This window comes from Gavia stellata, unplaced genomic scaffold (assembly GCF_030936135.1).
Source record: "Gavia stellata isolate bGavSte3 unplaced genomic scaffold, bGavSte3.hap2 HAP2_SCAFFOLD_34, whole genome shotgun sequence".
NCBI classification, from domain to species: Eukaryota; Metazoa; Chordata; class Aves; order Gaviiformes; family Gaviidae; genus Gavia; species Gavia stellata.
This window is the reverse complement of record NW_026776320.1, coordinates 289,115-360,745: the sequence shown is the minus strand read 5'-3', so window position 1 is coordinate 360,745 and position 71,631 is coordinate 289,115. Positions and strand designations below refer to the sequence as shown.

The following is a 71,631-nucleotide window of genomic DNA, read 5'->3' as shown; positions in this document are numbered from 1 at the left end:
CCTGCGGCTCTCCAGAGCTAAACAGAGGGTAGGAGCATGGGGCACACAGGGCAGGAATGCCTGGGTGTCCCAGCTTCATCCCCTTGGGGCTGGGGTGCACCGAGGTGGACGGTCTCTTTCTAAAGACCTCCCAAGGAAGGGTTTGTCCTCAACGTCCAGATTCAGCCCCCCATGGGTTTCCCCTGCCCATGCTCCTCTTCCACCTCTCAGCCCTTCAAAGAGTTGAAGGGGTGCTTTTCTCTCTTTGGCCTCAGGACATGCAGCTCAAGCTCGCCCTGGTGCAGAGCATCACCGAGGTCAGCTGTGCCATCCAGGCTGTGGGCGACTGTGGCAGCTTTGAGCTCTCCTTAAAGCGGAAGGCGATGTGGACCTTGCTGGTGAGTACCCGTAGGTGGGGCAGTCGCACGGGGGAGTTTTGGGCTGCGCCATCAGACTGGTTTCCCCAGAGGCACGATGGTCTGTGGGCTTCGTGCGAGCTCTGGAGCTGTGTCCGGAGCTGGTGGGGCCCTTGAGTGCTGGTGCTGGGTGGCTGTGGCTGGGGAGCAGGGTCCCTCCTGCGGTGCCTTTGGGGATGCGTGGGGGTGATGGGGCAGTGTCTGCCCAGGCCTGGCAGCAGAGCCTGTCCCCAGGGGAGGCGGGAGGGCTGTCCCATGCCCCGGCCAACTCTGTGCTTCTCTCTCTGGGACTTGCAGGACTGGATCAAGGGGGAGCCCTGGGACTCCCTGGTGTATGGAGTGTTCCAGGCCCTGGAGGAGTTGAGGTGAGGTCTGTTCCCCAGGCTCTGGGGACTTCTAGTGTGCCCCATCCCAGCTGTCTGGGGCAGCCCCAGTGGCCTTGAGCATGGAGCCGGGAGCTGCTGGGGCTGTGGAGTGGGAGGGTGTCCCCCATGTCGGGTGTCTCCCCCAGGAAGGGAGCCCCCAGGGTTCCTTAACCTGGGGGCGGGGGTTTGCCTGCTGCCTGGGAGGAGGCAGGAATTGCTGGTGCTGAAGGCAGTGCTCGCTGGCATGGGCTGGGGGTGTTGGATTTGGGGCCCTCGATTAGGAGGAACCCAGCTGTGGTCTAAGCCACTCTGGAGAGGGCTAGTAAATCCTCTTTCTGTTTTCTTTTTTCCTCTGGCCAGCAAGCTGAGGCCACTTCTGAGCAGGGAGGAGAATCGCAAGCTGCTGTCAGTGTGCTGCCAGACTGTCTTGTCCTGTCCTTCCGAGGACTGGATGAACAAGGTCAGGAAGACAGTGAGGGCAGCTGTGAACACGCAGGTACCCACCAGCCAGTGCCTGCCCACCCCTGGGTCAGGGTCCCACCTCAGTGCGCCCCGGCAGCCCCCCAGCTCTGCTTTCCTGCTTTCAGCTTCTGCACATGAGATGCATGGAAGATCTGGGCCATCTCCTAGAAACTCTTCTGGAGGCAGAGGAGACCTCTGCCTGCTTTGATGACGTGGTCCATGTGAGTGGCCATGGTGCAACAGGGAAAGTGTCGTGGGGACAGAGAGTGGAGGCATTAGAGGGTGTTAGGAGGTGGATACCTTTCCTACGGGAAAGTGGGGCTTTGGCTCCTCGCTCTGAGGCTGTGCGTCTGGCTGGAGCAAGGGGCTGAGCTGGGGGACGGGAGCGCAGGCCAGGCAGGGAAGTGGGCCCTGATTTAGGCAAAGCCAAGAGCCAGCCCTGAGCTGGGTGAGAGCAGCCTGGGGGAAGGCTGGAGTGGGGAGGTGCCGGCAGGGAAGCAACAGTGGGCTCAGGGCAGAGGCGGCTGGAGAGAGCGAGGTGGTGGAGGCTGCAGTGCCAGTGCTTAGTGGGGCTGGGGGCCGTGCTGGGAAGGGGCCAGAGAAGGAGGGAGTTGGAGAGGGACCTCAGGGAGAGAAAGATGCCTGTTGCGAGAGAGATGCACCCTGCCTCAGGTCCTGAAGGGCTGGCTCACCTCAGCCAAAGAATGGGAGCGGGAGAGAGCCCTGCAGGTTTGCGTCCATGTGCTGGGAGCTTGCAAGGAGCAACGTGAGCTTATGGTGAGTAAAGCCCCCCTGCATGCCCTGGTGCCCCCTTCCTACCATCTGTGTCCCCCAGAAGGGAGCCCTGCCCAACTGGGTGCTGGGTTTGGGGGCTCCTGGGGGATGGAGCTGCTAGGAGCAGAGGCTGCTGAAACCCTGAAGCCCCAGCAAATGGTTCCAGGAGGAGGAGGGCTCTTTCCAGCCCAGGATTTGTCAGCAGGGAATTCCTGCTGCACCGAGTTCAGGAGGGCCCTGGGTTTCCCTGTGGCTTTCACTGCCATCCCTTGGGTTCTCCTTCGCAGTATCTGGGCTCAGCGGTTGGGTTTCTGTAGACGTGACTCGTCTTTTTTCCTGGTGTTTGCTCCAGCCAAGACCATGGAGGTGGTGCCTCAGGCAGATGAGATCAGGTGCTTTGGTGAGGAGCTGAACAGCCCAGACACGGAGACTGTGGTGGAGACCTGTACCAAAATAGCAAAGGTAACTGGCCCCAAAAGACCGGGGTGGGGGCCCAGCTCCTGGGCTCCTGCACGTCTCCCTGCTCCCCTCCAGAGTCTCTCGCTGTCTCCAGAGCAAGCTGTCCAGGATGGCTGTTGTTAGCAAGTAGCAGGAGGCTTTGAGGCAAGACTGTGCTTTAGACACACTGGAGCAGATACCGTGATGTGTGTATGTGCGTTCGCACATGTGTGAGTGCTCTTGTCAGAATACAAATTTGGTATATGAGCCAACGACGTGGGGGGAGACACTTCCAAATCGGTTAGCTGTGTCAGATGTAAACAGCACTGTATGCACAGCAGGAGGAAAAAGTGATTGCCCCCTCTACGATTGCCTGACTAACAGTCCCGTCAAGTTTCCTTTCCTTGCCGAATTGCTGGAGCAGAGCTGTGACGCGGTCTCTCCTGTTCCTGACTTCTCTCCAGGCTGTTTGCAAATGCATCCTTCCAGCACAGGCTACAGACTTTCTGAGTGCTGTCCTGGACAGCTTGCTGCATGTCAGACCTGCGTGTGTGAAGGCAGTATGGAAGTGGGTGTTCCATCTTCCTGGTGCAATGCAGGAAGGAAATAGTCCAGGAGGCAAAGGAGACCTTTTTCCCATTTGACTTTGTCTTTTCTCCTGTTGGCTGTTGCACGACACCCTGTGCAGTTGGCATGAGCTCAAGAAACACTGCCTGTGTGCCGAGCCGAGGGGCTGCCGATGCTCTGAGTCGTGCATTGGCAACTGCTGCTGGGGTCTGCTCCAGCTGGTGACAGGGATGTGGGCCCGTCTTGTCCAAAGTCTTCCGTTGTCCAGGTCCTTCCCACGAGTGACGCACTGGGAGGCACCGACCTTGCCGTTCCTCCCCTTCCTCCGGGGTCACTGTCAGTCCTCCCTGCCCTGGGACCTGCTTCACTTTGCTCTTTCCTCACTTCTCCCCAATTCCCCCTACTCTGAGCTTTGCTGGGCACACCAGGTTTTCCATAGGTTGCATACTTGTTCATTGCTCTCATTGCTTTCCCCGACTGTGGTGTTTCCCAGCCTGCGAGGTGCCCTTCCTTTAGCCACCAGTTGCTGCCTGTTTGTAGCCTGGGAGCCTCTGGCCTCGTGCTGTGCCTGCCCTTTCAAGGCTCCTGTTCTCCTCCTCCGTTCCTGCTCTCCTGCGCTCCATTTGGGCTCCAGGGCCAGCAGCAGCTCGCTCAGCCCAGACTAACTCCGTGGCTGTCCACCGCTGACAAAGGTCGGTCGCAGTGACAGCAGCCACGGGTAGCAGCCCACAGGATCGCGCCCAGCTGAGCTAAAGCTCACCCAGCCGTTAAGCCACTGCCATTACAGCCAGGGCAGGGTGTCCCTGTGCCGTCCCTGCGCCGTCCCTGCAGAGCCCGCGGCCGCTCTGGGCAGCGGGAGTGCCGCATCCGTGGGCTGTGGGGTCACCCCTTGCTGCTTCCCCAGGCGCAGAGCAGGTTCTGTCTGCACCACGGGCCAGAGGTAGGCAGCTGTGGGAGAAGCTGGGATCTTCCACGGATGAGGGACCTGGCTGCCTATTTGTCCTTATCATGGCCACGGCTTCTAGCTGTGAAAGGCTCAAGCAAACACTCCTTCCTTCAGGGGAAGGTCCTCTGTGTGGGGAAGGGGTTGGCGCTTTGGGAAAGGAGGGTAGAGGCAAGGAGAAGTGTCCCCGGAGAACTGGGTTCCTCTGGAAGGAGTCACGAGCCCTTGCAGAGGCCCTGCAAGGCATCTTCAGGGTCTCAAAGAGCGTGTTTGGTTTTGCTCTTGCATCGCTACAGACACGTGGGGAGAGTTAGTCAAGCGTTGGGTGTGAAATGTGTCCGTGTCCTCTGTGTGCACAATGGCACGCAGCTGCTCATACGGTGCCCAGGGACATGCCATGACTGAGTCTGCGCGTGTGAGTGCATGCATGTCTGTGTGTGCCTGTGCGCGCACAATTGCTAAGAGCACGCTCGGCTCCAGACGAGAGCCAGGATCAGGCAGGGTGGAAGGGGTGAGGTTTCGAGCTAGGTCTGGACTCTGTGTCACGGGAGCAGGCACTGCTCATATGCTGAATGACTGTGTCTGGGCCCCGCAGGAGGGGGTAAAGGATGCACCGAGCCCTTCTTTCTCCTCTTCTTCCATTCAGGTGCCAAAAATCCTGAACACCCTTTACACCTGCATGCAGCAGAGCACCCACAGGCCCTTACCCAATAATGACCAAAAATGGCTCTTCACATCAGTTTTCTGTATGTTCAGGTTAGTTCTTTCAGTCAGACACAGAAATCACAAGTGATTTCTTCTTCTTTCCCTGAAGTAATCAGTCTTTTAAGTAGTTACTGCTAAACAATGCGGAAGCTACCAAAAGAAGTTGAAGCAGGTACTTTCCTCCTCACAAGCAGCATATCATTGAAGTGCTTCCCCTATTAAATTCTCTTCTCTACTCTAAAGGGTCCCTGTTTTCTCTGCCCCCAAGGTAAACTCCAGAGCTATTCATGGGGTTTCAAAGAAAGGCACAGGTAGTTTACCTGCCTTTAAAAAAAAAAAAGGGCACTCAGAGCTATGAATGGAGACTGTTTACTAAACACTGCACAGACAAATTAACCAAAGAGCAAATGTTAATGGGAAAAGCTGGGAGCAGAATGAGAAGCATCACACAACTAAAGCTATCCCAAGCACTTAGGCCTCCATCAAGGACCACAAGCCCTGAGGCTGATGATGGCTGTTGGATGAGCTTCCCTCCCCCAGGTGGAAACACCTCTCACTGTGCTGTGCTCAGACCAAAGAAGGAAAAAGCGATACACCCCCCCCACATCTAAAGGCATGCCACTCCTTTCAAAGGTAAATTTTGATTTATTTAGATAAACTGCCTGGCCAGTTTTAGCACCTGCCTCTAGAGTATATTGATTTCATCCACCCGTACCCACAAAAACTTCTGAATGAGTGCTGAGTAATGTGGAGAGTGCGGTGGACTTAGACAAGCACGCTGCTACCAGGGAACTGTATTTTTAACCTATTTACAAGTATTTGTTGCTTTGAAGTTGCCCGAGGGTCAGCATGCCCTCGCTACTGGAGGTTGTTGCTCTGTGCAGGCACTAAGGAAGACATTTCTGGCGACAGGTTATTTTAAAGCACAGCAGAACATACAGTTTATGACCTCCTGAGAATTATCTCCCAGACAGATCCGGAACAAGGGCAAAACTTGTATATTTAACATGCATTTGGGTTACCTGACTGTTAAACATGTTACAAATCTGTAATATAAAAACTCACCTACACAATGCATGTAGGTGAGCAGGCACTTCTTTATTGCAGCGCTGGACGCACAGCGGATCGCTCCACCTGTGTGGGTGCTTAGTTTCACCGCTAGAAGTTATATACAATCAAAGTATACATATTCATCATATTTCCAAGAAACAATTAACATATTCATACAATTTCTGAGAACTCATTCATATATGTAAACGCTCGTGAGGCATGCGCCTTCAGGTACAGAGGTGGTCGTCTGACGTCCTCTGGTGGTCGTCCATAGTCTTCCTCATGGTGTCCTTTAGTTGAACCCCATCTTTGCGCATGCTCAGGTTGGTTGCAAAATTCCATTCTTGGAATCTTCTTAAGTTTTCCTTGGTTTACTGACCAGGCCTATAACTTACCATTCTCTTGACAAGCAAACCCTATCGATTCACAATGCTACATTGTTCAACAGTTAGTTTATGATTAAATCACAGATAAATCATGCCTAGTTACCTTCATACAGAATATATATAATTTATTTTTTATTAATCGCTCTCTGGATTATACTATTCTATCAATATCCATCCTTAAAATAATCAATGGTTATTTCTATTAATATCTATTGATTGGCATTCTTGATATTCAAATCAAGATGGGAAAGGTAAGGAATTTTCCAAGCAGCATCACTGGTGCCTATCAGGTCACATTGTCACGGGACTCAAACGAAACTTTTCTATTCAATTCTTCATCGTTCCATCTCGTTACTGTTAGTTCCTTAGTATGGAACGGCAACTCCCTGGTGAGGTTCCTATGGTTAATGTTTCTAACTGAAAAATCCTAGCGTATGCATTTGTATTTTATTATTTTATTTATTAATCATATTTAACCTTTCTGTATGATTATATTTGATTATTTTAAAAAATCAGAGTATTTACAACAGATTTGTTTGTTTGTTTTGGCATGAGTTGGCTTGGTGTGACGTGAATCTGCCAATACCATAGTTACTGAGAGCTTAGACTGTCTTCCCCGTTCGTGGAAGGAATTTCCTTATTGCTTGATTATGAAAATGTTTCATAAATTGTGTTGAGATGAGTAGCTTAGATTTCTCTGTACGCGGTTGGAGCACCTCCATCGTGTGCAATTGCTCCGGTTTGGGGAGTGAGGTTTTGGTTTTTCAGTTTGGTTTTCTTTTGTTTTCATCTTTTCAGTTTAACGCTTTTTAAAATCTGCCTTTTTCAGGTTACTTTCAGTGTTTGTCGCATGTCTTGCTAGCCTCGTATCTGGGGGTCTGAGAGACTGTCCTTTCCCATCCTTTTGCCCCATGCTGTCCAGTACCCTCTTCAAAAATTATTACTGTGATAAAGCTTGTAAAGTACTGTTGTTGTCCCATTCGTGGGAGGGTTTTTAAAGTCAATCGACAGCACTTTCTGTGTTTCACTGCTTTCTTCACAACCTCCTGTGCTCATTGTGAATCAAAGAGGAGAATTCTGGTTTGGTGGCAATGCTTCACCCATTTGTGAGGTTTTTTCCAGTAAGACCTAATCCTTCTGGAAATTAGGAGATCTATTTAGTAGTTGGTTCCTTCTTCTGTTGTGGACCAGCACACACTGATCAGACTTTCTCTCTCTGTCTCTGTCCTTCCCCCACTCCCTGCTCCTGCTCTGACAGTATTGGCTTCAGCTATGTTCAGTGAGAAAAGTGATATGTGGATTTTTCAAACGTCATCAAGAGGAAAAGACTACTTTTTCAGAAGCATAATATATCACCTACTATTGTTGGGGTCTTTCCCATGCTGTTTTACTGGGTTTATAAAATGCCTTATGAGCAACGACTCTTTTGCAGAGCTCCATGTCTCTAAGATCCTGCCCCAAAAAAATCATCAGAAATTGAGGCATATTTGGGGCATCATGAGTCATAAAAGGTATACAGTCAAGGTTGGGAGCAAATCTGGGGAGTGAGTGAGGGTATTTTTTCCTATCGCCTCGCATTTGGCACAGCTTATGCAGTCACCATGCACATTACCTTTTAAAAACTTGACAGCTACGATGTGGTTACCCTTTAAAAATCATTCCTCTCCTTTTCCTCTTCCCCCTCCCTCTGCCGCTGTGTTCCTGAAACAGCTACCTGGATCTGCCAGAAGGATGGAGAAATTCAGTAAAGGTCTTGTTAGCAGGGAAAATTCCGTGTCCAAACCCCAGTAGCCGTTCATGCAAATGGCAAACAGACAAGAACAAGATAGTACTCCTCTTTGATCTTCTACAAATATACCCCTTTGATTCGTATCTAAAGACAGAATAACAGAATGTTGTGCTGTACATACAGGGCTCTTCTTTTTTTCAGGATAGATATTTTTTACTTTTTCTGCACCTAGACAGCAAGTTTCTGAGGAACTTACTAACTTGAGTACCTTCCGCCGTTTGAGATTGTCTTGCACATTCTGCTTCCTGTCATTTCGAGTTCCTCCTGTTCCTATTCCGGTCATTGCGCTGTGTTTTGGCAGCTGTTTTCTGACAATCTCCTTTGCCTCGGGAGCAGCAGAGGTATGCTGGTCTTTTAAAAAAAAAAAAAAAAGTCTTATCTTCTGTGCATGTAGGTGAGCAGGCACTTCTTTATTGCAGTGCTGGACGCACAGGGGATCACTCCACCACGTGTGCGTGCCTAGTTTCTCTGCTACAAAAGTTATATACAATCAAAGTATACATATTCATCATATTTCCAAGAAACAATTAACATATTCATACGATTTCCGAGAAATCGTTAATATAAGTAAATGCTCGTGAGGCATGGGCCTTCAGGTACAGAGGTGGTCGTCTGACGTCCTCTGGTGGTCGTCCATAGTCTTCCTCATGGTGTCCTTTAGTTGAACCCCATCTTTGCGCATGCTCAGGTTGGTTGCAAAATCCCATTCTTGGAATCTTCTTAAGTTTACGCTGGTTTACTAACCAGGCCTACAACTTATCATTCTCTTGACAAGCAAATCCTACCTATTCACAATGCTACATTGTTCATAGCTAGTTTATGATTAAATCGGGGTAGCTCATACCTAGTTACCCTTATACAGAATATATATATATATATAACTTTAGATATTTAATAATCACTTTCTAGATTATAATTTTCTGTCAATTTCCATGCCTATGAATAATCAATGTATATTTCTATTAATATCTATCGATTGGCATTCTTGATATTCATATAAAGATGGGAGGGTAAGGGGATTTTCAAGCAGCATCACTGGTGCATATCAGGTCACACTGTCACAGGACTCAAATAAAACTTTTCTATTCAATTCTTCATCGTTCCATCTCGTTACTGTTAGTTCCTTAGTATGGAACGGCAACTCCCTGGTGAGGTTCCTATGGTTATTGTTTCTAACTTAACAATCCTAACTTATTTATTTATTAATTAAATTTAACCTTTTCTATATATCATATTTTGATTACAAATCAGAATATTTACAACAACTCTGTCCTGGGAGGGGGCCAGGGAATCCAGTTTGGACTGGGAATGATCCCAATCTGTCCTGGGAGGGGGCCAGGGGATCCAGTTTGGACTGGGAATGATTCCAGCGTGTCCAGGGAGGGGGCCAGGGGATCCACTTTGGACTGGGAATGATCCCAGTCTGTCCTCTGAGGGGGCCAGGGGATCCAGTTTGGACTGGGAATGATCCCACTCTGTTGTGGGAAGTGGCCAGCAGATCCAGTTTGACTGGGAATGATCCCAGTCTGTCCTGGGAGGGGGCCTGGGGATCCAGTTTGGACTTGGAATGGTCCCAGTCTGTCCTGGGAAGGGGCCAGGGCATCCAGTTTGGACTGGGAATGATCCCAGTCTGTCCAGGGAGGGGGCCTGGGGATCCAGTTTGGACTGGGACAGGGCCCAGTCTGTCCTGGGAGGGGGCAACGGGATCCAGTTTGGACTGGGATAGGGCCCAGTCTGTCCCGGGAGGGGGCCAGGGCATGCAGTTTGGACTGGGACAGGGCCCAGTCTGACCTGGGATGGGGCCAGGGAATCCAGTTTGGATTGGGACAGCGCCCAGTCTGTCCTGGGAGGGGGCCAGGGGCTCCAGTTTGGACTGGGACAGGGCCAAGTCTGTAGGGGGAGGGGGCCAGGGGATCCAGTTTCGACTGGGAATGATCCCGTTCTGTCCTGGGAGGGGGCCAGGGCATCCAGTTTGGACTGGGACAGGGCCCATGCTGTACTGGGATCAGCCAGGGGCTCCAGTTGGAACTGGGAATGATTGCAGTCTGTCCTGGGAGGGGGCCAGTGGATCCAGTTGGGACTGGGAATGATCTCAGTCTGTCCTGGGAGAGGGCCAGGGCATCCAGTTTGGACTGGGAATGATCCCAGTCTGTCCTGGGAGGGGGCCAGGGGATCCAGTTTGGACTGGGAATGATCCCAGTCTGTCCTGGGAGGGGGCCAGGGGATCCAGTTTGGACTGGGAATGATCCCAGTCTGTCCTGTGAGGGGGCCCGGGGATCCATTTTGGACTGGGAATGATGCTAGTCCATACTGGGATGAAGCCAGGGTATGCACTTTGGACTGGGAATGATCCTGGTCTGGACTGGGAGGGGGCTATTGGATCCAGTTTGGACTGGGAATGATCCCACTCTGTACTGGGAGGGGGCCAGGGGATCCAGTTTGGACTGGGACAGGGACCAGTCTGTCCTGGGAGGGGGCCAGGGGATCCAGCTTGGACTGGGAATGATCCCAGTCTGTCCTGGGAGGCGGCCATGGGATCCAGTTTGGAGTGGGATATAGCCCAGTGTGTCCTGGGAGGGGGCCAGGGGATCCAGTTTGGACTGGGAATGATTCCAATCTGTTCTGGGAGGCGGCCAGGGGATCCAGTTTGGACTGGGACAGGGCCCAGTCTGTCCTGGGAGGGGGCCAGGAGATCCAGTTTGGACTGAGACAAGGCCCATTCTGTCCTGGGAGGGGTCAGGGGCTCCAGTTGGAACTGGGAATGATTGCAGTCTGTACTGGGAGGGGACCACGGGCTCCAGTTTGGACTGGGACAGGTCCCATTCTGTACTGGGACGGGGCCAGGGGAACCAGTTTGGACTGGGACAGGGCCAAGTCTGTACGGGGAGGGGGCCAGGGGATCCAGTTTCAACTGGGAATGATCCCGTTCTGGACTGGGAGGGGCCAGGGGATCCAGTTTGGACTGGGACAGGGCCCAGTCTGTCCTGGGAGGGGGCGAGGGGATCCAGTTTGAAGTGGGAATGATCCCAGTCTGTCCTGGGAGGGGGCCAGGGCATCCAGTTTGGACTGGGAATAATCTGTGTCTGTCCTGGGATGGGGCGAGGGGATTCAATTTGGAGTGGGAATGATCCCAGTCTGTCCTGGGAGGGGGCCAGGGGTTCCAGTTTGGACTGGGTCAGGGCGCACTCTGTCCAGGGAGGGGGCCAGGTGATCCAGTTTGGACTGGGAATGATCCCAGTCTGTCCTGGGAGAGGGACAGGGCATCCAGTTTGGACTGGGAATGATCCCATTCTGTCCTGGGAGGGGGCCAGGGTTTCCAATCTGTATGGGGGCAGGGCCCAATCTGTTCTGGGAGGGGGCCAGGGGATTAAGTTTGGACTGGGACAGGGCCTAGTCTGTCCTGTGAGGGGGCCAGGGGATCCATTTTGGACTGGGAATGATTCTAGTCCATACTGGGAGGAAGCCAGTGTATGCACTTTGGACTGGGAATGAGCCCGGTCTGGACAGGGAGGGTGCCAGGGGATTCAATTTGGACTGGGACAGGGCCCAGTCTGTCCTGGGAGGGGGCGAGGGAATCCAGTTTGAAGTGGGAATGATCCCAGTCTGTACCGGCAGGGGGCCAGGGGATCCAGTTTGGACTGGGACAGGTCCCAGTCTGTCCTTGGAGGGGGCCAGGGGATCCTGTTTGGACTGGGAATGATCCCAGTCTGGAATGGGAGAGGGGCCAGGGGATGCAGTTTGGACTTGGAATGATCCAAGTCTGGACTGGGAGGGGGCCAGGGGATCCAGTTTGGACTGGGAATGATCGCAGTCTGTCCTGGAAGGGGGCCAGGGGATCCAGTTTGGACTGGGAATGATCCCAGTCTGGACTGGGAGGGGGCCAGGGGATGCAGTTTGGACTGGGAATGATCCCAGTCTGGACTGGGAGGGGGCCAGAGGATCCAGTTTGGACTGGGAATGATCGCAGTCTGTCCTGGAAGGGGGCCAGGGGATCCAGTTTGGACTGGGAATGATCCCAGTCTGGACTGGGAGGGGGCCAGGGGATCCATTTTGGACTGGGAATGATCCCAGTCTGTCCTGGGAGGGGGCCAGGGGATGCAGTTTGGACTGGGAATGTTCCCAGTCTGTCCTGGGAGGGGGCCAGGGGCTCCATTTTGGACTGTGAATGATCCCAGTCTGTCCTGGGAGGGGGCCAGGGCATCCAGTTCGGATTGGGACAGGGCCCAGTCTGTACTGGGAGGGGACCAGGGGATCAGGTTTGGACTTGGAATGATCACAGTCTCTCCTGGGAGGGGGCCAGGGCATCCAGTTCGGACTGGGACAGGGCTCAGTCTGTCCTGGGAGGTGACACGTGGAAACAAACTTCACAACTCACACACAGTTATAAAGCTGACATTGGTTTATTTCGGCGCCGGGTGCAAGGGGATTTCTCCTCCTAACATGCACACCGGGTTAAAATCATGACAGGTATTTAAAACAGTTAACAAAGTTAGTTATGCCTCCTCGTTCTACCCCTCAATTAACTCTTGGTTAATACTTTTCTTACTTCATCTTAAAGTTACAGTTCTCTTTTAATTCACCACGCATGCTCAGAGAGTAGGGGGCTAAATTGGGTTGGGGCTTTTCTATCTGGGAGGTGTGTTCCTTAGCATTAGAATGAGATTATAATGAGACAGGTTAACTCTAGGGCACTATTTTGGCAGTCTTTTCTATATTTCTACGATTCGTCCTTGCGCTAATCATTATTGCTAGTTAGCAGAGAGTCAGTGAAGACAATCTTTATCAGCAGAGAGTCAGTGGAGACAGTCTTTATCTCGAATATGTCTAAGTACCCGGTGCAGTTGTTACAAAGTATCTTCTCTACATTTTTCTTTCTTACTTTTAACCCTTGTTTCTCACGATGCCCTGTAACATTGTAAAGTTCCCCCAGGATCTAGTAAAAATCCTCCAGGATACTCTCTTTTTGAATGTGAGGTATTGTGGTTGAAGTTCTTGTTTTTAATTAGCTTAAGCAGGAATGTGTTCATTACTTGTAAAACATGCTCTGGAAGCTAGGCAGTATGCAGAGCTGAAAAGTAAACCCTCATCAGAGAATGTTCTGAGGGCCCCACAAGCTTTACCACGCACTTTTCAGAGTACTAGAAGTTGGGAAACTATTTGTCAAAATCGATGAAATACTGCCCTCTTCGGATTAAATTTGGTCTAGGGGTAGCTGCACTTGCAAGGAAAGAAAAGAGATCTGAAGAAAGAATAAAGGGACAAAAGATGCGGCTTGGCAACTGGGTGAACCTTCTACAGCGGTTGTTCATTGGGGAACCTTCATAATTTCTGAGTGGCAAATACAGTGACCCCCATCAAAGCGAGAGATATGGGTAGCCTGAATAAGAGCAACACGCAATGTACCGGTGTATTTTAGGATAATAGCGTAATGAAAAGAAAGGTGCCATGAAATGCAAGCAGCAGATGGATGCCTGAAAGTAAGCAGGCAGTGGTTCTTGGTGTAATTAAGCAATGGAACTTCTTGCTGCTCAGTTTTGTGCATACTAAGCTTTTGAAACGTTCAAAACCAAGGAATCCAAGCCCCCAAAAGAAAAGCCCATTGGAGAGCTTTCACACACACAGACACATTCAGGAAGTCTCTGAGCTGCAAACTGCTGGGTGAGCGTGCTGCAAAAGTACCACCATTTGCTTGCCTCTGTCTTATGCCCTTTCCTAGGTATTCTCCCCTGGCAGCTCTCACTGACTCACTTCTAGTACCTTCAGTGCTCACCTTAGTGAAGTATTCCTCCATTAATGGCAAAACTGACTTGCACACTCGCCACTAGGTAAGGCATTTTGCAGACCTACAAGCAGAAAAGGGTTCAAAAATAAGATGAGTAAGACACGCTCATACAGAAATTTGTACACGCTGAACCATTTGTCTGATTAGTTTGACTGTTTTTATGATAACTTCCTCACACAGAGTTGCACACAACATTGTTCCAGCTGTAAGTCACCACACACTCTGAAAATCTGATTGCTTTTCAGACCTTTTACGAGAAAGATGGGCACAGCAGGATCTGAACCTTCACTGAGCATCTGCACAGCTGAGGGTCCAGGACATCGCTTTACCCTTTCACAAGATGAGGCCTAATCCTTCTCGCACGTCCTGCAACTTCTGCTGCAGAGATGAAAAGTGCTCTTGTTCATCCCTTCCTTTTTTTGACCCTTTGAGACTCCCGTGGAGAGAACTGAGGAAGTAATCCTTATGCTCCCATCCTGGTAAAACCCACAACTCCATTCAGCTTTCACACGTCTCAAACAAAATGGAAATCACCATCTAAGGAAACTGCTGCTTTCTCTCCACCATGGTGGACTGACGTGGATGCCACTTCCATTTTGACACAGTTTTACAAGTGAAAGAGTTCTTTAAAACGCTGTAATTCCTTCAAATGCATTGTAAAATCCTTCTGGTATAGAACATCTTTAAATACGTTCAGTGTATGAACAACACAAATCTTTTTGTACTGAAATATTTTATTTGTATTTCTTTAATTAATGTTGAATTGTAAAAATACTTGTACGTAACAAAATTTAAAAATGTACAAATTGTGTCACATGTTAATACCTGTCAATTGCAGTGCGTTTTTGTGCAGAATGCATAAAACAAGATGATCTAGTATTAATGTACACAGTTCTTAATTGTATGCTATAAATTTAAGTGTATGCAAAACTCTTCACACTAGAAGGAAAAAAAAAAAAAGGATTTTTTGGCAAGTAACATTGCGAGTTACATGCTCCATTGTGTCCTTAGGTAGGTACCCTGTTGCGAGTGAGAGCAGAATCTACATCCCAGAATTTTTAGAGTAGATGTCGTGGTTTAAGCCCAGCCGGACTAATCACCACACAGCTGCTCACTCACTCCCCTTCCTCAGCTGGACAGGAGAGAGAAAATATGAAGAAAAGGCTCGTAGGTCGAGATAAGGACATAGGGAGATCACTCACCAATTACCATCATGGGCAAAACAGACTTAACTTGGGGAAATTAGTTTAATTTATTACCAATCAAAATCAGAGTAGGATAATGAGAAGTAAACCCAAATCTTAAAAAAACAACACCTTCCCCCCACCCCTCCCTTCTTCCCGGGCTCAACTTCACTCCCGATTTTCTACCTCTCCCCCCGAGCGGCGCAGGGGGACGGGGAATGGGGGTTGCGGTCAGTTCATCACACGTTGTTTCTGCCCCTCCTTCCTCCTCACACTCTTCCCCTGCTCCAGCGTGGGGTCCCTCCCACAGGAGACAGTTCTCCACGAACTTCTCCAACGTGGGTTCTTCCCACAGGCTGCAGTTCTTCACGAACTGCTCCAGCGTGGGTCTGTTCCACAGGGTGCAGTCCTTCAGGAACAGACTGCTCCAGCATGGGTCCCCCGCGGGATCGCAAGTCCTGCCAGCAAACCTGCTCCAGTGTGGGCTCCTCTCTCTACGGCTCCACAGGTCCTGCCAGGAGCCTGCTCCAGCATGGGCTTCCCACAGGACCACAGCCTCCTTCAGGCATCCACCTGCTCCAGCGTGGGGTCCTCCACGGGCTGCAGGTGGATATCTGCTCCACTGTGGACCTCCATGGGCTGCAGGGGGACAACCTGCCTCACCATGGTCTTCACCACGGGCTGCAGGGGAATCTCTGCTCCGGCGCCTGGAGCCTCTCCTCCCCCTCCTTCTTCACTGACCTTGGTGTCTGCAGAGTTGTTTCTCTCACATATTCTCACTCCTCTCTTCTCCGGCTGCCGCTTCCCAGTTTTTTCCCCCTTCTTAAATATGTTATCACAGAGGCGCTACCACTGTTGCTGATTAGCTCAGCCTTAGCCAGTGGCAGATCCGTCTTGGAGTCGGCTGGCATTGGCTCTATCAGACATAGGAGAAGCTTCTAGCAGCTTCTCACAGAAGCCACCCCTGTAGCCCCCCCCGCTACCAAAGCGCTGCCACGCAAACCCAATACAGTAGACGTGGTATAAAAGCTTACTTGCAAAGGAGCCAACCTCAGTGGCATGGTTTGGATCACTTACAGTGACTGCTACACTCATTTATTAATATGACCTACAAGAAAGAAATACGACCTTGCACTTAGCTACATTTCTTCATGAAGTGGGCACTTAAGAAGGTCTTCTATGGCATGTTAGAATGACTAGTTCCAAAAGCATGAACAAGATGTTTTGTGGCCAAATGTTGTCAGGCTAAACCAAAACATCAAGCAGTTTGGTTTGCTTTTGTACTGTGGCGTGAGCTGCTATGCTTATAGACTACACTAGAATATTGAGACGTTACATTATGGAACGTATATGTAGATGACATGTGGCTGCCTAAAATGTTCCACAAAATATTCCAGCACTAGCTGCTAGGGGAGATGGGAAGAAGAAAGTGTCCGTGTTTCCCAAGGCCATTCCTGAAATATATGCCATGCAATTTAAGCGGCTGTCTTATTCTTTAAGGACGTCAGCTTTGCGATTTTTCATTTGGGAACATCTGCACTTTTGAAGTTCTGACCACTATCGGATATCATAGGAAACTCAGAGGCCAAAATTCACCCTCAGCAGAGTTTCATGGGGCCCAGATGAGTTGCTGGCACGTATGGTGCCTTGTGGCAGCTCCCCTGAAACCAGGGAGGAACAGTATTAAAAACCAGTCCTTGGTCTCTCGGCATTTCATCGGACGCCATGCTGAGAACAGAATTGCACTGGCTCAGGGCAGGGTCGACAACGAATATAGATCTGGATGCTCTGGGTTGTGGCCACTCAGGTCTTGAAGGCTGATTTGCAGGCTCAGGGATCCAACCTCATCTCTGGGCAACCCACTCCAGTGCTTCATGATCCTCACAGGGATTTTGGTTTTGATCCCTTACCTCCAGCCTGAACCTCTCTTGTTTCAGGAGGTGCCGCCGTCTCTCACCCTCCCACCAGGCAGTGCTGGGAAGAGCCTGTCCCCATCCCCTTGATACCTTCCCCATAGGCACCGGGGTGTGCTGTGAGGTGCCCCGATGCCTCCTCTGCTCCATGCTGAACCAGCCCCAGCCCCACAGACCATCCTTGCCTCCCCTGAGCCCCTCTGCTCTGTCAACATGTCTCCGGGACCCCACGTGGGATGTAGTGCCTGCATGAGGCCTGGTGGGTGCTGAGCAAAGGGGATCACCCTTGTGCCCTCCAGCTAGGGCAGAAAGAGAGCAGAAAACCCTGATGTCACCGAGTCCCCGAGCGATGGGTTCTGTTGTCAGCGACGGATGGGCTGTGTCACCTAGCGATGGTGACCAGGCGACCCTCGCTGCTCCTATGCGGGGACTGAGTCCCACTGAGCTGGCTCATGCCCACACTCCAGCTGAGCAGCTTGTGAGGCTGGAGTGCTGAGCGAGGCCTTGGAGCTGGTGTCCTGACTGGGGAGCTGTTGCTTACAGCTCTCTGTGCCTGACCCCAGAGCCGTCAGCAGATTATCCCCGGCCCTGCCAGCTTTAGGCAGCCGGGGCACCCAGGAGACGCGCTCGAAGCAGCAGCGGTGAGCTGGGTGGGGAAACCTCACCCTGGGGAGCTGGGAGGGTTTCCTTCTTGAGGGACCTGGGCATTTCTTCCACCCCTCGCCGGGCCACCCAATGACCGTGGCCTCTCTTCCTTTTCCAGCACAACACCCGCTGCTGCAGCGCCAAAGGGAGGGAGCAGTTCATCACCCCCGGCTCCCCCCGCCCACCGCAGTGAGTGGAGAGCATGGCCATGGAGGTAGGCGACCGCTGTCCAGTATGCCTGGACAGCTGGGATGATGCTGCCTACGTGATGCCGTGCCTCCACCAGTTCTGTTACGGGTGCATCCTGCGGTGGGCTCAGAGCAAGCCCGAGTGCCCCCTCTGCAAGAGGAGAGTGCAGTCCATCGTGCACTCGGTGCGGGCAGATGATGACTTCGAAGAGGTCATCATCACACCATCTGGGTCGGCATCACCATCACTTAGCACCCGCCAGGCAGGAGGAGCGCCCAGGCAGCCAGCCACCCAGAGCCCCCCGCGCCCTGTCACACCCCAGCCGCGGGCGGTGGAGTCGGGGCCCAGGCCTCCAGTGGGCGGCCTCCAGCCCGACACCTGGGCCTCCCTCTTCGACGAGCACCCAGCTCTCCTCCAGCGCTTTCTGCCCTGGCTGCAACAGCAGCTGGGGCTGATCTTTGCGGAGGAGCCCTCAACGGCAGCTGTGCTGGAGGACCTCACCCTCTCCGTCCTGGGCTTCTTTGGGCTGGACGAAGGGGTCCTGGTCCGGCTGCTGCAGGCCAGCCTCCACGAGTGCGCGGCGACGTTCGTACACCAGCTGATCAACGTCGCCGTGCAGCGCTGCAGCAGGGAGGCCCACCGCCTGCTGGGCCTCGAGGACGGCCATGCCGTCGAGGAGCGGGAGGGCAGCCCTGCGGCTGCCCCTCGGCCTGCTGCCTCCCGAAGGGGGTCTCCTGCCCCTGGCCCAGGCCCCTCCGGCAGCCCTGCGGGAGCCGGCGAAGAGGAGCGCCCCGGCACCTCAAGCGCTGCTCTTCGTGGGGGTCCCAGCAGCCCCCCCGACGCCCCCGTTCCCACCCACGGGGAGCAGGAAGAGCCGCAGGAGGATGCGGGTGAGGCTGGGGCAGGTCCCTCCACTCCCAGCCGGGGCAGGGACCGCTCCCCTGGAGGGCCTCGGCGAGCCCCGAAGAGGAGGGCCGGCAGCTCCCCGGACTCTTGCCAGCCACCCAAGAGGCCACCCCACCGGCCCGACTAGGACCAGGCCCCAGGAGCTGCCGAAACCAGGGCCGGGCCAGCAGCTGGGGCGCGAGCCGGCCTGCAAGTCCATCAGAAGGCCCCAGATCTATCAATCCAAATAAACTGCCCGCAGGCAAGTGCGGCCCAGCTCCAGGCCTGCATCTCTGCAGCTGGTCCCCGGACAGATGTTTCCAGCCGGGGGGTCTCCAGGGCCAGCCCGTGCCCCATCGCTCATCACCCCAGGCCCGTCCTCCTCCTCACCACACCCTCTGCCCCACGTCGCGGGGCTCCGCTCTCCTACCAGCCTGCGCTGCCCGGGGCAGCCTCCCTACGGCGGCACCCAAATCCTCCTCCTGCGCCGAGTCACCGATGGTGCTGCTCTCTGCATCAACCTGGGGTCGTACCCAGCCAAGGCACCAGCCCCAAGAACTGCAGCACGGGGAAGCGCAAAGCCCTGCACCTGGGGAGGGACAACCCCCGGCACCAGCACCTGCGGCAGGCTGCCTGGCTGGAAAGCAGAAACAGCCCTGGAGGTCCTGGGGGGCACCTACTTTTTTGGAAGTAAAAAGATTTACTTCAAGCTCAAGCACTGAACACCCAGAGATGCTTAAGAATCTCAGTTTTCATTACGAGGAAATGTTTTTGATCCTTGTGACTGCAGAGGAAAAGCTGAAAAGAAACAAAGAGGAGCAAAGCAGAGAGAGTAAGTAAACAAAACTCCGGGTTTCCCCACTTTCTGACTCTATAGCACCAAAAAACCCCGACAAACCAAAGCCAGGGAGTTTGGTGACCAATTTTCTTGAATTCAATTGCAATTTTGCAAATTTTGCAACTTGCAATTTGCAAATTTTCCAAATTTCAGAGCAGAGGTTATGTAGCACCTGTTCAAAACACGAAGGCTATTAAAAGGCTATTAAAAGGCTAGCTCTATCCTGAAAATTTTTTTTTCCCACAGTGGACATTTGGGCAGCCTGATGGATCACTATTCAAAGTCTGCATGAGAGATCCTTGGTCTTGTACGCACTTCTAGGCTCGTTGTAATACTAACTACATGGGCAATTACCTAAAGGCTATGTACCTCAGGTATCTCAGGGACATCTCAGGTACCTCAGAGAAGTAGGACATGAACTTGACGTCGGGGCCAACACACACAGGGCTGTTTACATTTCCCTGGGACTGCAGAACATTTCTGGAGAGTCTTACCTGCTCTTTTACCCACACAACTTTACCTATGCTTTATGGTACATACAAGACCCTGCCTGCGGCAAAAAAGTCCACAAGTTAGTATAGTCACGGAATGTTGTTAAAAATGTAAGCAATCTTGATGAACATACCAAAAGTCCAGCTTGTCAGTAAAATATTTCTAAACTGCAGAGTGGAGGCCACATCATTTAGAAAAGGCTCCCAGACTGCTCAAGTGTTCCTGAATCCTAGATTGTCACACAAGGTGTTTCAAGTATTTGTAGTAATCATGGCTGAAACTTCAAAAAGGAGACCGGTCGATGTTACGCACATCAGATTGTAGGGATCTTGTGTGATCTTCATAAGTCCTCCTCGATGACCGTTTCAAGAGATGGCAATTACTGGTTGCCTGAAATACGCTAACAAAGTTAATAACACTGACGCTAGAAAGGTTTTTTTCCAAATCTTAGTACGTGCTTGTGCATGATGTTGTTTGAGACTTCAGGGTGCTGTTCTAAATACTGAAAAAATGATAAATAATGCAAAGTTATGAATCACCATGTATTGCAAATGCCAGAAAATCCTGAGGTGAAACCTGGCTACCTGAGAAGGTACACAGTGTATTGCCTGAAACGTGTGCATGTTCATCAGACTGCTCAAACCTGTGGAGGATTAGATGATGGTCTCAAATTCCATGGGACCACAAAAACAACGCAGGCAGCGAAGAAGAGCATGTTGGGCGCATCTTACAGATGCACAATACTTAGCATACATCCATAATACACATACGATACCATACGAATTAACTGTTTGTTTCCAACTTTTTGGGGATTTGCCAGGGTACAAAAACAATCTAGACAAAATTATGACTCCAAGTTTTAAAAAAAAAAAAATGTGTCAAATTGCTTCCTGAATTCGTTTTCTTTCATTTGGTTTTTGGATCCTTTTTACATTTCTAAACTTCCAACTTGTTTTTAATTGCCAGTGTCTTTTTCATTCTACTGTCACCCTGGCCACATTCTTTACTCTGGATGAACTCCTCTGCCCTGACAAACTGCACAATCTTTTTCACTCTTTACTCCCTTTTTCTTTTTTATATTGTTCTGGGCCTTTGTATTCTGGTGAACTCCAATATGGTATTTTTAAAAGTTCTCAAATTAAATGGTGGAATTGTAATTAGCTTATTAACTCCCAGTCTCTGTCTTAAAACTCATTATTAATTATAGTAATGTCTTTTATACCTCTGAAATAGCTAATCTATTATTCCCCCCCCCCCCCCAGGAAATAATATGGGCTTGCACGGGGCTGTCACTTTGCACGTGGCTATGCACGTGGCTTTTGACAGTTGCTGGAGGACTAGTGTTGCTGCTTGTGTCTCTGAAGACCTTTTTCCCATCTTTCTGGGAAGATCTGATCTACTTCTTGAGGTGCAAGAGCTTAAAAGCAAGAGCAAAGAAGTGGGCAAGCAGTGGAATTCTCTCCATAATTGACCTGTTCATGCAGAGAGTGGGAAAGATTCCCCACAAGCTGTTCCTCATCTCCGAAGGGAAGGTGAACACCTACCAGGATGCGGACAGGAGGATCAGCAGTGTAGCGCAGGTCTTCCTACACTCTGGGAATCTGAAAAAAGGCGACACAGTGGCCCTGCTGATGGGTAATGGACCTGACCTCATCTACGTCTGCTTCGGGCTGGCCAAGCTGGGCTGTGTGGTGGCTTTTCTCAGCTTCAGCATCCACCCTAGATCTCTCCTGCACTGCGTTAATACACGTGCAGCAAAAGCAGCGGTGATAGGAGAAGGTAAGTTCTGTACTGTGTTTGACTTACTACTGACTTTCTACTGCTTCATGCTTTTGCTCAAAAACAGGAAATCAGAGCCATTCCAAGCTGCAAGCACTTCCTAGAGACATACACATATGCTGGATAAAAAAGAGGGGAAAGCGATAGTCTTGTTTAAATATCAAATGCATAAGCACCAAAAATATGTGGAATTAATTAGTGTAATAAAGGACTCAGATCTGAAACTCTCCAATGTACCAGCAGAAACAATCATCCATCAGCAAGAGAACAGCCTGGGCAGATGCTTTAGCATCATCTCATTGCTGTTTCTATTTATTGGCTTAGGTAGCTACAACTCCACTGACTACAGGGAGACTCAGATTCCCTTTGTTAGTGGTGATTTCCTTCAGCTCAGTATTTTCACATACAAATTTATGGTTACTTCAGAACTCTTTTAAAGTGGTGGTCCCAAGGTAGCGCTGCTTGGAGCAGAGTACAGCATGTTGAGCTGCAATTTTGGCCCTCTTACTGGCGTATTAGGTAATACTGGGCAATTTATTCAACCTTTCTACTCCTCTTTTCCCATCTTTCATACAGGTTGGCAATACTTCCATAACTCCATATGAACCCGTGAGGGCTCATTAGTTGGTATGTGTACCAAGACATAAAACAAATGTTCTAACATACCGACTAAATGAAATCCTGTATATTAGCATCACCAAGTAGGAACAGGGAGTTCCTCAGGACACATACCAGGATGTATGACACAGGTGCAGTTTCTGCTACTAAGGAAATGGACTGAAATCTAGGACTGCTAGGAAAGACCCGTAACCATATTACGCTCTAGGATAAATGTTTTCTCTCTCTTCTGCTGATCCTGTCGTTTTTATTTCAGCTGAGACTGTTCAGTCTTCTTGACCTCACTTTGTGTGTACTTCCCAGTGTTGTCCTTGCCTTCAAGGACAGAAAAACCCACCTTTAAAATACATTCTTCACAAGGGAACAGCAACAGCAAAATCACACATCTCTACTTCCATTATTAGAAATAAACCAAACCGTTCCTCTGCCTGACCCTCCCTCCTAGCCATTAGCTTCCTGTTTTTCTTGCTCTCTGACAGGCCATTCATGCTTTCAGACAACCTACTCCATAGTCATGTGGTCTCCTTTACAGCTTCTTTAATCTTTTCCTCCAGTCAGGGTGAGAGTCCAATCCTTCCATAATGTGCCAATGTACCATACGACCGGCCCAGAATTATGTCCTCCAAACACAGCAAATGAAATGAAATATTTAGTATGTGAACGGAACAAAGTCTCTAAGCTTAATTAATATATTCTAATCAGGTGACATAATGTAATCTCTTAATTATTCAGTAAAATGAATTGTAGGGAAAAAAGTAATGGCCTACAGCTTTTCTAAAATCCGAACACCATCATTATGCCTCAGAGAACATTCATACAGTGATAGAAGATCCTTCTTATGAAAAATTAAATAGTACACAAACAGGAATGCAGCACACCCATGTGTATTTAGCAACCTTTTTCAAAAGCTGTTCAGCTTGTGATTTTGACTTTTAGAAATGAAAGGCTTAGTCCGTGTGATTTAAGTTGTTAGCCAACAGTGTATATGCCTTCCTGTATTCATGTAGTATTGCCTACTTCTTCAACCCATTAGGCAGCCAGAGGCATATAGTATAGTGTCCTTTTTCAGCATTTACAGTCTGTAACAAGACTGTCCTCCGAGGTTTGTATGACTAAGCTTAAAAAATGTGTTTGTCAGAAAATACTCTTCAACCTAATGAGGCCTTTGTACCTACTGCAGAGAACATACGACAATGTGAGAGAAATGCTATGGAAACATTTGCTGTATACTGAATGTATTGGAGTTAGGAGTACACAGCAACATCACTACACTTCTTCCATTACACTGAAACAGTCGTTTCAACAGAGTAGTCCTTTCCTTTGGTACAACGCTCTGCCTTGCTGCTTATGGTCCTTTTAAGCACATAAACTAACAGAGCGTAATTGACTGCTTTTGCTTTTAACAATTCACTCTCCATACAGTCAGCAAACACACTGCGTTCTAAGGTGCAACGTCCGATTCCCTTTCAGTCAGATGCTTGAAGATAGCTGCAAAGCTGAGGAACTACAGAACAGGAGACCTGGGACATCCAGGAGACAGAAAGGAGGCTTCAGCTGTATGTGTGGGCATGCAGTCACCAGTGAAACACTACGGGTGTGGAGCTTCAGGAGAGCATCTGCTTGGATAAACTGAGTATGTTCAGATTACCCACGCAACCTTCCTATGAGTGATGCACAGGGGCAGAAAGGATCTAACCGAATACAGGACACTAATCAAAGTACAAAATCAAAAAGTTGGTAAGAAAATATCTGTTTACTTATCATTCAGATGCTGGAAAAAGCACTGGTTATACACTTAGCTAAATTATAATGTTCTCATGTCTTTTATAGGTAATTTCTCAGTACTTACACAGAACAACGTCCACTGTATGTAGCTGAAGTCAGATTAGATTATTTCCTTTCTTTGCTTGCCTTACACTTCTCTGAAGCTGTCTTCTGTGCCTCTCTGCCTCAATCAGATAAACTTCTTAACCTATTCCTATTAACGAGACAGTAGGGTGAGCTTCAAAACGGAACTTTTGCTGCCTGCTGATTAGATTGCTTTTAGCAAGGGTAGCATGTTGTGTAACTGAAAAAGCTGGCAGATGACTTGGAAAACAGAACCTTCACTTGAATTCTTAGTGAATGTTTGGGCTCACTGTGTTTGGAAAGCCTTCCTGTTTGTCATTAGTGCTGTGGTTGCCTAAATACTGGAAGATAGTTAATTGTGCATTTCAATGCCGTTGACTACTGTCTTAGCCTTTTGTGTTTTACTTCAAGCTCAGGCTCTGAACACCCAGAGATGCTTAAGAATCTCAGTTTTCATTACGAGGAAATGTTTTTGATCCTTGTGACTGCAGAGGAAAAGCTGAAAAGAAACAAAGAGGAGCAAAGCAGAGAGAGTAAGTAAACAAAACTCCGGGTTTCCCCACTTTCTGACTCTATAGCACCAAAAAACCCCGACAAACCAAAGCCAGGGAGTTTGGTGACCAATTTTCTTGAATTCAATTGCAATTTTGCAAATTTTGCAACTTGCAATTTGCAAATTTTCCAAATTTCAGAGCAGAGGTTATGTAGCACCTGTTCAAAACACGAAGGCTATTAAAAGGCTATTAAAAGGCTAGCTCTATCCTGAAAATTTTTTTTTCCCACAGTGGACATTTGGGCAGCCTGATGGATCACTATTCAAAGTCTGCATGAGAGATCCTTGGTCTTGTACGCACTTCTAGGCTCGTTGTAATACTAACTACATGGGCAATTACCTAAAGGCTATGTACCTCAGGTATCTCAGGGACATCTCAGGTACCTCAGAGAAGTAGGACATGAACTTGACGTCGGGGCCAACACACACAGGGCTGTTTACATTTCCCTGGGACTGCAGAACATTTCTGGAGAGTCTTACCTGCTCTTTAACTGACTGAATGCTTCATGTGTTCTTTCTCTCTCCAGGACTTCCCCTGCCTCCCTGCCTTCAGGGAAAATACACCAGAGTCTACCGACTCATTGGAACAAGTAAGTTTATTTCTGACCACGCAGAGATACAAATCTGGATATACGTGCAGCAAAATGCCCCTTTGTGAAACCTGGTGAAAAGAACGCAAAGGAGAAGTAACACAGTCACATTGCAAGCAGTTACCTCTTACTTTGACAGAGGGCCTTGGCAAAAAAACCCCAAACCAAACCATGCCAAAACTTCACCGTTAGTCGATACTGTAAGAAGAATACAAAGGCTTTGCTGAGACTGCCAATTAAGCATGCACTGGGTAAGATGGGGAACAACTGAGTTGTATGCATTTACAGCTAAATCCCAAGTTATTCATCAGTGTATGAATAATTATTTTCTCCAGCGTGCCTTGAGTTTGTCTAGATTTAAGAAAATGCTTCACTGTCCTGAGCAGCTCCTTCTTATGGAGTGTGTTATAAATTCCTGGGCACGTAGCCTTTGTGAATGTTTTGGAGAATCCTGAAGTCCAGTAATCAGAAGCAAGCGAGGTGGTACCGCCAGGTTACTGCAGCCAAAAGCAGGTATCAAGCTTGTCATTCCAGGCATAGGGGAGGTCATGGCAGTATGGCTTCTGGACTGCAGCTGACTGTATGCCTGTAGTCTCACTCAGAGAGACACATACTCTTTCTTAGGAGTCACTCTTTCCTAATATTCCCTCCTTTTCTTCTCCATCTATATATCCTACGTTTTTCCTTTCATCTCCTCTCTTTAGCTTGTATTTAATGTTTCTGCCCCATAGACAGTACCTCGCTCAAACAATTCTGAAACAAGGAATTGGTGGGCCTTCCTGTGCACATTCAAGTGTGAAAAGGGTGAACCTAAATTAATCCTGAAACAACTCTGAAGACCAAAACTCTTTCATGTAGCCTGCTTTAGTCTTTTGTCTGTTTTAGAACAGGGAGTTTTACTTACTACAATTAAATCCACAAGATAAATAGAGGGACATTAAACCATGATTTTTTTTTTCCACTGTCGAATAGATGGGTTAGTTCTGCTGTACGCAGGTTCACTGTACGCAGCAGTAGTGTCTATCATTCCAATGCAGCTTATCGGGTCTGTAGTTGTTCTTATTTTAATAATAAGCATATAAATTCTTTAACTTGGCAGATTGATTGGGATCAACAGAGAAAGACTTTCTTTTTCATCTCTTGGAAAATAATGTTGCTGTCTGGCTGATGAGCACTAGCTCTCCTTTCCAGCATCTTCACACTACGCCAGACAAATTAGACAAGGTGCCAGATCACCCCGTTCCATCTCACCGTAAAGTTTTCAGTAACACAAGAAACACTGCTTCATGTATCTTCACATCGGGAAGTACAGGTGAGGATGTGTGCTAACAAAGTACAACTGCAGCTCTCTGAAAATTTAGCTGGTATAAATTTAGCAACAAAACAGGCGCACAAAAAGACAGAACTTGAATTTTTAAGCCAAGATAGGGAGAAATTCATTTAGTTAAAAGCATAGTACACTTTAAACCATTTTTGTCTTGGCATAACAAGGGCGTAATTCCAGTTAGTGACCTTTCACATAGCTATTCCATGGCTGAACTTTATTTCTTAAACATAAGGCCAATAAAGTCAGTCTCTAACAGCTGCTCAGATTCCATAGTGACAGAATTTCACAGGTCTATACTAAAAAGAAATATGGGCAGTACAAGTGCTTGGGCCTTGGGAGAAAAGTGTTCCTCTGAGACTGACCTGAATAATGAAGCTTCACCTTACTTCCCTGGGAAGCAAAGGGGAATCCTTCCTCTTGTCAAGCCAATCAACTTTGTAAAAGTTTTTCCTATTGCAAATAGCAGCCGAGCAGCACAGCGGCTCTTCAGAAGCTTTCCCATTCTCGCTTTGTGGCGAGGGAACACTGTGTGCGCGGTCGGTCTGCACTCGCCTGTGAAGGGTATGGACTTTCTCCCACAGACACAGCAGATGAGAGGATTTAATAGCCTTACAGGCAGAAAGACTAAAGAAGCTGAGAGACTAAGGAGATGTACTCATGAGGTAAAGACTAAAGGACGGGACAGACAAAGACTCAGAAGAAAAGACAATTCTCCCTCTACCTTCCAAACATAATTCTGTTTGCAGCAAAATTATTAATGCAAGCAGTACATTTATAATTATTTGCTTTTCTCCCATTGACAGGTTTCCCAAAAGCCGCTATCATCACTCATCTAAGAGCTCTATCTGCCTGCTTAGCATTTACTCAGTGTGATGCAGTTTCTCAGCATATTCTGAAGCTCACTCTTCCCTTGTACCACATGAGTGCTTCTCGGCATCAGTGGATGCACTGAATTAGGCAATCTTTGCCTTCTAGTGAATTTTCATTAACTTGAGAATGCTGTAACATTCTGTTGTTTGGCAAGTATCTCCGTTTGGTGAGTAACTCAAATATTATGTCTACCAATAGACTTGTGTCATTTTCTCATTTTTATCACCTTCTACGGTCTGCAAACAATATCTAAGATACATGCCTAGTTTTTGAAGCTTAGAACAGATGCCAATCGTTACATAGATCCACCATAACATGACTTGAGGTCTGCGTATTGCTCATACCACTGCGTATGTTCTGCAGGTTTAACTTAGAATCATATTTGTATCCTGTACCAAAAGTCTAAAAGGGCATTCACATAGGCATCTCGGCAGTCAGGCTTGATTTTTAGTGTCAGAAGGGACAAATGCATTGCGGAAGCTTTAACTAACCTTCAGAAGAAGGTCAACTAAATCTGTGTTGGAGCTTTTTGAGTCACATATTTGAGTAACACCTACAGAATTGGATTCTTTATATTAAAGGGAAGGAAAGGAAGAACGACGGAGCCTCCCCTTTGGATTCTGATAAGGGGGGTTATTTGTAGAGAGCTAGCAACCAGGTGTTTTTTCAGGTATGTCCTCCTGTCCTGTCCTTAGAGTCTTGCCCAGATGCTGGTTTTTGGTATGCTAAGTATACACCTGGACTGTTTTAAAAGCCATTTCAGTGCTTTGTTTCTTAGGGAACAGCATGGGCAGGCATGCTGGGCTACAGCAACTGATCCCAAGACTGCTGCTGCCTAACCAAAACACAAAAGGGATAGGAAAAGGCACCTTAAAAGTGCAAGGAATACACCCCTCGTGTACTCCCCACAGGATGACCTTCTGCAACAGGTCAGGAGAGTATCATCTGCAGAGAGCAGGAAAGGGCCCCACATTACATCTTCTGAAAGTTTGAGCAGACTGTTTTGTGCTGTTAGGGGATGCCGAGAGGCATTCGGCAGTTTTGCCTCTCCCTAAATACTGACAAATTGCCTGAAAGGCACAAATTTGACTGCGAACAAGATGGGAACCTAACGGAGAAAGCACACAGAGAGAGTATACATTTAGAGAGAAGTGTAATTTTTAGATAGTTTAAAGAATTGAGGAAAGCTATTTTTTCACTAATAGGTTACTGTACTAAGTAAATGTATCTTCAAATGCAGTTAGCATAGGTTATCTACGGTGCCTCAGGACAGCAGTGCCCTCTTCTCGGAAAAACCTTTGGAACAGACTTGTCTTTATGGTTCCATTAGATGGAGAAAGTCTATATGGAGCTCTAGGGTCTATATATGTGGAAGCGATTAAACCTGTTTGCATTTATGTGTTCTCTGACTAAAGCTTTTTTTAGCTAGCTTACTACCAAAGATACTATCAGTACTAACTGATGAACATCTACACATGTGTAAATTCTTATTAAAGCAGATAAAAACAATCTTAGAAAAAACCCTCAAAATTACAAAAAAACATATCGTTACTTTAAAAAACATCTTAGGGGAGGATAATAGGATGAATGCTGAACTCACAATTTTCTGAGTGGACAGATAATTCAGTCCCTTCTGAAAAAACCAGATGTGTCTTGAGAAAGAGTTCATCCTAATCAAGAGTGACAAACAAAAATATGAAATTCTCATGCAAAATTGGATTTAAGATCAAATCAATCTTGAAAATTTTTCAGCAGTCCATACGTAGGCTCTTTCTAATATAACTTGCAACCATGGTTGACTGATTTTGTGAAAACCAGACAGGCTGAGAGTTGTTCTTCTCAACCTCCCTGACTTGACTCTAGAAGAAGAGCAGGGGCCCAGGGACAATGATGCATAGAACCAGTGTACTCCGAGGCTCTGAGATAGTAGGTTTTTCACTTGACTTTTGCTAGCTTTATTTCTTGTTTGCAGAAGGATATTAGGAAGAGGTTTCTAAGAGCATGCAGGGAGTGATTTCAGTTTTGCATTATTTGTGCTCTGGTTTGGTTTGAGGTTTTTAGGGGTTTTTTGGTTTTGTTTTTTTTTTTTTTTTCCAAAACTCATCTTTCCTTGTAGAAAAATCTGACTTTATTAAAATAACATCAAGGGATCATTTAAACAGAAAATCTCAGCAATCTGTATTCATAACACACATTTAAAATATTTAGTACCTGTCTTTATTGAACTTTTAATCTTATCATTACAACTTTTTAAATAATTACCAAGACAAATTCATGCTAGCTATTCAGTTTGAAGCAATCCCACCTGGTAATGACTGAACATTATTACCATCTGGCAGCTATTCGGTGCCTGTGTGAAATGACTTGGTGGTCTAAGCGTGGATCCTGTCCTAAGTGCTGCCAAAAGAGAGAAGGAGCTGGCAAACTTATTAGCAGTCTCAGCTCAGAAGCCAAAGACTAAATGATCTGGGAGCTGTGGAAATGGAGTAGCAGTGTGAAGAGGAAATCAGGCATGTTACAGATCATATTACAGATCAAGACGGAAAAACAAGAACTGAAAAGTGGCCTGTTTCAGCAAGAGAAGTGAAAGAAAATGTTGGCTACATTGAAAACACTGTACAAGTAATAACAGTGCTTGAAAACAGTGTGTTTTGAGCTTTTCCCTTAATGTAAGCCACCTTTTAAATGAGATTATTTTATATACCACTTCTGCTCTCGTACACTGACTATCGTGTGTAGACCAACTTGTTCATGAATTGGCATTTGAGTCACTGCTGTACAGCAAATGCTTACACAGAAAAATAACACAGGAAGGCGTTTAGCGTATTTGTATTTAATGTCTTAAATGAAGTTTAACAGCTGGAAATGAGAGGAGAGCCAGTACCATAAAATCAGCCAGCTCTCTGCAGAGCATCGCCAAGTGTCCCATGAACTAGAGATTTTGTGATCAGCTGCACCAATGAAAGTTAAAGAACATTCTTATTTTGAAACAGAAACTTCCAAGCTCGCATGTGGCTTTGATAGAGAAATGAGTAAGAAATAAATGCTGCATTTAGACTGAGATTTCACTGTACCTGTGAATCAGATCATTCTGTCTAACTGAAGACATTCCATAGTAAAATGGTATGATTCATTTTACTCAGTAATTGCATCCAATTTTCACTGACACAGGCTGAAATGGAACATTGCATTTTACTTGAATTACTTCTTTGTTAGGATGTTATGCAAATCACTGCAACTTTCAAGCATCAGAAAATGCATCTGGTGAATGAAGGATTTAATCCAGAAATTATAGCTGAACCTCTGTACTTCATGCATCAGCCTGCACATTCCGATATTCCTTGGACAAGAGAGCTATACAAGAATGTGGTTTCCGGTGAAATACGTTTATAAAGCATATGTGTGGATGTGGCATTGTGGCATGTAGCTTGATGGACATGGTGCTGTGTGGTGTTGGGTGGGTTGGTTTTTGGTGTGTTGTGGCTTGTTGTTGTTGTGTGGTGGTTGGCTTTTTTTTTTTTTTTTTTTTTTTTTCCAGGTTGGACTTGATGATCTTACAGGTCTTTTCCAACCGTAGTGATTCTGTGATTCTGTGAAATAAAACTACAATACAGAAAGTAAATGTCAAGTATACTCCTGCAATCATTTCAACAAAAGCCAGGATGCACTATTTGTTCTAAAAACACAAGATAATTTGTTCTAAAAACACAAGATAATCAAATTAGTCTTAATGTGATAGAATTTACCTCTTCATAAGACAGAGCCACAATAGTTATGTGCATTGTGTAAGCTGCGCTGCATCTGCTCATATTACTTCCAGTGCTCACACATGCAAATTTTTATTTTACACTTCTCACCGATTCAAATTATTTTTGCCTAAGCCACCAGTATCTTACCTTAGCTGAATATTTCACTCCTTTAGATCATCATACTGATTCTGCTTTTAGAACGCATAAATGAGTAGATGAATAATGTCATAGGCAATAATAAAATATAAAATGGGCAGACAGAAACAGAAGCAAAATACTGCGCAAGCACTGCATGTAGACTTCAGTTCAATGTCTGTTAATTATATTATGTAATATTTATTGCAATATTTTATGTGATGCTCAATTTCAGATTTTTATGGAAAATAAACATTCTATGTCAAAGTACAGTTGTAGTATTTAGTGGTCGTGATTTTTCACAACTTACACCACAACTAACACAGATTAAACTCTCCCCAAAAGTTCATCCCCGCTGACACATGACCTCTTCCTTTACTTGCTGATTGTCATATTCCTGAAATAGAGTTCTCATGAAAACAGGGCAGAAATGACTATAACTTCCAGCTTTTGCTGGAAGTGAACACCCAGAACCTGTTACAAGGTGAGGTGACCCCTGAGGCCTCTCCTGCCCACGCCCCTGGGGGGTCCCTCACCCTGGAGCCAGGCCTTGGGCTGACCCATGGCCTTGTGAGGAGTGGGGCCCGGCTGTTCCCCCCGCGCTGAGTTACCGGGGTGCCTCTGCCCGCCAGTGCTTCGCTGCTTTTTGTTTGTGCAGATTAGCCTTTAATCACGTCACCTAACATTCTAGGGAGTTCCCAGGCGTGCCTACAGATTTTATAGGATGATAGAAAAGCCATAGTCATACCAGCTGTAGGAATACTATTGAGTGTGTTTGCAGGTAAGAGAACATCATTATTTCTTGGTCTAGGCTTTTTTTTTCTAGTTGTCTCAGTGATGAACGCTGAACGTATTGGTTTAAGTCTTTACATGCTCCTGTGTGTGAGTGTGCACAAAGCCCTGCCTTCTTCAAATAAACCTAGGGCTCTGTCAAATTGAAAAATAGTTGAAAGGCTTTCTGTTATGATTTCTTTCTTAAACCTTTGAGAGGAAAAATGTTAAGGGTGACTCTGACATATCCGACTGCCTCTTGTTAAGCTTTAGGTCTTGTTACATCCATCTGTGCTGGATCTGAGAAGCAGAAAATGTCTTCAGGGGTTTCATCTCAGATGCCCCAATTCAAAAGCCAGTTACGGGAGGCGTCTCAGGAGGCCTTGCTCCACCAGCCCAGAGGACTGCTGGAAGGGAGGTGCTCCTTAAAACGAGCGATGAAGGAAAGGTGATGGAAATCCTCCTCGTGCAAAAGGTCTGTCTTATCATGAGAAGTTGTCAGGTGAACGGTGGGGATGACTTGTTCAAGGTTGACTGAGGAGAAGACCGTCAGACAGTTACAGGATTGCCCAGCTCTGTGGCTCAGGGCTGACCCCTCAGCAGCAGGTGGCCACAGCTCTCATTGCATGGCCCTGCATGGGCCTTACGCATGCATCACTGCCCTCCTGTAGTGACATTCTTCACGCTTCTGTCACCATCTCCATCAACTACTAATGGAAGTACCTCTTGGTAAAGTTAGTGTCAAGAAGTAGAAGAATCTGGTCGTTTTTCTGCCTTTTTCAGTGTGAGATGTAGTTTGGGGTATTCCTAATGAAACCTTGGGTTGTAAATTGAACAAGCCACCTCTCATGGTCATCACAGCTTTCCTCACATAGTAGAAGTGATAGTACTCATCCTCCTTGCAGAAATACCAATGTGAACAAGATCAATGGTAATAAAAGAAGTGTATCTTGAGTTCCCTTTGGCTTCCTGTGGATAAATGCCATCCTCCTGAAGGAAATCTTTTAATATCCCTCCAAATGAGGTCACAAATGGAACGGAAAGAGGAGAAAAACTCTCCTAACTAGATTTTAATCCCAGGACATGCAAGGTCAAGCTTGGCTGCTTCTCTGAACCAATGTTGAAATAAAAGGTGGGGGTTTTTTCATGAAACACTAAGTTTATCTGAAAGGTTTTGCCGCAATAATTTTTTCAAAGGCTATTAAGCTCAAGTTGTCCACAAGAAAGGTGTGGCGGAGAGGAGCTTTAGCTTTGAAAGCTGGTTGGCTGGGTTTTTTTTCTGAGGGCTACTTCTTGGTGCCGAAGTGGTTCAAGGCTTACCTGCCATGAGTTGCACCACTATCAAGTCATGAGACTTACAGAATAAACTTGCCTAAAGGAGGGAGAATTCCCTTCTTAGCTCAACATACATGGTTCAGATTAATATGTTCTTATTTCCTTCTTTCTTTCCCTAGGAATTTTCCTCTGGCAAAATTGAATGCTTCAGTGGACACTGTTTGAAATCAATGAGAAAAAACATGCCGCCCTGTTCAGACTCTAGCTTTGACAAAAGCATGGAAATATTAAGTGAAAATGTCAATTGAAGACACTTTACGAGGTATTGTATTTCTAGATGTCCAATCCCTGTTCAATTCATAGAATTAAAAGGAAAAGTGAAAGCATGCACAATGAGTCATGTCATGATAAATCTACAGCTAAAAATCTGCGGGGCAGTATGATTATGTTAATGTCAGTGTCAGTGTCTTAGAACGAGAATCACTCTTCTTAGTCAAAGTCTTCTGCTTGTATAAAAAACGTGCATCTTTTCCCAACTCTTTTGAGATCTCTCCTCCGCTTTGGTTACTGAGATGTTATTTGCACTATTGAGACTTCAAGATTAGCCGGTTAGGAAAGTTGCGTCCTTACCGAACTGTCTGCATATGGTACGCAGCAGACTTGGGACCTGAATCCTCAGTGTGGTCCACAGGCTTTTCTTTGCATGATGTGGAGCACTGGATTACAAACTTGGTCAGGTTTCCTAGTCTTGATGGGGAACAGTACAATACAAGACTTCTATACAATATTCTAATACAATAATTCTTTTCTTCTTTCTCTCCTCTGTTCTCTTTCTTAATGTAGGCGGTTGGCAAAGCCAAAGTCAGACCAAAAAAAAATAAGAATATAAAGAAGGTAAGTAGTGGTAACTCCCTAGGATTCCTTTTTACTCTGGTTTCTGAGAAGGATTGTGTTGGGTCACTCCATCTATTTAACTTGGCCACAAAAACTGCTGAACTCATCAACCCAAAGCAGCTGAAGTTGTGAAAATAGATAGTGAAAAGATAGTGAATTTCCTATGAGTTTTACGAAAAGAGGTAGGTGAGAATAGGAGGATATGCTATTAATTCCTGTCAGGCTTGGGGAGAACACAGCTTGAATTCCAGCCTGCTCTTAGGCACTAGTGCCTGAGAATCTGTTCCTTAGCTCAGGTTTCTTTGTGACACGGATTTTCTGGAGTCTGCAGGACACAAATTAATTGAAAATCGTTCTTGCAAATAGGAGGTAATATTTGAGTTAAAAAGTAATTCAGTCATGAGGCGCACAAACCCGCTGATGTGGGGAAGGTGTCACTGAAGTTCAGTGATTCACCTTGGAACTGAATCACTGTGCTGAGTACACAAGCAGGCTTGGTGCTGTGAGGCTGCTTGCTGGCAGCTGGGAAAATGTGTTATTTCCAGGCAGCGTCCTGCCAGCCATGGATGGGCTGAACGCAGGAAGGGGCCTGAAATGCGCTTTGTGTGTAGTAATTCAAGTTCTAATTGTGCACTACTTCCTCACTGACCTCTCTTAACTGTTTTAATGATAGTGCAAGTAACAGACCCGTGGCAAAGGATGCTGTGTGGTAAATACTGGGCAGATCGTTTTTAAAGCAGGCAAGCGTTTGAGTTCTTTGCTATTTGGGAGTTTATCTTGAGACGTTTCTTATCTTCTAGAGCTTTTGTGTCAGGATGCAGAAAATGAGTGATGCATGCTTAAACAATGGACTAAAACCACGCATCTTAAGAAGAGACTTCCCACATAAATATTTTTTTAAAAAAACTATTCGATACAATTTGACATGGATGGAGTAAAAACACCTTAGAGAGAGGTATTTGTTGCTTTCACTTTTCCAGAAAGAAGTAACTGGAATGAACTTGCTTCCTGCATGGAACAAAAGCTGCGTGTTTGTTTTCATCAGATTGGCTTCCCAGTCTATTAAAAAATTGCTATACAAGTCATGCTTTTAGGTAGGTAGTTTAAACATAATTAATTTAAGTTGAATGCTGTGGTGATGACAATAACTTCCAATTCAGTATTTAAAGAAAAAATCAAGCCACTGCAGATTTTTTTACATTTTACTAGAGCAACGGTGAAATAAAGGGACTAACGTATTTTCTGTCTCAAAATATTTTATACATTAATGCATTGTAGTCACCAGAACACTGAAGACCGGAGCTGATGCAAAAGCTGCACAACAAGTCCATGAAGAAAACGGGGATTTGGAGGTCCGCTGAAGCTGCAGACTTCAACAAAGTCGTTACACCATTACAAATCAATCTGTTTTGTTCGACAAACTTATAACAAAGTAAGTGGGTTTTTTTCATGATCTTACAAAGCTACTAAAATGAGCCTTACTAGCAAGCCTTTCTGCTATGGCATAATATTGGCTAGGGACTTTCTCCTTCTTTTGACAACAGAAAAAGGTATTGTTATTCCTGGCAGCAAGAGCTAAATGTATTCAGTGGTCAGGCTGAGACTTCCCTACGTGCCCTTACGTATATGGTACATCCGTGTGACAACTGCTGGGCTGCAGGTGCCTTCCATAGTAGAGTTCCAACAGGGTGGTGCAGCTTGGAACTTCTGGGTTGTTACTGGCAACCTCTGCTAACATTCCGTGGTCGTTGATCAGGTAGGGTCTCCTCCTCGTCCTCTGCCTGCACTGGTATGTCCTGCTCGCAGGAGCAGGCAGTGCCCCTGTGCCGTAAGAAGAGCCGGCGGGGAAGACGGCCGGCCTGGCTGAACAAGGAGCTTATGCTGAGGCTCGGGGAAAAAAAGAGAACTTACCACCTCTGGAAAAAGGGGCAGGCAAGTGAAGAGGAATACAAGGACCTCGTTAGGTCATGCAGGGAGGGAATTAGGAAGGCGAAAGCCCAGCTAGAGCTCAACCTGGCCACGGTCGTGAGTGACAACAAAAAAAGCTTCTATAAATACATTAACAACAAAAAGGGGGCCAAGGAGGATCTCCATCCTCTACTGGATGCGGCGGGGAACATTGTCACGAAGGATGAGGAAAAGGCTGAGGTACTTAATGCCTTCTTCGCCTCAGTCTTTAACAGCCACACCAGGTATCCTCAGGGTATCCGTCTCCCTGAGCTGGATGACAGGGATGGAGAGCAAAATAGGCTCCCCATGATCCAGGAGGAAGCAGTTAACGACCTGCTATGCCACTGGAGACTCATAAGTCTATGGGGCCTGATGGCATCCACCCAAGGGTGCTGAGGGAGCTGGCGGAGGAGCTTGCCAAGCCGCTCTCCATCATTTATCAACAGTCCTGGTCAACGGGGGAGGTCCCGGATGACTGGAGGCTTGCCAACGTGACGCCCATCTACAAGAAGGGTCGGAAGGAGGATCCGGGGAACTACAGGCCTGTCAGCCTGACCTCGGTGCCGGGGAAGGTTATGGAGAGGCTCATCTTGAGGGCGCTCACGGGACACGTGCAGAATACCCAAGGGATCAGGCCAAGCCAGCACGGGTTCATGAAAGGCAGGTCCTGCTTGACCAACCTGATCTCCTTCTATGACCAGGTGACCCGCCTAGTGGATGAGGGGAAGGCTGTTGATGTTGTCTACCTGGACTTCAGCAAAGCCTTTGACACTGTTCCCCACAGTATTCTCCTAGAGAAGCTGGCGGCCCGTGGTTTAGACAGGTACACTCTTCGCTGGGTAAAAAACTGGCTGGATGGCCGAGCCCAGAGAGTTGTAGTGAATGGGGTGAAATCCAGCTGGCGGCCGGTCACAAGCGGAGTCCCCCAGGGCTCAGTTTTGGGACCGGTCTTGTTTAATGTCTTCATTGATGATCTGGATGAGGGGATAGAGTGCTCCCTCAGCAAGTTTGCAGACGACACCAAGTTGGGAGGGAGTGTTGATCTGCTTGAGGGTAGGAAGGCTCTGCAGAGGGATCTGGACAGGCTGGATCGATGGGCTGAGGCCAACCGGATGAAGTTCAGTAAGGCCAAGTGCTGGGTTCTACACTTGGGCCACAACAACCCCAGGCAACGCTACAGGCTTGGGGATGAGTGGCTGGAAAGCTCCCCCGCAGAAAAGGACCTGGGGGTGTTGATCGACACCCGGCTGAATATGAGCCAGCAGTGTGCCCAGGTGGCCAAGAAGGCCAACGGCATCCTGGCTTGTATCAGAAATGGTGTGGCCAGCAGGAGCAGGGAGGTGATCGTGCCTCTGTACTCGGTGCTGGTGAGGCCGCACCTCGAATACTGTGTTCAGTTTTGGGCCCCTCACTACAAGAAAGACATTGAGGTGCTGGAGCATGTCCAGAGAAGGGCGACGAAGCTGGTGAGGGGTCTGGAACACAAGTCTGATGAGGAGCGGCTGAGGGAGCTGGGGTTGTTTAGCCTGGAGAAGAGGAGGCTGAGGGGAGACCTCATCGCTCTCTACAGCTACCTGAAAGGGGGTTGCAGAGAGGTGGGTGTTGGTCTCTTCTCCCAAGTGACTAATGACAGGACTAGAGGAAATGGCCTCAAGTTGCGCCAGGGGACGTTCAGGCTAGATATTAGGAAAAAGTTCTTTACCGAGAGAGTAGTGAAACATTGGAATAGGCTGCCCAGGGAGGTGGTAGAGTCACCCTCCCTGGAGGTATTCAAGGAGCGTGTGGATGTGGCATTGTGGGATGTAGCTTGATGGACATGGTGCTGTGTGGTGTTGGGTGGGTTGGTTTTTGGTGTGTTGTGCCTTGTTGTTGTTGTGTGGTGGTTGGCTTGCGTGGGTTGTTTGTGTGTGGTTTTTTTTTTTTGTTTTTTTTTTTTTTTTCAGGTTGGACTTGATGATCTTACAGGTCTTTTCCAACCGTAGTGATTCTGTGATTCTGTGATTCTGTGAATTATTGTTAATACATTGATTTGTGTAAGGTGTGGGGCTTTGTACTTCGCAGCAAAACTGTTTAACCTGTTTTTTGGAAATAGGTGCTTGTGGCTGCTTAAGACTTCCAGGTCTGAGAGCATGTGCGGGAGGATGTATTTGGAAGGTGTTTCATGTGTAAAGAATTTGGGCACAGCCAATGTTGAAATTTGCCACTGGTGTCTCTGTTTTGGGATTGCCAGTTGCAGAGAGGTCTTCATACCAGAGCATCTTTTATGTACTTGCCCTCTAAATGAATTTTCTTAGCATCAGAACTGCCTTCACTTTTAATTAACTTTTCTTCCATGCTTATGAATGTTCTTATAATGCTTGGTTGAGTTAAGATACTGAGGAAAGTTGGATAAAGCCAAAGTGAAGTAGTCCCAGTGTTTCTGCCTGTCTGTCCATGGCTTAATTCTCTTTGTGAAGCCCAAATGGACATTGTTTTCAGAAAGGTTTGCCAAGTGTAACAGCAGTGGGATGTTTTTTCCAGCATGTATAGTCATGGAAAACCAGTACAAAACTTAGATTACAGTTAAGAGAAGAACAAGCAGCCTGTTGTCTGAGGAAGGCTGTGAACTGAAAATTACTTAATGCTGTCATGCAGAACAACTTAAGTGCTATTATAAACTGCCATAATTTCTTTCTGTTGTCTTACTATGATCTTTAGAATTCTTATTTTTCTCTTGCTTAAATGGATTTTTTTTACTGTGCTCACCGAGAGGGAAAATAAACCTGAAAACAGTGTATTTTTGCAAATCTCAAATGCTTGTTCTTAAATCTATAAAAACCTTGAACATTTGATCTAATTTTTAAGTAGTGAGAGCTTGCATTTATGTATGTGCTGTGTTGACTGGTGTGGCTATTCGTAAGTGCTAAGAGTTGTTAAAGTAAACCCAGTTTAATGCCTGCAGTGACCTTTTTCCTTTATTTACTCACAGACATTAAATAGAAAACAATTTGAACACGTATTTAACTATTTAGGAAGTTTAAGCTCATTTGTAAGGTTTTCTGCATTCACTTGCCATTGTTATAAAAGCAAAAACCTTCTAGCTGCATCCTAAGTTAGAAAGCGCTTTTCTCTTTCTCCTTAATTCAAATCAGGTGTCTTCCACTAAACTTTCGGAAAGACGATTTGAAGGGAATTCACAAGGATCGAATGAAAATTGGAGCACGTCTGGCTGACGTTGATCCAATGCAAACAGATTGTTCAGTAAGTATTTTTAGTTCATTGTGTCAGTGAGATGTTTCCAGTGTTTATGAAAGCTTTCAATAACGTGCTGTCTACAGTTACCTTGGTTTACAGTTTTCTCTCAAGCAGTTTGAAAATTGCCCAGAGCATTTCCTTTGTGCTGACATACAATTTCTGATGGAACCTTATCAAGGTTGCAGCTTTCTTTAACATATAAAATGTGTTCTTTTGAATTTCTCTTTAGGTACGGTTTGATGGTGTAGGTGGTCTTTCTGACCACATTTCAGCTTTAAAAGAGATGGTCGTTTTTCCTTTGCTTTACCCAGAAGTCTTTGAGCGATTCAAAATTCAACCTCCAAGGTAACAGACATTGTTTCATAGAATCATAGAATGGTTTGGGTTGGAAGGGACCTTAAAGATCATCCAGTTCCAACCCTCTTCCATGGGCAGGGACACCTTCCACTAGAGCAGGTTGCTCAAAGCCCCATACAACCTGGCCTTGAACACTTCCAGGGTTGGGGCGTCCACAGCTTCTCTGGGCAACCTGTTCCAGTGCCTCACCACCCACATGGTGAAGAATTTCTTCCTTATAGCTGATCTCAATCCACCCTCTTTCAGTTTTAAAGCCATTACCCCTTGTCCTGTCACTACATGCCCTTGCAAAAAGTCCCTCTCCAGCTTTCCTGTAGGCCCCTTTTGGGTACTGGAAGGCTGCTCTAAGGTCTCCCCGGAGCCTTCACTTCTCCAGGCTGAACAATGCCAACTCTCTCAGCCTGTCTTCATAGGAGAGGTGCTCCAGCCCTCTGATCATCTTTGTGGCCCTCCTCTGGACTTGCGCCAACAGGTCCCTGTCCTTACGTGGGGGGCCCCAGAGCTGAACGCAGTACTCCAGGTGGGGTCTCATGAGAGTGAAGTAGAGGGGAAGAATCACCTCCCTCGACCTGCTGGTCACCCATTTTCATGAGAATATTCAACTGAGGTATCAATATGTTTCCATGCTTCAAAATTTTCAGGAGTGTTGATGGGGTTTTTTAGCAGTAGTAAAAAGTAATTTCTTAAAAATGGATAGAATCCAGAATATATGTAGGATCAAAGATGTACTGTGTGGGGAGAATATACTTTGAAAGTGTCTCGCCTTTAAAAGGCAGGGTTGGAGTGTTTTTGTTTTGAGTTCTACGTACAAGTCAACTTCATTAGTTTATAAGCAGGAAGAAGGAATTACCTACTGGTAGTCAACTGTAATTTGTTTCTTGGAAGTCCAGTTGTCTCTCCCACCGACTCTCTTTTTTTTCAAGTGCTCAAGTATCAAGTTTACAATTGATAGGACTTGCAACTAGAACCTTGCAGCGTTTGTTGTACTTAGTTATGAAATGAAATTATTAGTTAGCTTTACATATTCTTGGTCAGCAAAACTCAATCATGGTATATTGAAATACGACTTTTAATCCTTTGCTTTCAGTAACTTTAAAAGTATTACAAAGAACGACAACAAAATCTGTGTTTTGCTTCTTTATTCATTTAAATTCTTTTTGAAACAGCAGTGTATTGGCTTTTCTAGCTGATGGCTATATTTATCTGATGGCTATATTTATCTGATGGCTATATTTATATATCCCAGCTTCAGACTTCCTCCTCATTTATCATCAGCAATGGGAGACCAAGTCCACTAACTTAAAGCTTTTTACGGGAGAATTAAATGCTTTACTATCAAATCTTGCCTTTTGTGAAAACAAGAATGAATGTGCCGTGTATCATTGAAGAATGAACTGGTGATTCATAAGTTAGCCCAGTCTTAGATTCTGTGCTGAAGTTTGTTCTTGTTTGGCTCCACTGTGCTGTAACCACCCCTGTTAGTTTGTCAGCAGTTTTGGAAGTGTTGTTCTGGGACACTACGATCATTTCTCAAGGTTCTGTACATCTGCATGATCCTCTTTATTCATGTTGTTTACTGCCTTGTTGAGTTGTGTAGGAACACAAAACTTCCATCTGGTTTGACTTTTCTCACGCTTCAGCTGTTACCGCTCTCTTACACGTGAAGTGTAAGCTAGAGAGAAGAGTTGTGTGTTGTAGGGATGAGGGTTGTAATAGGTACTTTGCCATGATGTTTTTTTCTTATGTGAATCTTTGGTATTTTTAATTGCAGAGGCTGTCTCTTCTATGGCCCTCCAGGGACTGGGAAGACACTGGTTGCTCGTGCACTTGCTAATGAATGTAGCCAAGGTGACAGGAGAATAGCCTTTTTTATGAGAAAAGGTGCCGACTGCCTGAGTAAATGGGCGGGGGAATCTGAACGACAGCTTCGTTTATTGTTTGATCAGGTAAGGTGGAAACGTGCCATGTGTTCTGTCCGAGTTGTAACTGTAGTTTTCTGTGGTCAATATTTTTAAGAACTCACTCTTTTTTGGGTTTTGTCAGTTCCTTCCACTGAAACGGGATTGTCAGTGTTTCTTTTTTCAGTGGGTTTTTTAGGGGCTTGAAATCTTGAGATGTATTGGGAAAGATTAATAAAACAAATGAGAGAACCTCGCAAAGCAACACCCCCCCCCCCCCCCCTCAAACAGCCACAAAAAAGGTTTCAAGAGGCAAGAGACGGTGGCTTTAGATCAGAGGGAAACAGATGCAGGCTGCAAGCATGGTCATTTAAATTCATAACAGAAGCTTGCTTCCAGAACCTGTAATTGAATTAAGTCCTGGCTCTGTTCTCGGTGGTTGCCAAATAGCTGTAAATACTACTGGTATGATTTGTTTCCTGTCACCCAGTCTCAGCGGATTGACATAGCTGCTGTCTTCTGTTACTCGTGCCACTTACTCCGTTAGCTCAATTAGTAGAGATCCCTGATGCTAGTTGGAAAAATCTAGCTCCAGTGACTTTCCAACCATGACGTTTTTCTCTTTAAAATTGTGCTAGTTTACTTATGTCAGTATTCCTGTGTTTTCATTCTAGGCCTACCAGATGCGACCTTCAATTATTTTCTTTGATGAGATAGATGGTCTTGCTCCTGTGCGGTCCTGTGAACAAGACGAAATCCATAGGTAGTACATTTTTTGTACCTACATAGAAGCTGCTAGATCTTTGTGAAAAGAAGACCACAACCTATTTAACTTCATGTGACACATTCATTTGTCCTGAAAACTAGTAATTCAATGCTACTAAACTTCAGATGGTTTTTAAACAATAATTGAAAACAATTCACTAAGCTTGATAGCAGCACAAGACCTGTGTTACCTTGTCTGGTTTTTTATGCCTTAAAACGAGTCTTTCAGTAAGGAGCATCTCATCAATAAAAGCTTCTCCTTTTTGAGTGGTCATTGGAGAAGGTCATGTAAAACGTAACAAAATTTACTAAACCAGTGAATGAAAATTATATTTTTCTGTTAGCTCTATTGTATCAACACTTCTGGCACTTATGGATGGGTTAGACAGCAGAGGAGAGATTGTGGTAATTGGAGCCACCAACAGGCTGGATTCTATAGATCCTGCTTTACGAAGACCCGGACGGTTTGATCGAGAGTTCCTCTTCAGCCTGCCAAATAAAGAGGTCAGAACTTAAACTCAACCCTAATGCTAATGTGGCAAAGTCCCTCTTTGTAACAAAACCACATAACAGTGCAGTATCACGGAGCAGTTAAAGTCGAAATCAGTGTTGTACAACTTGGACAAAAGAGGGATGTCTGGAGAGAGCTGCGTTGTGCTGTGGAGGGCAGATCTGGTACTGAATATATATGACTAAGATGATTTCAACAAGTAGGTAGTTCTAGAATTAATTTTGGTTTCACTGTGACCAGCCAAGAAAAGGGGATGCTGCTAGTCGCTGAAATGTTTAAGTAAGGATCAATGTCTGAATTAGCTATAAATTACTGCTATCTCATCTGGAAAATGACAGAAATGGTGTGCACGCAAGAATTCCTTTTTGCTAACAACAACTTTTACCAAGGCTGGTGCTGGAGCAACTTAAGATTTTTCATTCCCAAAGTGGTTCATGTTTGCTTACTTATTTAATCCAATTAGGCACTTTCACCCTGAAGCACTCTTGCTCTCAGTTCTTGGTTTATGAATGGATAGTGGACGTACCTGTGTTGGACTGTTCCCAGGCTGGGTATCCTGGGCGTTCCCTATAAGTATTTGGGGATCTGACATTCTTACTGGTACTCGTTAACAGCGACTTGGACAAAGATGTGAAGTACACTGCACAGGTGCAGGGCTTGGGAAGCTTCTAGTTCAATGGCAATAGCTAAGCAATGAAAAAATAGGTATAGAGCAACAAAAACATATTGGGGGGACGATAGTGTGCAAAACTGGAACCCTGTTTTTGTGGTTTTTCTCTGGCTACCACTGATATTGCTTTTTCTTTTAGTAGCACTTTTTGGAAAAAGGATAAAATGCTTATTGGAGTGAAGGCTAATAAAAGTGCACTGAGCAGTGTAGTTAACACACACATTTGCCTCCAGTTTCTATCTGCTTTCAGGAACAGGAGAGGAGGTGCCATGAAACGGATATAATACACAGTTCCCTACAGTGGAAGAATTCTAGAAATCTGCCATAATTAATCTGTGTACCAGGAAATACTTAAATGAAAGTCTTGCTAAGATCAGACACGAAGACAGGCAACATTTGACATTTTCTGGATCAATGACAGGAGTTTGAGTCATAATTATTGTTCTTTGTAGTAACTGTAGCAATTTGAAAGGTAGTGCTAGGACTGTCTTCCTTGAATGAACTGGCAGAAGACCAAATTTGATGAACTAATGAGCCTGTCATCACGAGATTTTGCTGAATTGGAGAGAAAAAGTATTTTTATTAATGTGAGGTGGTTTTGTGTTTTGTTTTTTATTTTTAAGAGAAAACTTAGGACAAACCAAAATGCAACCATTTTGTTTCCAGGCTAGAAAAGATATTTTCAAGATTCACACACGAGACTGGACCCCTAAGCCACTGGACATGTTTCTTGAAGAGCTAGCTGAAAAATGTGTTGGTAAGTTTGAAAACAAAGTCAGTCACTGCACATGACTGAGTCCTAAGGAATCTGAGCTTGTACCAGGCAGCACCCGAGCTCTTGTGCCTTGCTGCAGAGTGAGGCAGCTGACACGCCTTGGGAGCAAACAAAGTTAGATGCTTCTTTTCTTTTAATTTTCTTCTTGTCTCTCAGAACATTAAAGAGCTTTGGGGCCTCTTCCTCAGGACTAAAGTTCTGATTAGGAGGCCGCTTCATAAGCGCAGGGTATCAGGCTGTGAGCCACATAACAAAACTTCTCTGCAGTTCGGTAACGCTTTGGATTATCTCTTAGCCTGTTAATTTTTAGCTGCATACAAAGTCTTTCAGTGTTGCACTTTGGAAACCTTGGCCTTGACTTCTGTGTTGCCTGAGACTGACATAACATTTGATTCTTGTTTTGTTTATTAGGATACTGTGGTGCTGATATTAAATGCTTATGTGCTGAAGCTGCCCTCTGTGCTCTGCGCCGCCGCTATCCTCAAATATACAAAAGCAGTGAGAAACTGCAGTTAGATATTGCTTCTATTAAAATAACAGCGAAGGATTTTGTCATGGCTATGCAGAAGACTGTTCCAGCTTCACGGAGGGCTGTGGCTTCACCTGGGCGAGCACTATCACCTATTTCAAAACCACTGCTTGAAAACACACTAGCAAGAATTTTACAAGCCTTGCAGGGAGTATTTCCCCACGCAGAGCTTGCTCTAAAGAAGGACCAACAGCAAGGTATAACAATAGTAGCCGCTTCTTTAAACTTCTGCCAAAGCAAAAACTTCCGATTTGTGCAATCAACATACAGAAACCTCTCAGCCATAATGACAGTAGGATTTTATAATATGCACATGCACGCCTTTATTTCAGGAATATCGTGCATAGTTTTTATTCTGGATTCTAAACTGAAGTGCTGGATGGGAGCTGTGAATGACTCGCAATACCTAGGAGAGAACTACGCATTCTCTCCTAGAGCACCCTGTTTCTCACAGTAGCTAATATCGTGTTTATCATTCGTAGAGATGGATTTAAGGTTTAATGTGTGAGGCACCTCTTTCAAAATAAATGTTTAAATGGGGGGAGAGGGCATTTTTACATGAATGCTTCTAATTCCTGTGAAGAATGTCAGAACCACAATACAAGTATAAGTGGTTTAAGCTAAATATTGTTACAGCTATTGTGATTTTTAACCATAGTCTCTTAATTTGAGTGTTTGTGGATCACACTGTACGCCTGCACATGAGATCAGAATGTTTCAGTAACGTATACTCTGGGGCTTGGCTTGCATAGCGTATGTGAGCTCACACTCCTGACTGCATCAGCCCTGACCAAGTTGTCTGTCGGTTGGTGACAGCAAATAAATTGATAAACTCGCTGCACTCCTGATTAACGGAGATCCATGAATAGTTAGTTATTATCCTAATCCCTGGAGAATATCCTATCAGTATTACTCCCAGTAGAGCTGGTAGATTGTTTGCATTGGTAAAAGAGGCAGAAACCCACCAACAATATAAAAGCAGAGAGGCTAAGGGATTGGTAATTGCATCCCGTCTCCGTTGTCGGCCTTTCATGATCTCTTCCTTCGGGGATCTTTGAGGAGCCTTATTTAGAAGATGTGTTGATCTGTATATTCTGACTCACTAGTCCTAGACAAAGGGAAGTCTGTGGCCACCACGTTCACTTAATTTCCCCACATCCAGTGGGGGAACCTGCTCCAGAAGGAAGTGGCCTTGTTGGGTTCTTCAGGTGTCTAGGAACTACAGAAGTTCCTAATCATCTTTATTCTAAGGAAGAAACCTCCTGTTGTTTTCACCAACAGAGAGAGAGAATACCTTATGCAAATCATGCGATGTAGGACAGCTTTGTAGAGACTTGTGCAATCTCCTTAGATCTGTGGTAGGATAAACTCTTCAGAAAATAACATTCGGCATGTGCCCTCAAATGAAGAAATACAATATAAGGGGTCTCCAGCACTGATTTAGAAGCTGTATTAATGTGAGAGCAAGCTATGGACTATTCAGGAAAGTTAACAAACCTCTCTTGTCTTTCAGACAGTTTAAATCATATTTTAAGAAATTATGCGATTGACAGTGATGAGGAATCACCATTAATCTTTGAAGATAAGCCAACTCCTGAAATGCCTGGTAGACAAAAGGAAAAATTCCTCAATTTTAGCAGGTACATATTTGTCCCTTTATGTTTGCATTATTCAGATGGCCGTGTCTGTAAACAGTTTTGGTGTGAGGGGTGGTAGATGAAGAAGTAGAGGGGAGGGGTGTGGGGGGGTGATCAATATTTGCAAGAAGTAAGCGTGAAGATCCAGCTGGGTACTGAGGTTCTAATGGAGTACACTGCCATAACCCATCAAACTGAATGGCCCAGCCCTCTTTTCCTAAGTCAAAGTGGTCCACAGACTATTAGAATGTGTTGATTTAATCCATGGCATTCCTTGAAAGACTCAAGACCAAAGAAACGTGCTGCCTGTCCTTTTAGCTAAAAAAACCCTACAGATTCGTGTAGACATCTTTTGCCCTTCTAATTTCCAAGATTGTTAAACCAGCAGCGAATTATGTAGCAGAAACAGAACTGAGAAATGGTTTGTTAAAACACTGTGAGAAAAACTTAAACAATGTCTGCATTTTGTACCTTTAACTGACTAAGTTTATGTTAACTTTTTAACATTTTAATGTGGAAGTCATATAAGCTGACAGTTGAAAAAACAGATTATTGTCGTCACTGGTGGGTCAGTTATTTTTCTCACTTTCTATTGCTGCGCTGTCCAGAAAATCTTCTGACCTGCTGAGCTTGGTTAGGTCTCTAGATCTTTGACTTCAGCCAGCAAAGGTACAATAGTATTGTGGTGGAAAAAAACGAATGCTCTTCACAAATGTGTTTCATGCTAGTAAAGCAGGATTACTAGGAAATTAATAGACAATTCAAAGATGAAACATTAGAATGACTGAATAAAATAAATATACATCTTAATACATATTGAGTGTACTGCTGTAATTTAACCAGTCCATTTGTGTACTTCTTCAGATACAGCTAATGTGTTTCAGTGCCCACGTTAATTTTTTTCTAGAAATGTTGTTCTACTCCTTCCTTCCCACTATCTCCAGTAACTATGGCCAAATTTCAGCTAAACTAGACAGATGTAGAGATCTCACAGCTACTTAAACTCAAGACCTACTGAAAATCAGTGTCTACGGGCAGTGAGGAGATCCAGATCGGCATGTGCTGAGAGATAGAGTTGTTATTCTCCCCCATATCGGGTTACTGATGAGTTGTCACATGTGTATTTAGCTGGACAGTCCCCCTGTATGATTTAAGAGCCGTTACTTAACCCAGCCAAAGGAACAGCAGACATGCTGGGGATTGGTAGGATTTCTTAAGGGAGGTATGGTACAAGTTTTTTAAAAAGAAAATGGGCTTTGACAGTGTTCCTGATCACAGACCAGCTTATTATTTGCTGGAACATGGAGAGTATTTACCGAAAGGGAAAAAAAAAAGAAAGAAAGGTGTATAGGAAAAAACCTTATCATCTGTGTGCCTATTCATCACCTCATTTTTAAACTTGTTTTCTTCTTCCTGTTCTAGAAATGCTTATTACCAGCCAACATCTTGCAGGCCACGGTTCTTACTAGTTGGAGAGCCAGGATACGGGCAAGCTTCTCATTTGGCACCTGCAGTAATACATGCCCTGGAAAAGTTTCCAGTCTATACACTAGACCTATCTGTTCTGTTTGTTAGCATGACATCATCGGAAGAAACATGTGCACAGGTACCTTTTTTTCTCTTTAATCTCATAGGATTCATGAACTGTATATAAACTAGTAAAGTAAGCAAAATTCATTGTTAATGGAGGTGGCCTGGTTTGAATGTGCTGTTAGGTTTACTTCTGTCTGAAAAGCCACTTTTCTGCTAGATCAAATGATACCAAATGAGGATGTTACATGTGGCCCTATCTTTCATTCCAAAGGAATGGAAAGTGAGGATGTTGCTAGCAGCTTGGGAAGCTGGGAGGTGCTGCTAATAAACCCCTCTTTATAGCAAGAAGTCCTCCCCATCTCGGTAGGATCCAGAAAGTTGTTTTCATTGCTGCTTAAGAATCTGTGCTCCCAGTAGATGGCTCTGCAGCAGCCTGACTGCCTGTCATGCACTTTTTGTAACCTTCATTTTCATTATATTTGTAAGGCAATCAAGCTTTTGGGGAAAAGAAGTGTTTCTTTTCTTATATATACATATACAGCTTGTACTGCTGCAGTATATGCAGTAAAAGCGTTAAAATTCATGGAACACTTACGTTTGTTTTTCTTATACTAGAAATTAAATATAAGCAGATTTAGTGCTGTTTTCCTTTTTACTTTTAGGCAGGAAATCCCTTTCATTGTTTGACATCACTGTATTAAAATATTTTCACCTTTAGTAGCAGCATTTGAGAGCTCTACAAGTAAGGATGGACATGTTACATGACTGGAGACTCATTTGTCACATAAGAGGAACAATTCCTTTTGTGTTATGTGATGGTTGCACCTGCAGTCATATAACTAGCATGTCTAGTCACTGCCCGGATATACCACGTGCACTTCCCGTCTTGTGACAGGAACTCCCTGAATATTGATAATCTGAAAGGGTGCACGGAGAAATTTGTCATGTGAAAGGACTGTTGCCGCTTCCCTCATGTGGTAGATGCATGTCCTCTTCTGTGATCGAGGTACCATCTGTAGGCAATGGCTTGTGGTCTTCCGAAGCACGTAATCTGGTCTGATTGATAATGAGAGGCTGTGAGTGATTTAGCTATTCAGGCAGCTATTCAGACTGGTCACCTCTTATAAAATGTACGTGAAGTTATGAATTGTAACCAGGCTTCTTTCACAGTGTCAGCCCTCATCTTTTCACATAGGTCTTTGCTTGTTCAAACTGTGCTTCAGAGTGACTTGGATATGTGCGCACTCTGAATTGAAAATGGTGCAGTCGGAGTCGTGTAGTGATTTACCCAGGCTAATACATCTTGCTCAAGGGTTAGTCTTGTTTTTTCAGGCACACCACCACAGCAGCTGAGTTGTAAGGCTCTTTAGGCATTACCTTACACCTAAGTAGTTTTGAAATCAGGCAGAGATTCAGGTCAGTTTCTGTCTGTGTAGCAATGTCCATATTTGAGTAAAGTGAAAATTTTACCTTATTGTTAAGGAGTTGTTCTTTTGTTGGATTGTTTTGATGTTTTGGCTGCATGTGCTCCTATTTCATAAGATAGTTTGACTGACACGTAGTTATTTATTAGCCTGTTCTACATGGTTTAGTTTTCTTATCCAAGCTTTCATTTTACCAGTTGATGCGAGAAGCACAAAGAACAGCACCAAGTATCATTTATATTCCACATATCCATTTGTGGTGGGAGGCTGCTGGAGCTACATTGAGAGCTACTTTTACAACACTACTGCAGAACATTCCAGCATTTGCTCCAGTTTTGCTGCTTGCAACATCTGATGTGTGTCATGCAGATCTCCCAGAAGAGGTATTTCTGTTGATACTTTTCTTACTTTTTTTAGTCAGTTTTTTGTTAATTTATAAATCCTTTAAACATTGGAGTACTGTGCACTCTTAAGCAAATTCATACTGTTATTACTCAGGTACCCTAACCAGGTCTCTTAAAATTTGCTTAGACAAAACAATGCTTGAAAGCATTTGCCTAAAGTGTTTTCTGAGTAAAGAGCTTGACTTTGACCCAACTTTTTCCCCCTTCTCACACACTCATGCTCATTAGACAGACATAAACATTTACTTCAGACAATAATTCCAGTGACTTCAAGATTGTTAGGTATGTACTTAGTCAAGAATATATGGTGCTTGAAATATACATGGGAAAAAGATACTTTTACTGAAAAGTGAAAGATAGTTTTACAGAGAAAGTACGATGGTCACACTCTTAATGATGGAATGTAATTTCAAATTTAAATTCTTTATTAAAAATTTCAATTTCTTTCTTCATATCGGTGAAAGCTTTACAAATCAGAAAGCTAAGTTCCAACTTCTGTTTAAGTAACTTGGAAATCTATTTTTAGTTGTATTTCTTAACAAAATTCAGTAAGAGTATGTGCTTAGCTTTCTACGTATCTGAGAGTGTGCATTAAAGGAAGGTGTTCAAAATGTGAATATGCTGCTCTGATTATTTTGTCTCATTTACTGGGGGGGAGAGAGGGGGTTGCCTAGATGTGTTTATCATCAAATGCTTTGAAAGGGCTTAACTTTCTACAGAAATTCTTCTACGGTTAATAAATTCTTTCTAAAATAAGTATTGAAATTCCTTCCATACTTTCTGGTAGTAGAGATTGAAAAATGGAGTAAAACTTGGAAGTGTGCAGCTTTAGACACCTCATTTAAATTAATTTAAAAAAAAACCACAGCACCTTACCAAAAAAGCCCACACTTGTCTCCTGAATCCTGCCTGTTCCTTCTATAGCTGCCATAAAGATTCAAACTAAAGGACAGCAAGGCAGGTAAATACATAATAAGCAGTCTAGGAGGTGCTGAATGTCAGCACTTTATCAGTGTGTCATAGGGTCCCTTCATTGAGCTTTAACTCTAGAAGTGCTCCTTAGAGAAGATACTTTAATTTGCCATGCTAACCTATGAAAATCCAGCCTTTTAAGGCCAAGAAGATACCTTTTCACAGTTTGTCTTATCAAGGTGATTATTCGGTTTAATTTGGAAAGGCACTCATCTTTTTGGAACAGAACATGAATTTGTGTGACCTTACATCTGAAATATCTTTTCTCCTCATGCTTTAGATAAAAGAATTGTTTATTAATGATGATGAAGTGTTCAAAATCCAGTTGCCTAATGAGGAAGAAAGAAGAACATTTTTTGAGGACTTAATTGTAAATCAAACTGCTAAACCTCCTGCATCAAAAACTAAGACAGGTGAGGATATTCTACATAGAAAACTTTGCTAACTGTAAGTTAACAGTTCTACAGCATTTGCTTTGGTGGTAATTTTCTATCAATAATTTTTCATAGGCTTGTATTTGAGTACCGTAAATTGACTAAAAGTTTCTGATTCTTTTAAGCTTGGCAGACATTGGAAGTACTGCCTGTAGCACCACCGCCTAAGCCTCCACAGCTGACAGAGGAAGAAATAAGAGAGCTGGAGGAGCAGGAGGAGGATATATTGCGTGAACTTAGGATTTTCTTAAGGGATGTGACTCGTAGACTTGCCGGTGACAGACGTTTCAGAGCATTTACAAAGCCTGTCGACCCAGAGGAGGTAAATTAGTGTTGATCTGTAATACCATTTTATCTGCGTGTATTCATAATTTCTGCGTGTTTATATTTCTCAGAGTTTGTGTGCTCTTTATAGGAAGGTTTGTCTTTGTTTTTAGGACCGTACTATTCTGATTTTTCAAGAAGCAGGAAGTTTGCTTTTACTTTTGCTGACTCCTTGAGGCCCTCAAATGTCTGTTATTTGAGTTTCACTGAAAGCCCCGGGTTCCTTCTGCAATGCCTTCAGAACTTTAGAATATTTCAGTTGGAAGGGACCTATAACGACCATCTAGAGCGACTGCCAGTTAGACCGACTGCCAACACAGTTCACTCATGAAAAGGCTTTGACATGTAGGCATGTTACAGCACTGAAAAGCAGAGAGATCTCTTTCTTTATAATTATAAACAGTATCTATAGGACTGTTTTAATAAAGCCTAAAGCTCTTTAATTGACTGTCAGTAGTTTCTGTGAGAACAGGAGTAAGAACAGCAGTTTTTAAAATAAATTCTAAGATTCTATTCTCTGTTTCGTCTGGGGCTCCTCCGTATAAGATCAACCATAAGGGCTGTGTGGTTTCTTCTTCCTCCCATATGCTTTCTTTTTTTTTTTCTCATGTAATGTATTGAATAAGTCTAAGCCAGGGGCATATACTTTGAAGTCAGCTGTCGTTTTAATAGAGCTTTGCATTTCAGCAAAGTCCTGTTCCCCTAAACATCCACTGACTTGTCTTTCCCTTTACTTCTAGTTTCTGAGATGTAAATAACCTAAACAAACCTAGATGTCCTCATCTCTACTAGTCATTAGGCTCCTTTTATGGTCTGAGTAAAGAAATCGGCACCTCTTGGTCCAGTTATCTCATGCAAAAGTAGATGCCTAGGACAGATACTTCAAAGGTGCATTCCTGCACCTTTTTCTTCCCGCCAACAACAAAGAGAATCTCGGGTGACTCTACTGAGAAAGCTTTCTTTGCTGTGATTTTCTGAAGCAAAGTGAAATGAATCCCACTCTGGGTGTCTCCTCCCTTCTCTGCCCCACACGTGCTTCTGACCTCCCTGCTTCTTGTTTTTCCCTCTTCTGGTCTGTCTCTTCAAAGCCAGTTGAAATAGCCCTTCTATTTTCAAGCAACTAACTGGTTAATTTCCATATCTTTGGATGTGTCATAAATATTTGGGGTTTTGAAGAAGTCCTTTATTTTACGTTATTAAAATAATTAATGTTGGTAGATACTGTGTTAAATCTCTGAACACGCATATTTCATTTGTAGGTACCTGATTATGACGCAGTCATTAAACAGCCCATGGACCTTTCGGCAGTTCTCTCGAAGATTGACTTGCACCAGTACCTAACTGCAGGAGATTTTCTAAAAGACATCGATCTAATCTGCAGCAATGCTTTACAGTACAACCCAGATAAAGACCCTGGAGGTAAGAATGTGTTTTGATCCCTAATTTGGAAAAATTAAAAATGTATAAATTGATAAACGTCGTCTGTGGACAGTAGACTTGGGATTAGATCATTTTAAACATCCACAGAGAGCATTTCTTGCCAGGTTGTAAATGTTGGAGCATTAAACTACTTGGACAAGAAATTGTGATAGAAGTGTTGATCAGTAACTAGTGCTTTTGCTTTAATGATTAACTTTTATGTTGTTATGCTGAAAATATTCACTGAGATAACCCTTCAGAACCTATCTATGAAAAGAGCAAAATCTTTTGATAAGTAATCAAAAGAAAGGATTTCATCGGCTGGTAGAAAAGACTCAGTTCTGACTGTAAAATTTCAGATCGTCTCATTAGGCACAGAGCTTGTGCTTTGAGAGATACTGCATATGCCATCGTGAGAGAGGAAATGGATGAAGATTTTGAACAACGCTGTGAAGAAATTCAAGAATCTCGCAAGAAAAGAGGTATGCTTTTTGACGCTAATGATTTCAAGACTTGTCTCGGTATTTGTAACCAACAATGCAAGACACAATTCTTTGCTATCTGTTCTTTATTGCAAGGTTGTAGCTCTTCAAAGTATGCTCCACCTTACTACCGTGTAATGCCAAAGCAGAACTATGTTCCTGGCTGTGAGAAAACAGACCCAAAGTGTAACGAAAAGATGAAGATGCCAGCAGCGCCTGTAGATTCCAGTACACCGTGCTCTGAAGGCAAGTTGCATTTTATTCAGACTTTCTTGGAGAAGGTGCTAAAGTCACTGATACCTTCTCTGGTTTTGTGACATAACAGGTTTCTGTGATGCCTGGTTCTTCGTGCCGGAGGCGTTCAGTGTTTTTAATTTGCTTCAAAACGTGAGATAAATCCAGAGGTCATTCATTCGATAGAGTTATGAAGTTCAAGTACATTGGATGGTTTACATTGTAAGACACTGGACTTGATGACCCAACTGATGTTTAACGGCTCCTAAATTGCTCTCTCTTGAAGTCAAAAATGTTGTACATGGCAGTTTCTGAATACTCAACTAGCTTTTAGTTATGAGAAACAGTATTTTTCCCTTCCCTGCCCTCAAATGCTAAAATCTATGCCACCTCTTAGTGTGATTTCCAACTGAAGGGGGAAAGGGCAGAAAAATAGGGGAGCAATAATAATAGATATGTAAAGGAAAGACAATTATTTCCTCACTTTTCCTGTGAAAAGGACATGAAAGAACAAAGGGACTTGGGTCTCTTTTGGCTAAAACGCATGACATGGTGTGAACTTTCCTGGTCTCCATAACAGGACTAGGAATTTTGCCATTGACTTCACCCATACGCTTTGTGCAGTACTCCATCGATACAAAGAACGGTGGGTTTTTCTGGAAGGCAAAAATGCTAAGTTTGTTTTAAACAAGGTTAACAGAAAGCGCGTGAGGTGTAAGTCTTCACAGGCAAATTTTTCTCCAGCAAATATTCCCTTAAAATTGTCTCTTTAACTCTGCCCAACATGTGTTTAGCTTCTGAAGTTTACAGCTTTATAACCGATTTGAAGAAGGGCTCATCTCCAAATGCTTTTCTGTTCATCTATATTAGTTCACGTAGTAAGACAGTAAGCAACTTCACCTAATAACTTTGCTTTCTGGTAATACTTCCTATCTAAAGTAAGAATTTTCTGCTCATAAAATCTTGAATCTGATGGTTTTGTGAGTGAAATTCTGTAGCTGGCTTTTTAAAATCTAATAGCAAATTGACCTCATTAACTTGCAACTCTTTCTGTAGACTTATGTAGGGAGACAGACAATGTTACCTGAGCTCCTTTGATAATTTTCCTTGTAAGTCAAGTAAGATGAGGATGCTGGATTTTGAAGGAAGAACTGTTCTGGTAATGTTTTGGCTTACTTTTTCTGATATCTCTTTGTAGAGATGTCAAAAAGGAAACGCAGAAAGAACAAAGCGTCTTCAAGTATCGCAGCAAAGAGGAGGAAATTTTAGTTCAATAAAGAGAATAAAGTTCCAGAAGACCAAAATGAAGTAGAGAGTGCGGAAGAGTCTCCAGAAGAACATGTTTCTAACATGGATTGCACGGAAGTTGAGTCCACACAGGATTCTTCTATGGAAGAAAATGGAAGCGTACTTCAAGAACGACAGAAGAATGGGAATGAAAATAAATCTGGGTCAGAAAACGAAAGAGAGAGGGTTCTTCTTGTGGCTAAATCTGCTTCTGAAAAGAAGAGTGTCATGCTTTCTGAACATTCAGACCTAAGAGAGGACAGTGAAATGCCAGATTGCCAAATAGCAGAAAGTTCTGAAGACGGAGATTCAAATGGTAAGTGAAAGGTCAAACAGGTCCTTTAGCTCCTTTTTCTTCCTGAGGAGGATTACACTATTTATTAGGTTTTAGCCTTCTTTAATTCCATTCTGCTGTTTCTGTTGCATCTCTCTAAAATCAGCACACAGTGTTTCTTGCATAATGGTGCTGCCCCTCTAGTTATAGTAGCTAAACTCATGTTTTTCTGCAGCTGCTGTTCTTTTGATTCTGAAGTTTGTTTTTCCAAATGGTACCTAATCGAAAACAGTCATTGACTTTCTTTTATTGTATGAGTATTGTTCCACTAAGGAGCAGCGTAAGTTAAAAAGCTGTACTTCAAGCAATGTGGACCCAGAGTCACATGTGGAAAAGAAGACTTCTGTCCTAATGTTTGCAATGCAGGATGTGTTTCCTAACCTAAATTACTTTGGAGTTTTACTGTGCAGTCCTGTAATGGCAACGTGACTCTATTTTTTTTCCTGTTTTTGCCCTCCCTTTTTCTCTAGTGCTTTTCTGTGTGCCTGAATTTCTAATTTTTATGGAGCACTGGCTTTTGCCAGGAAGAAAGTAAAAGTCAAGCATTTCTCAGTGAAAAAATGGTAATGGGTCTGTCTCTGTCATTGCAGAGAGAGACTGTATTCCAGGCACAGGACACTTCACTGATACTGTATTCCCGATAAACAGGCCGGTGGCCGCCGGCGTCTCCTCGCCCTTCGGCCAGGCGAGGTGCCGGCGCGCAGCGGTTGCGCAGGTTGGGAGTTCTCGGGTGGCAGGGACGCCCTCACAGCCCGCTCCTTCGCCGCCAAACTTCGGCTCCGCGCTAGACCGTCCCGCCACGCACCCAGACGGCTTTTAAAGACAGCGTCGTCTCTAGCCCCGTGAAGGGTTTTTCTCTGACGCCAGCCCCGAGTTTCTCTCAGGCGCCCTGAGCTGTCGCTGAGGGAGGACATGGCCGCAGGGTCCAGAGCCCCAAACCAGGGGCGAGTGAGCACAAAGTGACGGCTCTGAGGGAAAAACCCCACACCACACCACACCCCCCCCTTTTTCTTTGTTTAGTTACAGAACTTGGAGAATGGGGACCTTTTCCTTTAGTACATAACCTAGCTATTGAGGCAATATTTAGTTTTGACTCCTGCTGCCTACTTGTCAAAAATGTTGCGTTTCTACATACTATTTCTTTGATCGCTGCTTGCCATTTTGGTTCAGACACTAGAATACGACTGTTTCCCTGAGGAAGAAAAATAAAGGTGTGCCTTGTGGGAACCGTTAACAGTTGGTCATGGAAGCTCAAGATACACAGAGCTACAATTTTTTTAAAAACTGTATAGGTACAGTATCCTGTCCAGACTACTGCCAGAAAAGAGTTTGGTCAAAGCTCTGAAAAGCAAAAGATTTGATCGCAGGAATGTTTCTGGTTCCTCGTTTCCACACTGTCACTCCTGTTCAGTTTTTCAAACAGTCATCTTGGGGAACGTGGTCAGCAAACCACCCCCACAGTCCCATCGAAAATGGCTGTCAGCAGTCAAGGTGGAGATCAAGTTGAGGAAAAATTACGTTAATTCCTTTATTACCTTTCCAATGTAATACATTACATTAAAATGTAAATTTTCAATATAATTTTTCATCCTCCTGTGCTTGCCTTGGCCACATAACCAATACACCTAGAGTGGGGTGTAGCTAGCTACACCTAGCTCATGTACAGTTCTTATTTTAAAGTCTTAAGGCTCATGCTGTTTTTCAAGTGTAAGATTGTTAATGATCAAAATTATTCTGTGCTTAAAATAGAGCAGACAAAACCCCCCAAAAAGGTGATTCATTTTTTATTAACACCCATCCAAACAATACAGATAAAAGAAAAATTCTGCATAGTACACAGATGTTGGCACAAACACACTAGAAAGAAACAAACAAAGGAAACTAAAACATGCGTAAGAAACTAAGCATGGAGGGATTGCACAGTTAGGCATTCAGTGTCACCAGACGTTGTGTGTGTGAGGTGACATAACAGCAATGTATCATGCCACATACTTTATCACAGCTGATATAAACTTTTATTCTCATAAACTTACACTTTGCCTATCCTCAATTTTTTAAAAAATAGCTGTCAAATTAACAGAGACATTTTCTCTGCTGGTTTGAAGAGGCATACATCTTCAAAACGGGGTACTGCTTTGCTTTTACTTAAACATACTTATCACTAACAATATATTCACTTTTATGTAATAAACAGATGTAATTCTCCCCAGGTAACTAGAACACTATTTACAGTTTAATTCAACTACAAGCCACCTGACCTGTAACTAACAATTTATATTAAAATGCAATTCTCTGGTATCAAGAAGATTGTCATTATTAGAAGCAAGACTCAACTTTACCTTAGAAAGTTACAGTAGTACATCTTGCTTTGTTTCAAGTTAGGTTTTTTTGACAGGCAAACATATGCCATAGCAAAAGTTCTTATGTTTGTGGAAAGAGCGTTTCTCCCACATACTTTCTTTAGGTTGTTAATTCTATGAAAGCCACTTGAGGTGCCATCAGGTAATTAAAAAAAATTACCTCTGAACTGCATTAAGAGGTTTCTAAAGGATTTACTTTTCATATACCAAAATGAGATTTGGTTTAAGACCTTTATGTAATATGCAATTGACTATACAGCACCACAAGCTACTTCAGAAAAATGTATTCCCACAAGCTGGAAAACGATGGTAAAAGTGTATCAAGTTTTCAATTGTTTTCTTTTAAAGAGAGGTCCTGATATTATCTGGGAGATGTTCGTATCTGCAGCATTCCAAAGGCAATCACAGCAGTATGTCACATAAAAATATGTATATAGGAGACAAATATGAAATAAAACCAGTTGAAGGACTTTATTTCAGCTTTCTTAAATTTTAAGGTATATTTGTTTCATGTATGTATAAATATATATGTAGAAGTAATCTTTATTGAATTATGCACAGGTAACAGCATGCAATGAAAAGAAAACATTAGAGTAGAAGTCGAGTACGCTGAAATCAAGTATCACTGAGCATAACTGAAGGCTGTAATTTCTTTCTTCATTTCCTAATAAGAAAAAAAGACAAACTAGCAGTCAGCATAAATATAAGTTTAAGAACCCTGTTTATTTCTTCATAAAAAGAATGAAGAATCTGTACATACATACAATTGTCAGTAATATTTAGCAAATACATGTGCTACCACCACCACAACGTCTTTCTATACCCACTAGCTTCAAACGCATCCTTATGCATCCAAAACAGAGAGTAGGCTAGAGAGACTGTATGGCTCTGTATCAAGAGACTACGGATCTGTATCAACAGTGGTTTCAACAATTAGAAAGAGGAGACAGTTCCTGAAAAGCCACAACTAAAAGCTGGAAATGTTGTTTTCTGCACTCTGAATAATGACTTGTCGAAGTCTCTCTCTTTATACAGTAGAGCTTGCTCCTGACTGACCTACACAGTCACTCTGAATAGGAGATTTTTTTTTTTGTTAAAGCTAAAGGTAGAAGTAGAAAACAAAGAAATCAAGTCCCTTTTAATTTAAGCATTAAAAGTTAAGTCACAAAAGCTCACAAGCCCTGAGATAACAAATAAATCCCTTCTCATGCTAAAACACATCGTTATCCTAGATGAGAGAAGGGCGCATTTTTCAGGAATGGCCTCCCCGAAGCCAAATAATCCTCACTGTTGCACAATGGGAACAGAGCATCTGTTCTAACTCTTCATCAGACCTGCAAGAAGAGATCGAGATGACCAGGGCTGAAAAGAAGAGGCTTCCCCTTTTTCAAGGCAGACTGAGAGGCATAAAAAATTTTATCTATTCTCAGGCACAAGCGTCTCAAAGACAAATGGATTCAAGGATATTGAATCTGAAGACTGAATATCCAACCTATCTAAATCGACTCAATACTGGGAATGCCTGACTGGGACCACAGGTGCTTCTGGAAGATGACAACTCAGAAATCTTCTCTTACAGGAAGAGATCACAGAATCTCACTCATTAGCATGAAACTGGCATCGGCAGAAATCTCCCCTATGTCAAATTAAAGATCATAGAATCGTTTAGGTTGGAAAAGACCTTTAAGACCATCAAGTCCAACCATTGACCTAACACTGCTAAGTCCACCACTAAACCATGTCCCTAAGCGCCTTGTCCACATGTCCTTTAAATACTTGCAGGGATGGTGCCTCAGCCACCTCCCTGGGCAGCCTGTTCCAGTGTCTGACAACCTTTTCAGTGAAGAAGTTTTTCCTAATATCCAATCTAAACCTCCCCTGGTGCAACTCGAGGTCATTTCCTCTTGTCCTGTCACTTGTCACTTGGGAGAAGAGACCAGCACCCACCTCCCTGCAACTACCTGAAAAGAGGTTGTAGAGAGCAATAAGGTCTCCCCTGAGCCTCCTCCAGGCTAAAAAACCCCAGCTCTCTCAGCTGCTCCTCATAAGGCTCAAGATGCTCGAGCCATGCTAGTTAAAAAGGGATTCTGGTGAGACTAGAGAAAAACCTCAATGTCTTGTTATATTTCATACTTAATTTCTTTTCAAGAATAGAATGACTACTATACCAAGTATTACCATGTCTGACTGCCTGTAAGGGGAGAAAGAGGAAGCAACAGACTGTGAAAAGCACCCTCCTTTCATAGCCCCCCACACCTAAAAAGGTTCTGGAGAAGGACTGTTTGCAGACTGAAGTTTACTGCTTTGAGAGAGCTGTGTGGATGGACCCGTTGTCTTCAAGTTCAAGCCTTTTCCTGCTGAAACTGCCAACAATTATGCCAAATACAACAATGGTTTTGCAATATGGATAAATGTCTTCCAGACTGAAATGAAAAAGTCTTGTGACACAGGCGACTAAGCAGTAAAGAGTAATGCTAAATAAGCATGATGTCCAGCGTGCACGCATACATATGCATAACACACACATGCATAACAGTGGTAGAAAGTGCTATAAGACAAAAAAATTTACCTTCACTAATTCGGTTTTGACGTAATCTTCCCGATGTTGGTAAATGCACTGACTAAGAACAGCATATAGTTTTACCAAGTGAAATATTTTGAAGTTCTTGGTTATCACAGTGACAAAATGCAACAGTTGCTGAAGAAAAAAATGGGAACTACAAGTTTAGAATAGCGCAAGATCCTTTGAATAGGCTCTTTAGGTTTTCAGAAGCTAAACAATAACAATGCAACAAAGTGCCATCTTACTTTCTTATAATTTTAAATAAAATATGAGTGACACTTCAGAGAACAGATTAAATATCTCGCAAGATTTAACTGGAGAAAATGAGTTAATTTTTCGTACTTCAGAAAAAAGGAAGGCTTACCTTTCAGACAATATTTTATTACTAATCAATCTATCACATCAACTATCATAATTGCGAATCAACTGCTTCCAGAACAGCCGGGAATGACACAATCCACTCTGTCGTAGAGTTGCTGCCGCAGCAAAGCCACTGTTGCATTTCATTAGAGAAACTGTTGCTGCAATGCAGGGCACCGTAAAATGGATCTTTGGAAGGCGGGCTACAGGTCTTCTAGATACAGCTGTCCCAGCTGGAAACAGAAGCATCCTTAGGTGCTCGCCTTTGCCCATTAGCTGAACGTGTACTGTGCCTACAACTCTGAACACACTGCTCAAGTGTCTAAAGCAGACCGGGAAGCAAAGTTAGATCACTTAGCTCCTACTTTTAAACTGAAGAGTGGATAAACTAGCAGAGTGACTCTGCCTGGAGCAGATTACTAATCTCTCACACAGTCGTTTCTGTTACCAAAGACGTAAATGTGATAATCTCTGGGAAAACAGCAGTAACAAGCTAGTGGCAGCACCTTCTTCCCCTGCTGCGCTGTTCAGTATCTGTGTTGTGTGAGGCTGTGTAGCTTAAAAGAGCAGCCACACCAAATGAAAATATTACTGCCTCACAAGTGCCCGTCATCAAACTCTGCCTCCCTCAGATCAGCTAGCACAAAATTTGAGTATTCCCCTCAACTTCACTCTATACAACGTGCAGTTAAGACGGACAAAAACCATGCAGTGTGCTTTCAGCTGCTGCAAACAGAAAAGGTAGGATGTGACAGAGGTGTATGGTCAACATCCCATGTGAAACTATTTCTCATTGCTGCCACATAGATGATGGCATGCTCTTCTGTATGTTCATAAAGTTCTAGGACTGTTACCGAGCCAAGAAATCAACAACAACAACAACAAAAAAAACCCAAACAAAACCAAGCAGCTCCATTTTGGAGGTTCACCTAGCTTATTCGCTGCTGGTGAGTTCCAAAGAGGCTCTCTGGTATGAGCGGCTACTTCCAATGGCACCCATGTTAATGAAACAAGTTTTCTAAAAGATGCATTTCATGACGGTAGCTCTCCTCATAGCTGAAACATATCTAAGCTGAAACATATATATAAGGGCTCTACAGTACCATTTCTCCAGTGGGCAATAACTTCATAGCAGCCTGACTCTATAAAAAACCTGTGTGGCTTCTCTATATACACAGGCGGACACGAACAACAACCCCCCCTGAAATCTGCTTCCTGAGGAACCCAGCTTTAAAAAGTTAGTTTCACCTCTACAAATTAGGTCACAGCTTAAAAATGTGATGGAAATTGTGTTGACAAGCCCTTTCACCAAAGGGGATTCCTATCTGGTCACATTGTCCCCACACCGGGGAAACATCCATGTAATATTCCCTTTCTCATCATGGCAGGTAAACAGTAGCCCTGCTCTGCACTGGCCAACTTCCAGGACTCCAACCTAGCAATTTTGCTAAGTTTGCTCACTGCAGTATCCCCTGAAGATCAGGTCCTTGTTCTACCCTCTCCAGTTCATGCGAAGGAACCTCTTTTACCCCCTGCAGCTGGGCCCATTTTTAACCCTTTCCCCAACTGTAGCCTGGAATAGCAACTTCTCTCCTACGAGGGACTCGAAAACCCTTATCACACTGTAACTGTATGAATGCAAAATTCTAACACTAGATTTTGAAAGAATTTCAGAAAAGTAGGTATTAGTGTTTTATCCATGATGAGCTTTATGCCAAGCTGTGAACTTCAGGTTTAAAGTCATGGCTGCCAGAAATAAAGGTCCTTTTCAGGTTCCTAATAAATGAAAACATGCAAAAGACAAAACAAAACCCCCAAATACATCATAAAAACTCTTAAGACATCAACAACCAACAGTGCTAGCAGGTTGTCAGTGGGCTGTTTTAAAATTCAAAAAGCCCTTTTAAATTAAAAATCAGGAAGAGAACCCAGTCTCCTAAAATTTAGTTCACCAAAAGCAAGAACAGCAGTCTACACCAGACATGGAAACACAACAGTCATAGTCCATTACAGGCTGAATTATTTCACAAGCTATGTATCTGTTGGAGTGGGAGACGGTCCTGCAGTAACAATGGAATCTCAATATGAGTATAGTCGTTCTCCCCTTTATTCAAGCTTACAGAGTATATATAGACAGATGCCAAGAACACACGTCCGCAACAGTTGTATGATTGGCTTACAGCCTCTGTTCAAGCGCCAAGGCGGCGAGTGAGATTGGTACAGTGCTCTTGTGCACGCACAAGAGCACTTCTCCTCTTCGCGAATACTGAGCGCGGCGGCTCGCCGGTGAACTTGGACAAAAAAAAAAAAAAAAAAAAAAAGAGCGAGAAAAAAGAGAGAAAAAAATGAGAGAGAGAGAAAAAAGATAGAGAGAAAAAAAGAGAGGAAAAAATAGAGAAAAAAAGAGAGAGAGAAAAAAGAGAAAAAATGAGAGAGAAAAAAAGAGAGATAAAAAAGATAGAAAAAAAAGAGAGGAAAAAAATAGAGAAAAAAAGAGAGAGAGAAAAAAAGAGAGACAAAAATGAGAGAGAGAGAAAAAAAGAGAGAGAAAAAAGATAGAGAGAAAAAAAGAGAGGAAAAAATAGAGAAAAAAGAGAGAGAGGAAAAAAAAAAAAAAAATGCCGCGGAAGCCCTTGCAGGACGCGGAAAAAGCGGCAGTGGGCGGTTCTAAGCCAAACCGGAGAAATAACACGCGGAAGTGCCCCCTCCTCACCCTCCACCGGAGGAGGGCCCCGCGCACCCGCTGAGCTCATCGATGGGGACACGCAGATGTCGCGCGGTCCCTCACAAAGACTTCGCACATGTTGGTGGCTCTGCTCCTGTTGTGCGTCCCACAGTAGCGCGAAAGGCTGTGTGAGGCTTCATTCGGGAAGGACAAACCCGCGCCAGCACGTGGCGCGCAGTGGGGAGCGGGGAGGGGGTGAACATCTCTCTGCCGCAGCCCGAGCCCGGCTGTGCCGCCGCCGCCGCCGCGCGTGCGCCCGTCCTGCGTGCGCCCGGCGACCCCGCCCCCCCTCCCCCCTCCCCCCTCCTCCCTCCTGGGCCCTGTCCCAGTCCAAACTGGATCCCCTGGCCCCCTCCCAGGGCAGACTGGGATCATTCCCAGTCCAAACTGGATCCCTTGGCCCCCTCCCAGGACAGACTGGGATCATTCCCAGTCCAAACTGGATCCCTTGGCCCCCTCCCAGGACAGACTGGGACCATGCCCAGTCCAAACTGGATCCCTTGGCCCCCACCCTGGACAGACTGGTCCCTGTCCCAGTCCAGACTGGATGCCCTAGCACCCTCCCAGGACAGAATGAGACCATTCCCAGTCCGAACTGAATTCCCTAGCCCCCTCCCAGGACAGACTGGGAATATTCCCAATCCAAACTGTATCCTTCGGCCCCCTCCCAGGACAGACTGGGATCATTACCAGTCCAAACTGGATCCCTTGGCCCCCTCACAGGACAGACTGGTCCCTGTCCCAATCCAAAATGGATGCCCTGGCCGCGTCCCAGGGCAGACTGGGCCCTGTCCCAGTCCAAACTGGATCCCCTGGCCCCCTCCCAGGACAGACTGGGCACTGTCCCAGTCAAAATTGGAGCCCCTGGCCCCCTCCCAGGACAGACTGGGATCATTCCCAGTCCAACCTGGATCCCCTGGCCCCCTCCCAGTACAGACTGCAGTCATTCCCAGTTCCAGCTGCAGCCCCTGGCCCCCTCCCAGGACAGATTTAGGCCCTGTCCCAGTCCAAACTACATCCCCTGGCCCCCTCTCAGGACAGACTGGGCCCTGTGCCATTCCAAACTGGATCCCCTGGCCCCCTCCCAGGACAGATTGGGATCATTCCCAGTCCGAACTGGATAACCTGGCCGCCTCCCAGTACAGACTGGGATCATTGACATTCCAAATTGGATCCCCTGGCCCCCTCCGAGGACAGACTGGGATCATTCCCAGTCCCAACTGGATCACCTGGCCCCCTCCCAGGACCGACTGGGCCCTGTCCCAGTCCAAACTGGAGCCCCTGGCCCGCTCCCAGGGCAGACTGGGATCATTCCCAGTGCGAACTGGATTCCCTGGCCCCTTCCCAGGACAGACTGGGCCCTGTCCCAGTCCAAACTGGATCCCATGACCCCCTCCCAGTACAGACTGCAATCATTCCCAGTTCCAAATGGAGCCCCTGGCCCCCTCCCAGGACAGACTGGGCACTGTCCCAGTCCAAACTGGGTCCCCTGGCCGTCTCCCAGGACAGACTGGGATCATTCCCAGTCCAAGCTGGATCCCCTGGCCCCCTTCCAGTACACACTGGGATCATTCCCAGTCCGACCTGGATCCCCTGGCCCGCTCCCAGGACAGAGTGAGATCATTCCCAGTCCAAACTGGATCCCCTGGCCCCCTCCCAGGACAGACTGGGATCATTCCCAGTCCAAACTGGATCCCCTGGCACCCTCCCAGTACAGAGTGGGATCATTGACATTCCAAATTGGATCCCCTGGCCCCCTCCGAGGACAGACTGCCATCATTCCCAGTGCAAACTGGATTCCCTTCCCCCCTCCCAGGGGTGTTGATTGACAGCCGACTGAATATGAGCCAGCAGTGTGCCCAGGTGGCCAAGAAGGCCAACGGCATCCTGGCCTGTATCAGAAATGGTGTGGCCAGCAGGAGCAGGGAGGTGATCATGCCTCTGTACTCGGCTCTGGTGAGGCCGCACCTCGAATGCTGTGTTCGGTTTTGGGCCCCTCACTACAAGAAAGACATTGAGGTGCTGGAGCGTGTCCAGAGAAGGGCGACGAAGCTGGTGAGGGGTCTGGAACACAAGTCTTATGAGGAGCGGCTGAGGGAGCTGGGGTTGTTTAGCCTGGAGAAGAGGAGGCTGAGGGGAGACCTTATCGCTCTCTACAACTACCTGAAGGGGGGTTGCAGAGAGGTGGGTGTTGGTCTCTTCTCCCAAGTGACTAGTGACAGGACTAGAGGAAATGGCCTCAAGTTGCGCCAGGGGAGGTTCAGGCTGGATATTAGGAAAAAGTTCTTTACCGAGAGAGTAGTGAAACATTGGAATAGGCTGCCCAGGGAGGTGGCAGAGTCACCCTCCCTGGAGGTATTCAAGGAGCGTGTGGATGTGGCATTGTGGGATGTGGCTTGATGGGCATGGTGCTGTGTGGTGTTGGGTGGGTGGTTTTTGGTGTGTTGTGGTTTGTATTTTGTGTTGTTGGGTTTTTTTTGGTTTTTTGGGGGTTTTTTTTGTGGGTGTGTGGGTTTTTTTTTGTTTTTTTTTTTTTTGTTTTGTTTTGTTTTTGTTTTTTGTTTTTTTTGGTTTTTTTAAGGTTGGACTTGATGATCTTACAGGTCTTTTACAACCTTAGTGATTCTGTGATTCTGTGATTCTGTGACAGACTGGGCCCTGTCCCAGTCCAAACTGGAGCCCCTGGCCCCCTCCCAGGACAGACTGGGATCATTCCCAGTCCAAACTGGATTCCCTGGCCCCCTCCCAGTACAGACTGGGCCCTGTCCCAGTCCAAACTGCAGCCCCTGGCACCCTCCCAGTACAAAGAGAGATCATTCCCAGTCTGAACTGGATTCTCTGGCCCCCTCCAAGGGCAGACTGGGCACTGTCCTAGTCCAAACTCGAGCCCCTGGCCCGCTCCCAGGACAGAGTGAGATCATTCCCAGTCCAAACTGGATCCCCTGGCCCCCTCCCAGGACAGACTGGGATCATTTCCAGTCCAAACTGGATCCCCTGGCCCCCTTCCAGGACAGACTGGGATCATTCCCAGTCCAAACTGGATCCCCTGGCCCCCTCACAGGACAGACTGGGCCCTGTCCCAGTCCAAACTGGAGCCCCTGGCCCCCTCCCAGGACAGACTGGGATCAAAACCAAATCAAACCAAACCAGGCTGTGATTGCTGGTAACAGTACAGGAGAGGGCATCAGATGCTTCCACCCGAGGAGCAAAGTGGCCGTGAGACCTTTTCGCTTGTGAAGTTCCAGAGCTACATGGGATATTTCTGAACAGGGAAAAGAACAAAAGAAGGTGGGGGGGAGAAAAAGAAAAAAAAAAGAAGAGTAATTTTTGACAGGAAATCTTGCTGTTTACTGGGATTATTTGGGTAGCAGCTTCTGTTTTGTCTTTTATGTATTTTCATATTTAAAAGGACAAAACAGATGAGGAAGAAAGCAGTGTAAATGCAAGTCCCGGGGAGAAGCTTATAAGAGACCTGAAGGCTGAAAATAACAAAGTGTTGTCCAGTCTGGCTGGGCTCGGGAGCACAGGGCCACCAACAGCCAACGAAACACGTACCTATTTCTGCATAAATAGAGCTACAAATAGCAAGTAGATTTTGACTTCCCCAAGTGTTATCAGGAGGCATCTTTGGTAATCTGTAAGATCGAGGAAGTGTGGTGGGAATGCAGCTGAGGTAGGTCCACCGGTGGATTTCTTACAAAGTGGGTGGCAGAGAACATTTTGAACAACTGTGAACACGCTGCGTGGCTGCCACGGTGCTGGTCCTCGTCCCTCACGGGGTTTGCTATCTTACACGTAGATACCCTGGTTAAAGCTGTTCAGAAGAGGTGTGGTTTTTGCTGGCTGAGCATGAGCGGCGGATCCGGAGCACACGGGCAACGAGGGAGTCCCGGCTGGAGGAAGCCCGGAAGGAGTGGGAGCACCAGTATGCCGCCGTGGCTCAGGCGAGTTTCCCAGTAAGAGGCATTGCGGCCAGATACCTTAACCTGTGGTCTGATGTTTTCCCCTTCTTGTCATCTTTCAGATTTGTTACTCACACACCTCTCTGCCAGCAATGCCCCGACAAGACCTTCCAGGGGCTTTTAAGCCTGGGTAAACTGGCAATAACGTAGCCCTTGGTTAGGGGTCCACAATGTAATATCAAATCTCTCATGAGTTCAGCTGACAGAATATGCTGTCTACTTCTAACTACATTGTAGTTTCTTGTCTTCATTTTGTCGTTACAAGAAATTATTACGGAAATAAGAGATGCCAGTGAATGCACCGAGCCATGTCGAAGCAGCTCAGGCTTGTGTCGTTTCAAAGTCCTTGACAGGGAGAACCAAAGATATTCCCTGTAAAACCAGTCATGAGATAAACACCCTAGAACGTGGGGCAGACGCGTGCTTTGTTCTTTTTCTTAAAAAAGGTTAATGGTTAATACTGCTTTTAATTTGGGGCATGTTTCTGAAAGCAACCGATCTCAACGTCACTTATTTAGCCAGACAGAAGCATTTCAGTAGGAGGCTGTGGCGTGTAAGAGCCAAGGAGTGCGTGACGGGCTGCTCTGGGAAAGAAGGGGTCTGATGGTGACTTGCTTAATAAATCGTTCAAGGCACACCTTCACTGAAAGGCCGTACGCTGCTCCCCTCCCAGTTGCTCTTCGCGAAGCGTTTCTTTGCTTCAACATGGGTAACTGCCAAAGGGAGGCGTCAGGAAATTCGCTATCTGCGTAGAGCGGCGATCGCGGCAAGAGGGCTGGGTTTAATGGGGAGAGCACAGCTTTACAGGAATCCAGCGCGTTTTGTGGGGGTCTCTTGATTTTTGCACGAAGCACGCATCACGCAGCAAAGTTGCTGCCTTAAACAAAAGTGCTTGACTTCTTCCTTAATGAAGGAAGGTGACTCCGGGTCTGGAGCTTCTGCCAATGGAAAGAAGCGTGGTGTCAGTCTTTCAGGTCTAATAATTGCTTCCTGATTGTGCTTGGTAAACTTATGGGAAATTTAGGGACTCAATTCTGTGGGGAATGCTGAACCCCACGTGGTGTGTATGGCTAAACGTGGTAGTTCAAGTGCCTTCTTAGTCTGGACGGTTGTATCAGTCTTGGCTGGCAGCTGCCACAGGCGTTTGGGCACACAGGACTGTATCCTGTTCTGCTGAGGACAGCTCCTCATTCACTGACTGCATCAACTCGTTTTCCTGCATTGATTTGCCTGGGGTTTGCTTTTTTAGGGCAGTGAAATGAACTTAATCAGGCATCTATTAATTTTGTTTCTTCTACCTAGTAAGCTGTCAGGTATGGTTTTAGAGAAATAACGGTGACAAGGCTTTGCTGGTGTGGTAGTGTTTTCCTTATGTGGTGGAGAGAATGCTTAAATTGGTAGGAGAGAGTCACCAAAAACCAGGGCCTGTTGCACGTGTTGCAAATGCTTTTGCAGTTCAGCTTGTCAGGTTGCTGCTCGTAAAAGTACGTTTCAGAATGAGCTATTCAAAAGCCGTGTGGGAACGGTGCTGGGCAGCCTGCTCTAGGTGACCCTGCTTGAGCGGGGGGGTTGGGCCACGTGGGTTCCAGGGATTGGAATCCTCTTTGTTGTGATTCTGTGATTCCGGAACTTGTGCTGAGAGGGGCAAGCGGTGTGGTACACTGGAAATGCCTTGTTAACTACTGTCTCCCTGTGCTGGAAGGCTGTGTGTGTGGTCTGTACCGCGACACTTGGCACCTCCATCCATCTGTCCAGGTACAACAAGCAATGTAAAAAAGAGCGCAATTTCAGAACTGGCTTTAGGAACTTTTGCTAGCTTAGCCACGTTAGGCAGGGACTGCAACTCTTGAATGGCAGTATAGTTGTGTTAGAGAATAACCATAGGAGATAGCTGGGTAAACTGGCTCTAGTGTCAAATTCCGATCTGTGTTGGTTTTGTTTGTTTTCTCATTTAAAGGGAAATCAAGGCTACGGTCTGCATCAGATACAGGATCTTAGCTGTTGGGGGCTGTTGGGCTAGAGAGCTAAAATTCTTTCTTCTTCTCACCTTCTGCTGTAGATCTGTGCTTCTTGGAGAGCTTGGGGAGCATCCGCACAACCTCTGCAAGACAATGTGTAGGGTGCACTTGTGTGAAGTAAGCCTGACTCCAGAATTGTGATACAGACAGTCTCTGTTGTGCTAGTGGCTTTTAAGACTAAAACTTTGGTTTTGGATTAAATGTAGGGGTTTTGCCTAAAACATTTGGGGGAGGTTTTCTGCCTAAGTGGGAAAGAAATGACCCAGTGATACTCACTAAATCACCGGCTAACTCACTCACAAAATCCTCTTTCTGCAGGAGTAAAAGATGGCAAACTTCTGTCAAGCTCAAAACTATTTATGGCTGACATGAGTCTATTTTTGCATTGTTTTCTTTATTTAGAGTGAAGAATGGGAGAGCTAACGGCTCGGGCAACGAGCAGTCTGCTGCAGTTTCCAGAGGTGACTCTTCAGGCACTTGGGGAAGATGGCATACCCCTAGATTCTGTGGTGTGCGGGAAGCTTTCTAGAGGTGAGCATTTTCCCTTAAATTTGGTGGTGGTATAAAGCTGTTACGGCCTGGAGGTTACCTGAAGCATAGGGTCATAGTATCAACTGTGTCAGGTTGGCGCTGTTAAGATGCATCAAGTTTGGAGAGAACAAAAAGGGTGTTGTAACGATTGAAAATGCTAATATTAAAACACTAGTATAGTTAAACTTTGAAATTACAACCACGTGCACTGGTCTTGTGCTATTAGAATAATTTACTTATACCTACTGAGTCAGTGAGCTCTCCTCAATTTCTACTTAAATACAAGGCAGTTTTGCAAAAAGTAATAGTGTTGGTTTGGGCCGTATTTATTTGCACCAGCTCAAGCTCTATGACCGTCATAACATCACACGCAGAAATAGTTCTCCCACAATGTTACAGCGGCAAAAGCCCCTGCTTTTTCTTTTCTAGTCTGAATAAAAACAGAAGGAAGAGGGCAGCACTGTTAAGCGCTGCAGCTGTATTTCCAAAGTATTTAATAGGATGCCGATGAGTAGGCAGCGAGAGCTGCTGGAAGTGGCTAAGCAGATTAGGTAGTTGACTTTCCAGGTGATCTGAAAGCAGAGCTGGGTGCCGAGCTGGATGTCGAGGCTTCTGTCAAGACCAGGTAGAATCTATCTGCCTAACTGTCAATGCAGTAATGGAGTTAATACTTCCTTCGAGTTTGAAGCAGTTCAGGGGAGCAAATGTCTTAAATTCTTTCTGTGATCGGCATGTGTAAAAGTTTAAATTTACTAACGCAGTGCCCGTTTTAAGACAATTTCTTGCTGAAGTCCAAATCCCTGCCCAAAGTAGGCACGCGTCAAGTGAAATTTATAAACTAAAAATGAATTGGCTTAGATTTGTTATATTTGAAGGATGCTTTAAGACTTGTATTCCCATCTGTATTTAGATGATTTCTAGCAAAACCAAGCTGACTGTGGTATAAAGACTATAGATCAATATATTGTAATCTTTATCCCAAACGATCAAAATTCTTCAGTGCAGGAATGACAAGTACAAATGCAAAATAAAAAGGTGGTTGATGTTAAGATGTGTTGCTTGAGGATTTCAATGGGTGATTTTAGAGAACTGACCAGAATTAGGGAAGTCGGTCTTCCTCCGTTAGGGCCTTTTATTGAAGGAAAGGGGCAGTGACTGTGACTTTTTTCAGTTGTTTTGAGTCTTGTGTTGGAAAGTTGCTTTAGTCGGCTTTCTTTTCTCTTACAGGGAGAAATGGCCTAGCATGGTTGGCGTGTGGTCCTCAACTGGAGGTGGTGAACTCTGTGACAGGAGAGCGGCGCTCTGCATATCGTTTCAGTGGAGTAAATAAACGGCGTCCCACTGTTCGTGTGGTAAAGGAGTTTTCCTGGCAGAGGAGACCTGGACTACTGGTTGGGTTGGAAGAAGCAGCGGGAAGTGTTCTCTGTCTGTACGACCTTGGAATATCGAGAGTGGTTAAAGCAGTTGTTCTTCCAGGAAGGGTACGTACTTTTTAAGCGGCGAAAGGAAGCTTTTATGTTGTTAGGTGCTGCATAATCCTGCTTCAGGAAAAGCTTTGGAGCGCCTCTTTGTAGGAGGTGTTTTGTTCTGTATTGCATTAACGTACTGTCACTTCAGAGAATCCAGTCGAGAGAGCCTTGATGTAAAATCTTTGGCATAACGGTACCATTATCTTCTGAGTCTACTGAGAGTAAACCAAATTTCCTGGTTTTATTGTAGAGCACATAG

General features: G+C 45.1%; 1 protein-coding gene across 1 annotated transcript; it reads left to right on the top strand.

The window, feature by feature from the left end:
• Nucleotides 1–17,600: 17,600 nt before the first annotated feature.
• LOC132320843 (ATPase family AAA domain-containing protein 2-like) lies at nt 17,601–56,204 on the top strand. The gene is made up of 16 exons (XM_059834469.1): nt 17,601–17,612; nt 18,030–18,265; nt 39,293–39,401; nt 39,625–39,740; nt 41,524–41,698; nt 42,325–42,413; nt 42,760–42,919; nt 44,263–44,353; nt 44,783–45,092; nt 47,960–48,143; nt 49,692–49,877; nt 51,151–51,283; nt 51,430–51,626; nt 52,888–53,047; nt 53,407–53,529; nt 55,975–56,204. The coding sequence occupies exons 1-16, from the start codon at nt 17,601–17,603 to the stop codon at nt 56,202–56,204; spliced, it is 2,511 nt and encodes an 836-aa protein (XP_059690452.1).
• Nucleotides 56,205–71,631: the final 15,427 nt, after the last annotated feature.

What these genes read in the sequence shown, in the direction of transcription:
- LOC132320843 (XM_059834469.1), top strand. An exon ending in CCCAGATAAAGACCCTGGAG is followed by an intron (nt 53,048 to 53,406) that starts GTAAGAATGTGT and finishes GTAAAATTTCAG; the next exon opens with ATCGTCTCATTAGGCACAGA. An exon ending in AGAATCTCGCAAGAAAAGAG is followed by an intron (nt 53,530 to 55,974) that starts GTATGCTTTTTG and finishes CTGTCATTGCAG; the next exon opens with AGAGAGACTGTATTCCAGGC.